This window comes from Panulirus ornatus, chromosome 9 (genome assembly GCF_036320965.1).
Source record: "Panulirus ornatus isolate Po-2019 chromosome 9, ASM3632096v1, whole genome shotgun sequence".
NCBI classification, from domain to species: Eukaryota; Metazoa; Arthropoda; class Malacostraca; order Decapoda; family Palinuridae; genus Panulirus; species Panulirus ornatus.
This window is the reverse complement of record NC_092232.1, coordinates 37,132,191-37,204,279: the sequence shown is the minus strand read 5'-3', so window position 1 is coordinate 37,204,279 and position 72,089 is coordinate 37,132,191. Positions and strand designations below refer to the sequence as shown.

The 72,089-nt window shown below is 44.1% G+C and overlaps 2 protein-coding genes and 1 long non-coding RNA gene across 4 annotated transcripts in view; all 3 read right to left on the bottom strand.

The window, feature by feature from the left end:
• Nucleotides 1–88, bottom strand: part of LOC139750343 (salivary peroxidase/catechol oxidase-like) — a 33,546-nt gene extending 33,458 nt beyond the window's left edge. For both annotated transcript variants that reach the window (XM_071665026.1, XM_071665025.1), the window contains exon 1: nt 1–88. This exon is cut by the window's left edge and continues 36 nt beyond it. The gene's annotated coding sequence lies outside the window, so the exon portion shown is untranslated.
• Nucleotides 89–14,024: 13,936 nt separating this feature from the next.
• On the bottom strand, nt 14,025–28,049 carry LOC139750108 (uncharacterized). The gene is made up of 3 exons (XR_011713082.1): nt 27,916–28,049; nt 14,940–15,123; nt 14,025–14,154 (listed from the first exon to the last, which is right to left on the bottom strand). It is a non-coding gene; the product is annotated as an uncharacterized lncRNA (long non-coding RNA).
• Nucleotides 28,050–35,240: 7,191 nt separating this feature from the next.
• On the bottom strand, nt 35,241–69,732 carry LOC139750342 (salivary peroxidase/catechol oxidase-like). Its single transcript, XM_071665024.1, is given in 18 exon segments — nt 35,241–36,049; nt 38,922–39,090; nt 39,714–39,860; nt 43,241–43,335; nt 43,759–43,925; nt 45,174–45,321; nt 46,228–46,376; nt 46,378–46,399; nt 47,301–47,426; nt 47,882–47,999; nt 48,196–48,353; nt 49,773–49,860; nt 50,205–50,346; nt 51,040–51,219; nt 56,184–56,311; nt 57,840–57,951; nt 58,852–59,290; nt 69,581–69,732. Coding segments are annotated over 18 exon segments (2,481 nt in total). The 5' UTR covers nt 69,602–69,732; the 3' UTR covers nt 35,241–35,977.
• Nucleotides 69,733–72,089: the final 2,357 nt, after the last annotated feature.

Here is a 72,089-nt window from a genome sequence, read left to right as displayed (position 1 = left end):
AAGTGGTGGTAGCGGTGGTGGTGGTAGCGGTGGTGGTGGTAGCGGTGGTGGTGATCAGGTCATCAGGTCTTGGTAGCACGATCGGACCACCAACACTAACACCAGCACACACCAACACCTGCAGGAACATGCATCACTATACATCATACATCATACTGTGGTACATCATACAACATTCTACATCATACTGTGGTACATTATACAACATTCTACATCATACTGTGGTACATTATACAACATTCTACATCATACTGTGGTTCATTATACAACATTCTACATCATACTGTGGTACATTATACAACATTCTACATCATACTGTGGTACATTATACAACATTCTACATCATACTGTGGTACATCATACAACATTCTACATCATACTGTGGTACATCATACAACATTCTACATCATACTGTGGTACATTATACAACATTCTACATCATACTGTGGTACATCATACAACATTCTACATCATACTGTGGTACATCATACAACATTCTACATCATACTGTGGTACATCATACAACATTCTACATCATACTGTGGTACATTATACAACATTCTACATCATACTGTGGTACATCATACAACATCCTACATCATACTGTGGTACATTATACAATATTCTACATCATACTGTAGTACATTAAACATTCTACATCATACTGTGATACATTATACATTCTACATCATACTGTGGTACATTATACAATATTCTACTTCATACTATAGTACATCATACAATATTCTACATCATACTGTGGTACATTAAACGACATTCTACATCATACTGTGGTTCATTATACAACATTATACATCATTCTGTGGTACGTCATACAACATTCCACATCATACTGTGGCACATCATACAACATTCTACATCATACTGTGGTACGTCATACAACATTCTACATCTACTTTGGTACATCATACAACATTCTACATCATACTGTGGTACATCATACAACATTCTACATAATACTGTGGTACATCATACATTCTACATCATGCTGTAGTACATCATACAGCATTCTACATCATACTCTGTTACATTATACAACATTCTACATCATACTGTGGTACATCATACAACATTCTACATCAAAGTGTGGTACATCGCACAACATTCTACATCATACTGTGGTAAATCATCACAACATTCTACATCATACTGTGGCACATTTTGCAACATTCTACATCATACTGTGGTATGTCATACAACATTCTACATCATACTGCGATGCGTCATACAACATTCTATATCATACTGTAGTACATCATACAACATTCTACTTCATTCTGTGGTACATCATAACAGTCTACATCATACCGTGTACATCATACAACATTCTATATCATACTGCGGTACGTCACACAATATTCTACATCATACTGTGGCACATCATGCAACTTCCTACATCATACTGTGATACATCATACAACATTCTACATCATACTTGGTCATTATATAACATTTTCATTACAAAACATTCTACATCATGCTTGGTACATCATACAATGTTCTACATCATGCTGTGGTGCATCTTACAATATTCTACATCATACTGTGGTACATCATACAACATTCTACATCATACTGTGGTACATCATACAACATTCTACATCATACTGTGGTACATCATACAACATTCTACATCATCTGTGGAACATCATACAACATTCTACATCATACTTTGGTACACCATACAACATTCTACATCATACTGTGGAACATCATACAACATTCTACATCATACTTTGGTACACCATACAACATTCTACATCACACTATGGTATATCACACAACATAGTACATCATGCTGTGGTACATCATACAATATTCTACATTATGCTGTGGTACATCATACAATATTCTACATTATGCTGTGGTACATCATACATTTTACATCATACTGTGGTACATCATACAACATTCTACATCATACTGTGGTACATCATACAACATTCTACATCACACTGTTGCACATCATCCAACATTTTACATCATGCAGTAGTACATCATAGAACATTCTACATCATACTGTGGTACATCATACAACATTCTACATCATGCTGTGGAACATCATACAACGTTCATCATACTGTGGTACACCATACAACATTCTATATCACACTGTGGTATATCACACAACATTTTACATCATACTGTGGTACATCATACAACATTCTATGATGCTATAGTACATCATACAACATTCTACATCATACTGTGGTCCATCATACAACATTCTACATCACACAGTGGTATATCACACATATTACGCCATGCCGTGGTACATCATACATTTTACATCATACAGTGGTACACCCTACAACATTCTACATCACACTGTGGATCATACAACATTCTACATCATAGTGTGGTGCATTATATAACATTTTACATCATACAATATTCTACATCCTGTGTTACATTATACAACATTCTACATCATACTGTGGTGCATCATACAACATTCCACATCATACTGTGGTACACCATACAACATTCTACATCATAGTGTGGTGCATTATATAACATTTTACATCATACAATATTCTACATCCTGTGGTACATTATACAACATTCTACATCATACTGTGGTGCATCATACAACATTCTACATCATACTGTGGTACGCCATACAACATTCTATATCATACTGTGGAACATCATTCAACATTCTACATCATAGTGTGGTGCATTATATAACATTTTACATCATACAATATTCTACATCCTGTGGTACATTATACAACATTCTACATCATACTGTGGTGCATCATACATTCTGCATCATACTGCGGTATATCATACATTCGACATCATACTGTAGTACATCATAAAACATTCTACATCATACAGTGGTACATCATACAATCTTCTATATACTGTATTACATAATACAACATTCTACATCATACAACATTCTGAATCATACTGTGGTACATCATATAACATTCTACATCAGGCTGTGGTGCATCATATAACATTCTAAATCATACTGTGGTACATCATACAACATTCTACATCATACTGTGGTGTCATCATACAACATTCTACATCATACTGTGGTACGTCATACAAAATTCTATATCATACTGTAGTACATCATACATTCTACATCATACTGTAGTACATCATACAACATTCTACATCATACATACTGTAGTGCATCATACAATATTCATTATCATGCTGTGGTACATCATACAATATACTACATCATGCTGTTATATCATACAACATTCTACATCATGCTGTGGTACATCATTCAATATTCTACATCATGCTGTGGTACATCATACAACATTCTACATCATACTGTGGTACATCATACAACATTCTACATCATACTGTGGTGCATCGTATAACATTCTGCATCATACTGTGGTACATCATACAACATTCTACATCATACTGTGGTGCATCATATAACATTCTACATCATACTGTGGTACACATACAACCTTCTACATCATGCTGTGGTACGTCATACAACATTTTACATCATACTGTGGTACGTCATACAACATTTTACATCATACTGTGGTACGTCATACAACATTCTACATCATACTGTGGTGCATCATATAACATTCTACATCATACTGTGGTGCATCATATAACATTCTACATCATACTGTGGTGCATCATATAACATTCTACATCATACTGTGGTACACATACAACATTCTACATCATGCTGTGGTGCATCATATAACATTCTACATCATACTGTGGTACACATACAACATTCTACATCATACAGTGGTTCATCATACAACATCTACATCATACTGTGGTACCTCATACAACATTCTACATCATACTGTGGTACGTCATACAACATCCTACATCGTGCTGTGGTACATCATAAAACATTCTACATCATACTGTGGTACGTCATAAAACATTCTACATCATACTGTGGTACGTCATACAACATTCTACATCATGCTGTGGTACGTCATACAACATTCTACATCATACTGTGGTACGTCATACAACATTCTACATCATGCTGTGGTACATCATACAACATTCTACATCATACTGTGGTACGTCATACAACATCCTACATCATACTGTGGTACGTCATACAGCATCCTACATCATACTGTGGTACGTCATACAGCATCCTACATCATACTGTGGTACATCATACAACATTCTACATCATACTGTGGTACGTCATACAACATCCTACATCATACTGTGGTACATCATACAACATTCTACATCATATCGTAGTTCATCATACAACATTCTACATCATACTGTGGTACATCATACAACATTCTACATCATATCGTAGTTCATCATACAACATTCTACATCATACTGTGGTACGTCATACAACATCCTACATCATACTGTGGTACATCATACAACATTCTACATCATATCGTAGTTTATCATACAACATTCTACATCATACTGTGGTACGTCATACATCCTACATCATACTGTGGTACATCATACAACATTCTACATCATATCGTAGTTCATCATACAACATTCTACATCGTACTGTGGTACATCATACAACATTCTACATCATATCGTAGTTCATCATACAACATTCTACATCATACTGTGGTACGTCATACAACATCCTACATCATGCTGTGGTACGTCATACAACATTCTACATCATACTGTGGTACGTCATACAACATTCTACATCATACTGTGGTACGTCATACAACATTCTACATCATACTGTGGTACATCATACAACATTCTACATCATGCTGTGGTACGTCATACAACATTCTACATCATACTGTGATTATCATTTATTAGTGGATGCTGTACACAACTTAGATTCACACGGTTTATGCAGTCACAGGTATATGACAATAAGCACAGCTGACATAAACCTTTGATAATATTTACATTATCCTTTCAAAGCAGACCATACGAGAAGAAAATTATCGGCTTTTTCCCCGTTTAAATTAATCCAAATCTAGTGTACAGTACTCAGCATTATATAAAAATATGGCGTTTAACTTGAAATTCATTGTTTTCTCTGCTACTGTGTACACAGTTTTGTGTTGTTGCATTTAATAAAACAAAGCTGATAACCTTATGTGGCATAGGGTTATGATCTTCAGGCTTCTGTCTTTTGGCGTTCCTCTCTATGTTCTCTCCCATCTAGCTTCATCTGTGGCTAGTCTGTGTTCCTTCCTATGTTCTCTCCTACCTAGCCTCATCTATGGCTAGTCTGTGTTTCTCCCTATGTTCTCTCGCATCTAGCTTCATCTGTGGCTGGTCTGTGTTTCTACCTATGTTCTCTCCCACCTAGCCTCATCTGTGGCTAGTCTGTGTTCCTTCCTATGTTCTCTCCTACCTAGCCTCATCTATGGCTAGTCTGTGTTTCTCCCTATGTTCTCTCCCATCTAGCTTCATCTGTGGCTAGTCTGTGTTCCTTCCTATGTTCTCTCCCATCTAGCTTCATCTGTGGCTGGTCTGTGTTTCTCCCTATGTTCTCTCCCATCTAGCTTCATCTGTGGCTGGTCTGTGTTTCTCCCTATGTTCTCTCCCATCTAGCTTCATCTGTGGCTGGTCTGTGTTCCTTCCTATGTTCTCTCCCATCTAGCTTCATCTGTGGCTGGTCTGTGTTTCTCCCTATGTTCTCTCCCATCTAGCTTCATCTGTGGCTGGTCTGTGTTTCTCCCTATGTTCTCTCCCATCTAGCTTCATCTGTGGCTAGTCTGTGTTCCTTCCTATGTTCTCTCCTACCTAGCCTCATCTATGGCTAGTCTGTGTTCCTTCCTATGTTCTCTCCCACCTAGCCTCATCTGTGGCTAGTCTGTGTTTCTTCCTATGTTCTCTCCCACCTAGTTTCAAGTGTGGCTGGTCTGTGTCACAGTTGTTGAATCAACCATTAACTCCTCTATCAACAGTCATGTCCTCAGTATTCTGATTTCTCTCTTATGATCCTTTTTTTTATCACTAGTTTTTGTCTCTAATATTTTGGGAACTACCTTTACACTTCCACGACACAATACTATTCTTTCACTTCTTTCAAGAAGGCTTCATCTTTTCTCTCACGACTTACGTCTCATCACACTTCCTTCTTACAATTTAACTTTGGTCAGGTTTTCCCAGTGTGATAGGCAAGACTTATACAAGTTCAGTCAAACCCATTTTCTCTCCTATTCATAGTTACCCTATTTCTTTTGAAAAGTCATATTTCCACAACTCAAAATCAGTATTGCTAGCAGCTAACCACCTACACTGGCAACCTACTCCTAACTACTTCTCTTCTGAATTTACGCTATTTATACCAAGGAACGTTTGTCCTTATTTGGACTACTGCTTCAAAATCTTGGGATGTTATATTAAACATATAAAACTACCTGATTAAAACCAATCTAACTAAACCATCCATGGTGACCTCAGAACTTAACCCATTTAACGTACGGAACGGTCACACTTCACCTAACACACACACACAATATATATATATATATTTTTTTTTTTTTTTTTTTTTTTTTTATACTTTGTCGCTGTCTCCCGCGTTTGCGAGGTAGCGCAAGGAAACAGACGAAAGAAATGGGCCCACCCCCCCCCCCCCCCATACACATGTACATACACACGTCCACACACGCAATATACAATACCACACAGCTTTCCATGGTTTACCCCAGACGCTTCACATGCCTTGATTCAATCCACTGACAGCACGTCAACCCCTGTATACCACATCGACTCCAATTCACTCTATTCCTTGCCCTCCTTTCACCCTCCTGCATGTTCAGGCCCCGATCACACAAAATCTTTTTCACTCCATCTTTCCACCTCCAATTTGGTCTCCCTCTTCTCCTCGTTCCCTCCACCTCCGACACATATATCCTCTTGGTCAATCTCTCCTCACTCATTCTCTCCATGTGCCCAAACCATTTCAAAACACCCTCTTCTGCTCTCTCAACCACGCTCTTTTTATTTCCACACATCTCTCTTACCCTTACGTTACTTACTCGATCAAACCACCTCACACCACACATTGTCCTCAAACATCTCATTTCCAGCACATCCATCCTCCTGCGCACATCTCTATCCATAGCCCACGCCTCGCAACCATACAACATTGTTGGAACCACTATTCCTCAAACATACCCATTTTTGCTTTCCGAGATAATGTTCTCGACTTCCACACTTTTTCAAGGCTCCCAAAATTTTCGCCCCCTCCCCCACCCTATGATCCACTTCCGCTTCCATGGTTCCATCCGCTGACAGATCCACTCCCAGATATCTAAAACACTTCACTTCCTCCAGTTTTTCTCCATTCAAACTCACCTCCCAATTGACTTGACCCTCACCCCTACTGTACCTAATAACCTTGCTCTTATTCACATTTACTCTTAACTTTCTTCTTCCACACACTTTACCAAACTCAGTCACCAGCTTCTGCAGTTTCTCACATGAATCAGCCACCAGCGCTGTATCATCAGCGAACAACAACTGACTCACTTCCCAAGCTCTCTCATCCCCAACAGACTTCATACTTGCCCCTCTTTCCAGGACTCTTGCATTTACCTCCCTAACAACCCCATCCATAAACAAATTAAACAACCATGGAGACATCACACACCCCTGCCGCAAACCTACATTCACTGAGAACCAATCACTTTCCTCTCTTCCTACACGTACACATGCCTTACATCCTCGATAAAAACTTTTCACTGCTTCTAACAACTTGCCTCCCACACCATATATTCTTAATACCTTCCACAGAGCATCTCTATCAACTCTATCATATGCCTTCTCCAGATCCATAAATGCTACATACAAATCCATTTGCTTTTCTAAGTATTTCTCACATACATTCTTCAAAGCAAACACCTGATCCACACATCCTCTACCACTTCTGAAACCGCACTGCTCTTCCCCAATCTGATGCTCTGTACATGCCTTCACCCTCTCAATCAATACCCTCCCATATAATTTACCAGGAATACTCAACAAACTTATACCTCTGTAATTTGAGCACTCACTCTTATCCCCTTTGCCTTTGTACAATGGCACTATGCACGCATTCCGCCAATCCTCAGGCACCTCACCATGAGTCATACATACATTAAATAACCTTACCAACCAGTCAACAATACAGTCACCCCCTTTTTTAATAAATTCCACTGCAATACCATCCAAACCTGCTGCCTTGCCGGCTTTCATCTTCCGCAAAGCTTTTACTACCTCTTCTCTGTTTACCAAATCATTTTCCCTAACCCTCTCACTTTGCACACCACCTCGACCAAAACACCCTATATCTGCCACTCTGTCATCAGACACATTCAACAAACCTTCAAAATACTCATTCCATCTCCTTCTCACATCACCGCTACTTGTTATCACCTCCCCATTTACGCCCTTCACTGAAGTTCCCATTTGCTCCCTTGTCTTACGCACCCTATTTACCTCCTTCCAGAACATCTTTTTATTCTCCCTAAAATTTACTGATAGTCTCTCACCCCAACTCTCATTTGCCCTTTTTTTCACCTCTTGCACCTTTCTCTTGACCTCCTGTCTCTTTCTTTTATACTTCTCCCACTCAATTGCATTTTTTCCCTGCAAAAATCGTCCAAATGCCTCTCTCTTCTCTTTCACTAATACTCTTACTTCTTCATCCCACCACTCACTACCCTTTCTAAACAGCCCACCTCCCACTCTTCTCATGCCACAAGCATCTTTTGCGCAATCCATCACTGATTCCCTAAATACAATCCCATTCCTCCCCCACTCCCCTTACTTCCATTGTTCTCACCTTTTTCCATTCTGTACACAGTCTCTCCTGGTACTTCCCCACACAGGTCTCCTTCCCAAGCTCACTTACTCTCACCACCTTCTTCACCCCAACATTCACTCCTCTTTTCTGAAAACCCATACTAATCTTCACCTTAGCCTCCACAAATAATGATCAGGACATCCCTCCAGTTGCACCTCTCAGCACAGAGTGGGGTGCCTAAATGTGTGTGGATGTAACCAAGATGTGAAAAAAGGAGAGATAGGTAGTATGTTTGAGGAAAGGAACCTGGATGTTTTGGCTCTGAGTGAAACGAAGCTCAAGGGTAAAGGGGAAGAGTGGTTTGGAAATGTCTGGGGAGTGAAGTCAGGGGTTAGTGAGAGGACAAGAGCAAGGGAAGGAGTAGCAATACTCCTGAAACAGGAGTTGTGGGAGTATGTGATAGAATGTAAGAAAGTAAATTCTCGATTAATATGGGTAAAATTGAAAGTTGATGGAGAGAGGTGGGTGATTATTGGTGCATATGCACCTGGGCATGAGAAGAAAGATCATGAGAGGCAAGTGTTTTGGGAGCAGCTAAATGAGTGTGTTAGCGGTTTTGATGCACGAGACCGGGTTATAGTGATGGGTGATTTGAATGCAAAGGTGAGTAATGTGGCAGTTGAGGGAATAATTGGTATGCATGGGGTGTTCAGTGTTGTAAATGGAAATGGTGAAGAGCTTGTAGATTTATGTGCTGAAAAAGGACTGATGATTGGGAATACCTGGTTTAAAAAGCGAGATATACATAAGTATACTTATGTAAGTAGGAGAGATGGCCAGAGAGCGTTATTGGATTACGTGTTAATTGACAGGCGTGCGAAAGAGAGACTTTTGGATGTTAATGTGCTGAGAGGTGCAACTGGAGGGATGTCTGATCATTATCTTGTGGAGGCTAAGGTGAAGATTAGTATGGGTTTTCAGAAAAGAGGAGTGAATGTTGGGGTGAAGAAGGTGGTGAGAGTAAGTGAGCTTGGGAAGGAGACCTGTGTGGGGAAGTACCAGGAGAGACTGTGTACAGAATGGAAAAAGGTGAGAACAATGGAAGTAAGGGGAGTGGGGGAGGAATGGGATGTATTTAGGGAATCAGTGATGGATTGCGCAAAAGATGCTTGTGGCATGAGAAGAGTGGGAGGTGGGCTGTTTAGAAAGGGTAGTGAGTGGTGGGATGAAGAAGTAAGAGTATTAGTGAAAGAGAAGAGAGAGGCATTTGGACGATGTTTGCAGGGAAAAAATGCAATTGAGTGGGAGAAGTATAAAAGAAAGAGACAGGAGGTCAAGAGAAAGGTGCAAGAGGTGAAAAAAAGGGCAAATGAGAGTTGGGGTGAGAGACTATCAGTAAATTTTAGGGAGAATAAAAAGATGTTCTGGAAGGAGGTAAATAGGGTGCGTAAGACAAGGGAGCAAATGGGAACTTCAGTGAAGGGCGTAAATGGGGAGGTGAAAACAAGTAGCGGTGATGTGAGAAGGAGATGGAATGAGTATTTTGAAGGTTTGTTGAATGTGTCTGATGACAGAGTGGCAGATATAGGGTGTTTTGGTCGAGGTGGTGTGCAAAGTGAGAGGGTTAGGGAAAATGATTTGGTAAACAGAGAAGAGGTAGTAAAAGCTTTGCGGAAGATGAAAGCCGGCAAGGCAGCAGGTTTGGATGGTATTGCAGTGGAATTTATTAAGAAAGGGGGTGACTGTATTGTTGACTGGTTGGTAAGGTTATTTAATGTATGTATGACTCATGGTGAGGTGCCTGAGGATTGGCGGAATGCGTGCATAGTGCCATTGTACAAAGGCAAAGGGGATAAGAGTGAGTGCTCAAATTACAGAGGTATAAGTTTGTTGAGTATTCCTGGTAAATTATATGGGAGGGTATTGATTGAGAGGGTGAAGGCATGTACAGAGCATCAGATTGGGGAAGAGCAGTGCGGTTTCAGAAGTGGTAGAGGATGTGTGGATCAGGTGTTTGCTTTGAAGAATGTATGTGAGAAATACTTAGAAAAGCAAATGGATTTGTATGTAGCATTTATGGATCTGGAGAAGGCATATGATAGAGTTGATAGAGATGCTCTGTGGAAGGTATTAAGAATATATGGTGTGGGAGGCAAGTTGTTAGAAGCAGTGAAAAGTTTTTATCGAGGATGTAAGGCATGTGTACGTGTAGGAAGAGAGGAAAGTGATTGGTTCTCAGTGAATGTAGGTTTGCGGCAGGGGTGTGTGATGTCTCCATGGTTGTTTAATTTGTTTATGGATGGGGTTGTAAGGGAGGTAAATGCAAGAGTCCTGGAAAGAGGGGCAAGTATGAAGTCTGTTGGGGATGAGAGAGCTTGGGAAGTGAGTCAGTTGTTGTTCGCTGATGATACAGCGCTGGTGGCTGATTCATGTGAGAAACTGCAGAAGCTGGTGACTGAGTTTGGTAAAGTGTGTGGAAGAAGAAAGTTGAGAGTAAATGTGAATAAGAGCAAGGTTATTAGGTACAGTAGGGGTGAGGGTCAAGTCAATTGGGAGGTGAGTTTGAATGGAGAAAAACTGGAGGAAGTGAAGTGTTTTAGATATCTGGGAGTGGATCTGTCAGCGGATGGAACCATGGAAGCGGAAGTGGATCATAGGGTGGGGGAGGGGGCGAAAATTTTGGGAGCCTTGAAAAAGGTGTGGAAGTCGAGAACATTATCTCGGAAAGCAAAAATGGGTATGTTTGAGGGAATAGTGGTTCCAACAATGTTGTATGGTTGCGAGGCGTGGGCTATGGATAGAGATGTGCGCAGGAGGATGGATGTGCTGGAAATGAGATGTTTGAGGACAATGTGTGGTGTGAGGTGGTTTGATCGAGTAAGTAACGTAAGGGTAAGAGAGATGTGTGGAAATAAAAAGAGCGTGGTTGAGAGAGCAGAAGAGGGTGTTTTGAAATGGTTTGGGCACATGGAGAGAATGAGTGAGGAGAGATTGACCAAGAGGATATATGTGTCGGAGGTGGAGGGAACGAGGAGAAGAGGGAGACCAAATTGGAGGTGGAAAGATGGAGTGAAAAAGATTTTGTGTGATCGGGGCCTGAACATGCAGGAGGGTGAAAGGGGGGCAAGAAATAGAGTGAATTGGTGTCATGTGGTATACAGGGGTTGACGTGCTGTCAGTGGATTGAAGCAAGGCATGTGAAGCGTCTGGGGTAAACCATGGAAACTGTGTAGGTATGTATATTTGCGTGTGTGGACGTGTGTATGTACATGTGTATGGGGGGGGGGGGGCCATTTCTTTCGTCTGTTTCCTTGCGCTACCTCGCAAACGCGGGAGACAGCGACAAAGTATAAAAAAAAAAAAAAAAAGACTGAAGAGTGAGGGGTGACCTTTTTCAAGTTCCTAAACCAGTCTGATGATAACAGCGAAGAATTCTTCAAACAGTCTGAAAGGAGAACAAATAAAGGCCAGGACATTGAAAATAAGTATAAAAGGTGGATAAATGGAATGCCTAGAACATAAGACCGAGGATTGCATACAGAGGTTAAAAACGCTGTATGACAGTAGGAAATGTTGTAGAGATTAGGCCCTACGAGTGTAGAACTCTTTCACCCTCGAGTTCAAATAGGTAATTACAAATACACAAATACACCCATGCAAGACCTGTCACAGCTACAAGAACATCAAGGTTTTGTGTGGGACCCGTCTCGTCTGAGGAAACCTTTTCTCTTGCGAGATCACACAGTCACACAAGGGGCGGTAGAAGTCTGGCCACCATAGACGGTATGCAGCCACCTGCCAACGGCGATACACACCTGGCCAGCTTACAAGCTGGACGCATCCACGCTGGCTGGTTCTTCACCCAACACGCTCAGGGAGAAACCCTGATCCACCCCTCTTCCTGACCAGACCTACCCACACAGGCTGGTCCACACCCAGGCAGTGTACAGCCTAGAGTCATGCTGGTTCGTCCGCACAGGTTATGCGAATTCTGTTGTTCTTTTGAAAATACCGATACTTCTTACGTGTACAACAATCTAACGAATGTTTACCTACACTCCCGCATACATCTTCATCCTCCCATCCCTCGTCACACTCACCAACACTGTGCGACGCCTCAAATATGAAGTTCACCTAAAGATGAATGAATACAACATTCAACCAAAGGCCGCTACTGCAAGAGCGGAGCTCGTAGAACTGTAAGAGATTCAGCGATTCGAATGTTAAAACCAAAATGCATCTCACAAACCATAATTCGACTAGTGACAACTTAAGCTCCAGCAGCACTAGAGAGCTAGCAGCTAAAACTAAACATCCACACCCTTCATGTAACTCAGAATAAAACACCGAGGTGGATCTTTAACGCCACAAGGCAAGACGTCACTGAGAATACAGACCTGCACCAGAAAGCAAAGTCGTCAGCATTAACCATCTGCTGGAGACACCTTTGTGACAGGCAAGCCAAATGATCTCTTCAGCAGATCCCCTGGAAACTATCTAATCCCATATATCAAACATGCAGATAGAATTATGTACAACCTCTCAACACCCAATATCTAGAAAGACTGTGACGACATGCTCGGTGACTAGCGTCATCAGCACAAGCAGTACACACACATGCACAGTCTCTCCCTCCTCCTCCTCCTGGCGTTTACCAAAAACACACACACATCGTCAACCTGGCCTGCCCCAGCTGTCCTGTCCTGTCTTATCCACATCTAACCCAGTTACTACACGCTGGGTGGAGCCCTGCCTCTGTACCTTCTACTAATACTCACTTCCTTAAAACTGACCTTAGTCTTGCCTTCCCCTTGTGTCTCCCTAATCTGAAGGGTCTTTCCTATCATCATCATTCACTCAGTCATTCATTAAACACGATGGTACGACCCTTGAGTACGACGGTACGACCCTTGAGTACCACGGTGCGACCCTTGAGTACGACGGTACGACCCTTGAGCACGACGGTACGACCCTTGAGCACGACGGTACGACCCCTGAGCACGACGGTACGACCCCTGAGCACGACGGTACGAACATTGAGCACATGATAGGGTGACGTCATGTCTAAGGCCAAACTATCATATCAATAGGTCGTACAGAGTGATCAAGATGTCTACCATCACATACTGAATGTTTCAATATGAAAAGGGGTGCTGTTTCTCGTGTCCAAAAAGGGTTGTGTGTGTGTGTGTCATGCAAGATCATGAGACCATTATTCTGTCCAACACGTCATGCACATCTTTAGTGTCTTGGACTTAGATCTCAGTTTCATCTAGAGCTGTACTGAACAGCGCCCAGGAGAACTTGCTTGCATTTGCTGGGGAGAGGAGCGAGGTGGACAGGGTCGACGAAGGGCGGCTCGTTGGCTGGGAGGCCGTCAGGATCGACTGAATACGGGGAGGCGGTGAGGGCCAGGCCTGGAGAGAAGCAGACAAGAGTCTCATGTTAGAACTTAAAACTATGAAAATATCCAACAAACATTACACTCCCCTTACAGAGGACTGAACAGATGACAATCGTAGATGATGACACGTTATTTCTTCGCTCAACGAAGAAAGTTGTGGGAAGAACGGTCATAAAAGAAAGTAAGAACCTGTGTTACAATGGGATAATGTAAGTCCGCTTTGTGGGGACCTGGCATTTGTGGACAAGCTGACACATATGGGAGTGAAGTTTATCAGGGACTGAGGTGAGAAAGTTGTAATTCAAAGAAGAGTCATGAAACGGAGAAAAATAAAAAAAGTGTACTAAAAGCGGTGTAAGAAACTTGCTTGAAGGACTGCTAGTCCCATGTCTGATGGTTAGATGTGAAACTCTGTTTCATACTAGCCAGAATACATTAGACACAACCATCTTAGATCCCTCTGCCCCGCTATTCAACCATCTTGCTTTATTTCCTCATCTACTTCAAACAATTTTCCTCTAGTTGATTTCATAAGAAAACTAGTGTTGTTGATATCTTGTAAACAAGTCTTTTTAGCTAGTGATATAATACATATACATATGGGGACCATCCTATCCATATATAATACAGCAGTTTGTTGTGGACCATCCTATCCATATATAATACAGCAGTTTGTTGTGGACCATCCTATCCATATACAATACAGTAGTTTGTTGTGGACCATCCTATCCATATACAATACAGTAGTTTGTTGTGGACCATCCTATCCCTACGTATAGACGTGGCAGTTATAAAAACCTTGGTAGTCGAACATCCGCGGTTCCTTATCATACGAAGTGGTGTTAGTCGTGGTGGTAGCGGTGGTGGTGGTAGCGTTGGTAGCAGCGGTGGTGGTGGTGGTGGTAGCGGTGGTGGTGATCAGGTCATCAGGTCTTGGTAGCACGATCGGACCACCAACACTAACACCAGCACACACCAACACCTGCAGGGACATGCATCACTATACATCATACATTCTACATCATACTGTGGTACATTATACAACATTCTACATCATACTGTGGTACATTATACAACATTCTACATCATACTGTGGTACATTATACAACATTCTACATCATACTGTGGTACATTATACAACATTCTACATCATACTGTGGTACATTATACAACATTCTACATCATACTGTGGTACATTATACATTCTACATCATACTGTGGTACATCATACAATATTCTACATCATACTGTGGTACATTAAACATTCTACATCATACTGTGGTACATCATACAACATTCTACATCATACTGTGGTACATCATACAACATTCTACATCATACTGTGGTACATCATACAACATTCTACATCATACTGTGGTACATTATACAACATTCTACATCATACTGTGGTACATTATACAACATTCTACATCATACTGTGGTACATTATACAATATTCTACATCATACTGTGGTACATTAAACATTCTACATCATACTGTGATACATTATACATTCTACATCATACTGTGGTACATTATACAATATTCTACATCATACTATAGTGCATCATACAATATTCTACATCATACTGTGGTACATTAAACATTCTACATCATACTGTGATACATTATACATTCTACATCATACTGTGGTACATCATACAATATTCTACATCATACTATAGTACATCATACAATATTCTACATCATACTGTGGTACATCATACAACATTCTACATCATACTGTGGTTCATTATACAACATTATACATCATTCTGTGGTACATTATACAACATTCCACATCATACTGTGGCACATCATACAACATTCTACATCATACTGTGGTACGTCATACAACATTCTACATCATACTGTGGTACGTCATACAACATTCTACATCTACTTTGGGACATCATACAACATTCTACATCATACAACATTCTACATCATACTGTGGTACATCATACAACATTCTACATAATACTGTGGTACATCATACATTCTACATCATACTGTGGTAAATCATCACAACATTCTATATCATACTGTGGCACATTTTGCAACATTCTACATCATACTGTGGTATGTCATACAACATTCAACATCATACTGCGATGCGTCATACAACATTCTATATCATACTGTAGTACATCATACAACATTCTACTTCATTCTGTGGTACATCATAACAGTCTACATCATACCGTGTACATCATACAACATTCTATATCATACTGCGGTACGTCACACAATATTCTACATCATACTGTGGCACATCATGCAACTTCCTACATCATACTGGGATACATCATACAACATTCTACATCATAGCTTGGTGCATTATATAACATTTTACATCATGCTATGGTACATCATACAATATTCTACATTATGCTCTGGTACATCATACATTTTACATCATACTATGGTACATCATACAACATTCTACATCATACTGTGGTACATCATACAACATTCTACATCATACTGTGGTACATCATACAACATCCTACATCATGCTGTGGTACATCATACAACATTCTACATCATGCTGTGGTACATCATACAACATTCTACATCATACTGTGGTACATCATACAACATTCTATATCATACTGTGGTGCATCACACAACATTCTACATCATACTGTGGTACATCATACAACATTTTACATTATACTGTGGTACATCATACAACATTCTACATCATGCTGTGGTACATCATACAACATTCTACATCATACTGTGGTACATCATACAACATTCTACATCATACTGTGGTACATCATACAACATTCTATATCATACTGTGGTGCATCATACAACATTCTACATCATACTGTGGTATACCATACAACATTTTACATCATACTGTGGTACATCATACAACATTCTACATCATACTGTGGTACATCATACAACAATTTACATCATACTGTGGTACATCATACAACATTCTATATCATACTGTGGTACATCATACAACATTCTATATCATAACGTGGTACATAACATTCTACATCATACTGTGGTACATCATACAACATTCTACATCATACTGTGGTACATCATACAACATTCTATATCATAATGTGGTACATAACATTCTACATCATACTGTGGTACATCATACAACATTCTACATCATACTGTGGTACATCATACAACATTCTACATCATACTGTGGTACATCATACAACATTCTACATCATACTGTGGTACATCATACAACATTCTATATCATACTGTGGTACATCATACAACATTCATCATAATGTGGTACATAACATTCTACTTCATACTGTGGTACATCATACAACATTCTATATCATAATGTGGTATATAACATTCTACATCATACTGTTGTACATCATACAACATTCTACATGTTGTAGCACATCATACAACTTTCTACATCATACTGTAGTACATCATACAACATTCTACATCATACTGTGACACATTTTGCAACATTCTATATCATACTGTGGTACATCATACAACGATCTACATCATACTGTGAACATCATACAACATTCTACATCATACTTTGGTACATCATACAACATTCTACATTACACTGTGGTATATCACACAACATACTACATCATGCTGTGGTCCATCATAAAACATTTTACATCATGCTGTGGTACATCATACAATATTCTACATTATGCAGTGGTACATCATACATTTTACATCATACTGTGGTACATCATACAACATTCTACATCATACTGTGGTACATCATACAACATTCTACATCACACTGTGGTACGTCATACAACATTCTACATCATACTGTGGTGCATCATACAACATTCTACATCATACTGTGGTGCATCATACAACATTCTACATCATACTGTGGTGCATCATATAACATTCTACATCATACTGTGGTACACATACAACATTCTACATCATACTGTGGTGCATCATACAACATTCTACATCATACTGTGGTACAGCATACAACATTCTACATCATACAGTGGTTCATCATACAACATTCTACATCATACTGTGGTACATCATACAACATTCTACATCATACTGTGGTACGTCATACAACATCCTACATCATACTGTGGTACATCATACAACATTCTACATCATGCTGTGGTGCATCGTATAACATTCTACATCATACTGTGGTACATCATACAACATTCTACATCATGCTGTGGTACGTCATACAACATTCTACATCATACTGTGGTACGTCATACAACATTCTACATCATACTGTGGTACGTCATACAACATTCTACATCATACTGTGGTACATCATACAACATTCTACATCATACTGTGGTACGTCATACACATTCTACATCATACTGTGGTACATCATACAGCATCCTACATCATACTGTGGTACATCATACAACATTCTACATCATACTGTGGTAGCATCATACAACATTCCTACATCATACTGTGGTACATCATACAACATTCTACATCATATCGTAGGTTCATCATACAACATTCTACATCATACTGTGGTAACCTCATACAACATTCTACATCATACTGTGGTACGTCATACAACATCCTACATCGTGCTGTGGTACATCATAAAACATTCTACATCATACTGTGGTACGTCATAAAACATTCTACATCATACTGTGGTACGTCATACAACATTCTACATCATGCTGTGGTACGTCATACAACATTCTACATCATACTGTGGTACGTCATACAACATTCTACATCATGCTGTGGTACATCATACAACATTCTACATCATACTGTGGTACGTCATACAACATCCTACATCATACTGTGGTACGTCATACAGCATCCTACATCATACTGTGGTACGTCATACAGCATCCTACATCATACTGTGGTACATCATACAACATTCTACATCATACTGTGGTACGTCATACAACATCCTACATCATACTGTGGTACATCATACAACATTCTACATCATATCGTAGTTCATCATACAACATTCTACATCATACTGTGGTACATCATACAACATTCTACATCATATCGTAGTTCATCATACAACATTCTACATCATACTGTGGTACGTCATACAACATCCTACATCATACTGTGGTACATCATACAACATTCTACATCATATCGTAGTTTATCATACAACATTCTACATCATACTGTGGTACGTCATACATCCTACATCATACTGTGGTACATCATACAACATTCTACATCATATCGTAGTTCATCATACAACATTCTACATCGTACTGTGGTACATCATACAACATTCTACATCATATCGTAGTTCATCATACAACATTCTACATCATACTGTGGTACGTCATACAACATCCTACATCATGCTGTGGTACGTCATACAACATTCTACATCATACTGTGGTACGTCATACAACATTCTACATCATACTGTGGTACGTCATACAACATTCTACATCATACTGTGGTACATCATACAACATTCTACATCATGCTGTGGTACGTCATACAACATTCTACATCATACTGTGATTATCATTTATTAGTGGATGCTGTACACAACTTAGATTCACACGGTTTATGCAGTCACAGGTATATGACAATAAGCACAGCTGACATAAACCTTTGATAATATTTACATTATCCTTTCAAAGCAGACCATACGAGAAGAAAATTATCGGCTTTTTCCCCGTTTAAATTAATCCAAATCTAGTGTACAGTACTCAGCATTATATAAAAATATGGCGTTTAACTTGAAATTCATTGTTTTCTCTGCTACTGTGTACACAGTTTTGTGTTGTTGCATTTAATAAAACAAAGCTGATAACCTTATGTGGCATAGGGTTATGATCTTCAGGCTTCTGTCTTTTGGCGTTCCTCTCTATGTTCTCTCCCATCTAGCTTCATCTGTGGCTAGTCTGTGTTCCTTCCTATGTTCTCTCCTACCTAGCCTCATCTATGGCTAGTCTGTGTTTCTCCCTATGTTCTCTCGCATCTAGCTTCATCTGTGGCTGGTCTGTGTTTCTACCTATGTTCTCTCCCACCTAGCCTCATCTGTGGCTAGTCTGTGTTCCTTCCTATGTTCTCTCCTACCTAGCCTCATCTATGGCTAGTCTGTGTTTCTCCCTATGTTCTCTCCCATCTAGCTTCATCTGTGGCTAGTCTGTGTTCCTTCCTATGTTCTCTCCCATCTAGCTTCATCTGTGGCTGGTCTGTGTTTCTCCCTATGTTCTCTCCCATCTAGCTTCATCTGTGGCTGGTCTGTGTTTCTCCCTATGTTCTCTCCCATCTAGCTTCATCTGTGGCTGGTCTGTGTTCCTTCCTATGTTCTCTCCCATCTAGCTTCATCTGTGGCTGGTCTGTGTTTCTCCCTATGTTCTCTCCCATCTAGCTTCATCTGTGGCTGGTCTGTGTTTCTCCCTATGTTCTCTCCCATCTAGCTTCATCTGTGGCTAGTCTGTGTTCCTTCCTATGTTCTCTCCTACCTAGCCTCATCTATGGCTAGTCTGTGTTCCTTCCTATGTTCTCTCCCACCTAGCCTCATCTGTGGCTAGTCTGTGTTTCTTCCTATGTTCTCTCCCACCTAGTTTCAAGTGTGGCTGGTCTGTGTCACAGTTGTTGAATCAACCATTAACTCCTCTATCAACAGTCATGTCCTCAGTATTCTGATTTCTCTCTTATGATCCTTTTTTTTATCACTAGTTTTTGTCTCTAATATTTTGGGAACTACCTTTACACTTCCACGACACAATACTATTCTTTCACTTCTTTCAAGAAGGCTTCATCTTTTCTCTCACGACTTACGTCTCATCACACTTCCTTCTTACAATTTAACTTTGGTCAGGTTTTCCCAGTGTGATAGGCAAGACTTATACAAGTTCAGTCAAACCCATTTTCTCTCCTATTCATAGTTACCCTATTTCTTTTGAAAAGTTCATATTTCCACAACTCAAAATCAGTATTGCTAGCAGCTAACCACCTACACTGGCAACCTACTCCTAACTACTTCTCTTCTGAATTTACGCTAGTTATACCAAGGAACGATTGTCCTTATTTGGACTACTGCTTCTAAATCTTGGGATGTTATATTAAACATATAAAAACTACCTGATTAAACCAATCTAACTAAACCATCCCATGGTGACCTCAGAACTTAACCCACTTAACGTACGGAACGGTCACACTTCACCTAACACACACACACATATATATATATATTTTTTTTTTTTTTTTTTTTTTTTTTTTATACTTTGTCGCTGTCTCCCGCGTTTGCGAGGTAGCGCAAGGAAACAGACGAAAGAAATGGCCCAACCCCCCCCCCCCCCCCATACACATGTACATACACACGTCCACACACGCAAATATACATACCTACACAGCTTTCCATGGTTTACCCCAGACGCTTCACATGCCTTGATTCAATCCACTGACAGCACGTCAACCCCTGTATACCACATCGCTCCAATTCACTCTATTCCTTGCCCTCCTTTCACCCTCCTGCATGTTCAGGCCCCGATCACACAAAATCTTTTTCACTCCATCTTTCCACCTCCAATTTGGTCTCCCTCTTCTCCTCGTTCCCTCCACCTCCGACACATATATCCTCTTGGTCAATCTTTCCTCACTCATTCTCTCCATGTGCACAAACCATTTCAAAACACCCTCTTCTGCTCTCTCAACCACGCTCTTTTTATTTCCACACATCTCTCTTACCCTTACGTTACTTACTCGATCAAACCACCTCACACCACACATTTTCCTCAAACATCTCATTTCCAGCACATCCATCCTCCTGCGCACATCTCTATCCATAGCCCACGCCTCGCAACCATACAACATTGTTGGTACCACTATTCCTTCAAACATACCCATTTTTGCTTTCCGAGATAATGTTCTCGACTTCCACACCTTTTTCAAGGCTCCCAAAATTTTCGCCCCCTCCCCCACCCTATGATCCACTTCCGCTTCCATGGTTCCATCCGCTGACAGATCCACTCCCAGATATCTAAAACACTTCACTTCCTCCAGTTTTTCTCCATTCAAACTCACCTCCCAATTGACTTGACCCTCACCCCTACTGTACCTAATAACCTTGCTCTTATTCACATTTACTCTTAACTTTCTTCTTCCACACACTTTACCAAACTCAGTCACCAGCTTCTGCAGTTTCTCACATGAATCAGCCACCAGCGCTGTATCATCAGCGAACAACAACTGACTCACTTCCCAAGCTCTCTCATCCCCAACAGACTTCATACTTGCCCCTCTTTCCAGGACTCTTGCATTTACCTCCCTAACAACCCCATCCATAAACAAATTAAACAACCATGGAGACATCACACACCCCTGCCGCAAACCTACATTCACTGAGAACCAATCACTTTCCTCTCTTCCTACACGTACACATGCCTTACATCCTCGATAAAAACTTTTCACTGCTTCTAACAACTTGCCTCCCACACCATATATTCTTAATACCTTCCACAGAGCATCTCTATCAACTCTATCATATGCCTTCTCCAGATCCATAAATGCTACATACAAATCCATTTGCTTTTCTAAGTATTTCTCACATACATTCTTCAAAGCAAACACCTGATCCACACATCCTCTACCACTTCTGAAACCGCACTGCTCTTCCCCAATCTGATGCTCTGTACATGCCTTCACCCTCTCAATCAATACCCTCCCATATAATTTACCAGGAATACTCAACAAACTTATACCTCTGTAATTTGAGCACTCACTCTTATCCCCTTTGCCTTTGTACAATGGCACTATGCACGCATTCCGCCAATCCTCAGGCACCTCACCATGAGTCATACATACATTAAATAACCTTACCAACCAGTCAACAATACAGTCACCCCCTTTTTTAATAAATTCCACTGCAATACCATCCAAACCTGCTGCCTTGCCGGCTTTCATCTTCCGCAAAGCTTTTACTACCTCTTCTCTGTTTACCAAATCATTTTCCCTAACCCTCTCACTTTGCACACCACCTCGACCAAAACACCCTATATCTGCCACTCTGTCATCAGACACATTCAACAAACCTTCAAAATACTCATTCCATCTCCTTCTCACATCACCGCTACTTGTTATCACCTCCCCATTTACGCCCTTCACTGAAGTTCCCATTTGCTCCCTTGTCTTACGCACCCTATTTACCTCCTTCCAGAACATCTTTTTATTCTCCCTAAAATTTACTGATAGTCTCTCACCCCAACTCTCATTTGCCCTTTCTTTCACCTCTTGCACCTTTCTCTTGACCTCCTGTCTCTTTCTTTTATACTTCTCCCACTCAATTGCATTTTTTCCCTGCAAAAATCGTCCAAATGCCTCTCTCTTCTCTTTCACCAATACTCTTACTTCTTCATCCCACCACTCACTACCCTTTCTAAACAGCCCACCTCCCACTCTTCTCATGCCACAAGCATCTTTTGCGCAATCCATCACTGATTCCCTAAATACATCCCATTCCTCCCCCACTCCCCTTACTTCCATTGTTCTCACCTTTTTCCATTCTGTACACAGTCTCTCCTGGTACTTCCCCACACAGGTCTCCTTCCCAAGCTCACTTACTCTCACCACCTTCTTCACCCCAACATTCACTCCTCTTTTCTGAAAACCCATACTAATCTTCACCTTAGCCTCCACAAGATAATGATCAGACATCCCTCCAGTTGCACCTCTCAGCACAGAGTGGGGTGCCTAAATGTGTGTGGATGTAACCAAGATGTGAAAAAAGGAGAGATAGGTAGTATGTTTGAGGAAAGGAACCTGGATGTTTTGGCTCTGAGCGAAACGAAGCTCAAGGGTAAAGGGGAAGAGTGGTTTGGAAATGTCTGGGGAGTGAAGTCAGGGGTTAGTGAGAGGACAAGAGCAAGGGAAGGAGTAGCAATACTCCTGAAACAGGAGTTGTGGGAGCATGTGATAGAATGTAAGAAAGTAAATTCTCGATTAATATGGGTAAAATTGAAAGTTGATGGAGAGAGGTGGGTGATTATTGGTGCATATGCACCTGGGCATGAGAAGAAAGATCATGAGAGGCAAGTGTTTTGGGAGCAGCTGAATGAGTGTGTTAGCGGTTTTGATGCACGAGACCGGGTTATAGTGATGGGTGATTTGAATGCAAAGGTGAGTAATGTGGCAGTTGAGGGAATAATTGGTATGCATGGGGTGTTCAGTGTTGTAAATGGAAATGGTGAAGAGCTTGTAGATTTATGTGCTGAAAAAGGACTGATGATTGGGAATACCTGGTTTAAAAAGCGAGATATACATAAGTATACTTATATATATATATATATATATATATATATATATATATATATATATATATATATATATATATATATATATATATATGTTTTCCCTAATGATAACTGTGTGGCTGAGTGACCCGGTCATTAGCCACACCACGTCATGCTCTTCCTGCCACTGCGTCACATGATGACCGTGGGGCAGTTGGCCACTCAAAGTAAGGCTGGTGGTTGTTGCATGTCGTCCCCCGCATCTCTCTCTATCCTCTATTGTTTCACCGACAACCACGACCAGAGCCAAAGAAAAAACAAGCAGCTTTTTCTACGTCCTTCTTAGCATTATTTCTTCTACTATTCCATCCTTTTAGTCCTTTATTGTAGGTAAGGTCTGGCCTTCAAGACGACTTTTAAAACGCCTTCTTCCACGAACAGAAGACCTGTTAACATTACTTACGAATATTTTCACCGGATTTTTTGAGTGGAGTTTAAGGTGGTTTGAGAAATCCCGTGCAGGACCAACATACAGTTCACGAACTGACATGTACACATCAAACTTCGCAGTGTGTAGACATTTTGTGGTTAATATAACAATCACAGGAGACTGTACGTTAGGCAGCGGACGCTAGTACCCTCACAACAGACGGACATGAACGATGGTCAAATATTATCAACAGGATCACAAAATCACGTGATGAATAATATATTCAAGTTATCTAAAGGTTTCACGATCATTCATTAGTCACCAGTCCATCGTTTGCCATCAAACCCAACAAAAATATAAGGATAAGCAAGAAGGACATTATTCATCATTTGGATAGTACTGTACTTCATCTTTCACTCAGCCTTACGTATGAGAACCCGTCACCTGATAATCTGACTTCGCAGTGAGCAGTACAGAACTAATTATAACGTAATTGCCAAAATGTTACGAGGGAAAATAAAGCAGATTCGCTAACAACCGACCGCTGTTGTCGCAAGACTCACAACAAAGTAGTTCCACTACGATCAAAACTCTCGCCACCAGCTGGTCAGTACCATCACAGCCCTCCCTACTCTATACTGGAAAAAAAAAGATATTCAATTTTAGGTGGGATAATAATTCCTCAGCCATCACGGCTCTACCTACTCTATACTGGAAAAAAAATATTCAATTTTACGTGGGATAATTCCTCAGCCACAGCATTCGGATATATTTTCGTAAATACGCCATAAGATGGCTTGTACGGCAGAGCCCGGAGTTTACTACACACATCATGTATATTCACTAGAAACTGAGCTGAACTTATAGGTTTTATCATTGCTAAACTGCTACGTTAAAACCTTCTATGTTATTATTCCTTACTTTCGTACAGATCAGCGATTAAAGTTGCTGCAATGGACAAGATCCTACAATATCTATACCAATGTGAAGAAAAAAATCTTTTAAGCCGTTGGAACATTTCGCTTCGTCTAGCGTGAGTCTGGATGGAAGATAACAGATAATAGTGATAATGTCTTGTTGCAGTAACGTCTCGTATGTTGTCTTCTCTTGTTGGTGTCCCTCAATGTTTATCATGTTTTCATTATCATTCTCAATTTCAGAATACTATGATAGTCTTCCTTTAAACAATATCAAAACAAAGATAATTTTACAATTTGTGTCCCACATTAGTCACGAAGTTTGTTATATGCAATCGATAGATCAATTATTGTTTTACAATTACTGTGATTATATATACATAACCACTTAGATTGCAAGTAATGACCGAGATTTTAAATTTACATAAACATTTCGAAGCTTCTCTTGGGCGCAGACAGTAAAGATACCTTATCATTATTCAAATCAATAAATATCATTATATCAAGAATTTAGTTATAAACTTACATATCTACACATCAGTATTTGAATGTGGAGGGTGTCGCTGTATGATAACAGTGGGCACAATATAGTCTGCACCTCAAGTTACGAGATCTATTCCAGATGTAATCGAAGCATCTAATTTTTTTTTAGATCTTTATTACCTGTCACGCAAATGAATTAACAATAAGGGGAACTTAAGTAAAGTATTTCGTGACTTTAGTGGGGAGGACATTTAAATTACCAAGCATTAACTAATCCTACTCAATTCTAACTGAGAGAAGCAAAGTATACATGCCCGGCCTCAGGTCATGTAAGAACCATTACAATCATACGAGACTGGCAGTCAAGTGTCCAGTCTGCTCGTTCATCATTCTCAACTGCCCGGGTGACCACCAGCCATCGTGACAGCTTGTGTGTGAACACAATCCCTCAGCAGACGACATGTACTGTGAACACTGTGTATAAATGTCTGATATGTTGAGAGAGAGAGAGACGCGACACTGCGAAAGCTGTTGTGGACACAAGGTTATCTGTATTCGTGTTTCATTGCTGGGGAAAGCAAGGGTGGGAGGCTAGGAGTGTGGTGGGGGGTTTACCTCTGGTTAGAGGTCATGTATGCTCGATTCATTTGACTTTTAATCGAATAAATTTCCACGTGCTTCAAAGTCCTTCCCACATTTTTTTTTTTTTTTTCAAATCCTAAAGTAGAATACTTAACGACTTAGCGAGCAGTTTTATCTAGTTTTTCTCTTGGTTCGAGAATCTAAATGAATTCGTTTTCCCGAAATGTAACCACTTTCTGAAAATTCATATTTCAACATGAAAATTACATACTTTTCGCTTTATAGGGGCATATGTGTACACATACCTGCCTCGTAGATGGAAACTTGTTGCAATTACAAATTATAACAACTTTCCATACACAAAGTCGATATATCCAAAACTACAGTAACGCAAGTCAAGCGAATTAACTTTTATTAATCTTTTAGCATCGCCACAATACAAACTTTCATCCGCGCAAATGTGCGCTAAACCACGACGCATATGTAATGAATTGATCCTTGTATGTTATCAGCTGCTGGACGGTCTGGATACTTAAGAAAACTAATATACAAACATACACCACCTGACATCGACTGTTTCAGAGAACCAGCGTGAACACACATGACCAATCATTCACAGATAGTTAACCTTCTTTCTAGAATACGTTCTGCCAGCCAGGGTAACCTTATGCCACACACTGGTACTACCTGGCGAGGCTCGAGCCTCACTCGACCCAAGACACCTTCAGATAATCTGGAGGCTCGTGTACCTACAGCGACGCTGAACTCGTTCTGCATCATTAATGGCTTAATGTTGTTTACATGGTACGAATGACGGTACGGCTGTATGACCATCAAATTATACCGGCTTACCACAAGAACCCCACTGGGTCAAGTTCTTCCTGCCACCCAACGAGAAACACAGGAACAAATGCTTATCATGTACACACAGTGTATTACAAAGACAACACAAATTTCGATGAACCCCAAACGTAAAATAATATGGCCATAATGTCCTTCTTATACTCAAGAAAGGCCCTTAGATCTAGGGTACAAGTTGGTACTAAAACCAAAAACGTACGGTAAAAAAAGATGGATTAATACACACTATCAAGGTTCGTGCTACGTCAGACCTACGCTGCTCTACAATACTACCTACCACCATCAACACCTTCAGTGAGGTGGACGACAAGTTGGCACGACGAAGCGTCACGCAACGAGACATCACGACGACGAAAACGGATGACGTCTACACCCAACACAGTCACATTAACGACTGACGGTGCACATTCAGAGACAATATGGCAGCGGAAAAACCAACTGAACATCAAGAAGCGCACCAGTCACCAAAGACTTTACAGTGACGTCACTCATCGCTAGGGTGCTGAGGTGAACTTGAACCTTAGTAATGAATCACGACAAGAGATGGCGCAACGAGCTGTATTCATTTTTCATCGTAATGGACTTTAGTGAACAATGGTTTCACTGTTTTAACTAATAATGATATCAAAAATCATTTCAACTATTTCAGCTTGAAAGTTTTTATACATTTTGATGGACGTTAGGAACGAATCTCTCTCTCTCTCTCTCTCTCTATATATATATATATATATTGGAAAGGATCACAATTTTGCGCGTGATTAAGTATATTCCTATGAGTCCATGAGGGAAATGAAATATAAGTTCCCAAGTGCACTTCCCTGTAATAATCACAGCATCAGGGGAGACACAAGAAAGAAATATAAGTCAGTTAATATTCAACGAAGAGACGTAGCTAGGACGCCATTTGGTAAACATGTGATTGTCCAAGACATACAACGAGCGTATCATAAACTCATTTTGTGGACAAGAAGGGACATTGTTTACAAATCTTATCAACAATAAAGCTATCCAATTTGTATAGACTTTCACTAATATAAAGATTATTATTCTTTGTGTATTTAATAATAGAAGATTCAATGATATTTCTCGTTGTACTGGAGTTAGAGTTAATAACTGAGATGGCATTACTACAGTCAATACAATGATCATAGTTCTAACGTGATTAAACAAGGCATTTGATTCTTGTCTTGTTCTTATACTATCACGTGTTGCTTAAGTCTAACAGAAAGATCCTTAACAGTCTGCCCAACAAATAACATCACAATTTCTACATGGCACTTCATGGATGCATCCAGGAGAATTTTGTGGTGAGTTCCTGATTAAGATATTCTTTATAGTACTATTGATGCTGAGGGCAACATTTACATTGAAGGATTTAAGAAACACGGGAAGTAAATCAAAATCATTCTTAAAAGGGAGAACTAAAAGATTCTTGGTGTCAATGGGAGGTTTGGGTTCAACTCCATAAAACAATCACTTTGCTAACCCTAGATCTTTCAATGGAGGAGAATAGACGCGTTGGAAATGTTTAAGGACAATATGTGGTGTGAGGTGGTTTGATCAAGTAATGAAAGAGTAAGGGAAATGTGTGGAAATAAAAAGTGTGTGGTAGAGAGGGCAGAAGGAGGTGTGTTGAAATGGTTTGGACATATGGAGAGAATGAGTGAGGAAAGATTGACAAAGAGGATATATACGTCAGAAGTGAAGGGGAAAAGGAGAAGATGGAGACCAAATTGAAGGTTGAAGGATAAAGTGAACAACGTTTTGAGTGATGGTGCCTGAACTTGCAGGAAGGTGAAAGGCGTGCACGGGATAGAGTGAACTGGAACGATGTATTATGCCTGAGTCGACATGCTGTCAGTGTACTGAACAAGGGCATGTGAAGCATCCGTGGTAAACTATGGGAAGGTCTGTGGGGTCTGAATGTGGATAGATAGCTGTGGTTTCGGTGCATTTCACATCACAGCTGGAGAATGGATGTGAAGAATGCGTCCTCTCTTCGTCTGTTTTTGTTAGTGTCTGTCAAACTGCGAACAAGCATGAAAATGAAACAGGAAGTTCAGTTTTTGTGAATATATTCATTTTATCAGAAATACAGGGGAAGGGAAAGGGGGGGGGGGTAATATTTGCAGATTTTACAGATACGAGGGACAGGTAAGGCGCGTGATATCAGCTTGAGGTCAGGCGAAGATCAGGTAAGAAATGGGACGACACGAGTCAAGAGATCAGATCATAAATTTACATATTGACAATTCATTTATTTACAAAGGGATGTGGTTAGACTGATATGATATTCATGAAAATTTTTGATAATGGTAGGTTTTATGATATTTCTATCCACAGTTGAATGATAAGATACAATCTATTGGGCATTGTCCTAGTTAATATGGTGGCTGAAGTCTCGATTATGAAGGAATAAAGTATTCGATTCCTTATCCAACCGTGATGATGATCTATTCTTAAATCTAATTCTCCACCACTTTGTTGCAAGCTTTACATATCTGTTACAGACATTTGAATTTTCAGGCCATTTCTGTCGTGAGCAATACTGATGATCAGTTCCTTATGTGGTTAGGGCAGTGACAGGAAGGTGTTGTGGTGCGGTAAAACTAGACGCTGTGCCAGTGGGTATGACGCTGTGCCAGTGGGTATGACGCTGTGCCAGTGGGCATGATGTGCCAGTGGGCATGACGCTGTGCCAGTGGGTATGATGCTGTGCCTGTGGGTATGACGCTGTGCCTGTGGGTATGATACTGTGCCAGTGGGTATGATGCTGTGTATAACTTGTGTCACATTCCACTTCATACTTCTGTATCGCAAACTTTTCCAAATTCACCATCTCATTACACTTCTCCAGTTTATATTTGATAGACTTTGTCATCAATCGTTAATGAGTTTGTTTGCGATTGTATGTTCATTTAAAACTTTAATATAAATCTGTCCCACTGCTTCCCTCTACGTATTTTCCTCTCCAATTTGCCCTTTTCCCTCCACAATCCAGCTCTTCCTTGACTCATTCATTACTTATTTCTTTTCTCTCAACCTCAACACAAATATTCATCAACCTATCTTCCCGTTTTCTTTCATTTGCAATATGGGGTACAGCCAGACACCTCACGAGATCAGTGGCCGACATGATACCTGCAGAACAGAGACACGCTACCAACACGACGGTGGACAGAATGACTTGAGAGAGACGGTCAACAAGAGTTATTTATCCGGTGGGTTTGAGATTCCGGTCTGGCTGACACCGAGTGGACGAACACACATTGTAGATATGTTACGGGTACTCCATGCTTGGGCGGGCGAGGCTCTTTCTAGTATTCGATAATTCCTTTCAAAACGAAAAGAAAAATAATAGTAAGTGAAGGATTTATAAAACACCAAGATTTTCGAGAAACAAATTTTGATGATCATCACGTGAGGTTTACAAGAGCGAGTAGGGGTTATGGAACTGCCTAATATGCTTACATTAATGCAATGTGGAACTCTGGTGTTATGAAATTGAATAGGAGGAGATTAGAAATAGACGTTTGTAGAATTCACTTTTCGTACTGTTGAATCTAACCAGTTACTGCTTCCCCATGCCACAGTCTTACACAGATCCTAGTAGAAAATTTTTTAGCTCGATGAGAGAGAGAGAGAGAGAGAGAGAGAGAGAGAGAGAGAGAGAGAGAGAGAGGAGAGAGAGCAAGCAGTTATGTACAATGGAGTTGCCAGTGTAAGAGTAAATAGAGCTGGAGGCAGAGGAAAGGTTTCATGGAGTGAAGAATGATGGTAGGCAGAAGGCAAGGTCACAAGTGGTTCAGCTTTGTAGATAAAAGTAAAAGGAAGACCTAACTCCACCAACCACCACCACAAAGGAACGACCAGAGGACAGCTGTGTGCTGGAGAACAGGGAAGAGGAAAGCCAAATGACGGACGTTTCATGAGCCGACTTGTGACGCACAAATGCTTCCGTAATGTCCAGGTCCACGACGTAAGGTTCACCAGAATCGATGAGAGGACGACTTGTGTTAGGACGCCCAGGAGAAATTAGCAGTAGACTCTCCATTGTGAAAATCATATCTGTGATCTGAAGGATGGGAATACAATTCGAAGTGTTTCAGAAAATGGGATTCGAGTCGAGTTTCGAAATGTTTGGAGACGGCAGAAGGTAGAACAATGCTGCTATAGTGGGAAGGGTTAGAACGGTCTACTCTCTTCAAGAATGGGTTGTACCAAGTTAGGCTTCCCAGGTGAAGTTGGGGGTGTTAGAGCAAACACGTAATTGGCGGGAGAGGACAGGGGCGAGTTCGTAGGTACTTTCGCTCAGAACAAGAGGAGGTCCGCCATCCTGTTCTGTGGCTGGGAGAGAACTGAATGCGGCCGGGAGCCAGGAAGAAGATAACTGATTATTTAGAAAATGAAGCCAGAAAAGGGAAAAGCAGCAGTGGAATAGTCCAAAGTAGACTTAAGAGGTAGACAAAATTCAATGGTTTCTCCTGGTCGCTTCACATGCTTTGGTTCAGACCACTGATAGCACGTCACCCTCTATATACCATATATACATCGAGCGATCATGGCCTGAACATGCAGGAGGGTGAAAGACGTGTACGAGATAAGCGTGAATTGGAACCGCTTGGTCTATATGGGTCGACGTGCTGCAAATGGACTGAACCAGGGCATGTGAAGCGTCTTAGGTAAACCATGGGAGGGTCTGCGAGGCCTGGATGTGGAAAGGGAGCTGTGGTTTCGGTGTATTACACACGAGAGCTGGAGAATGGATGCGAGCGGATGCTGCCTTTCTTCGTCTGCTCCTGGCGCAACTTTGCTAATGCGGGAAACCGATAAATTACGAATAAAAGTAAATAATTGCAGAACATACGAATCCCTCATCATCGGCTTGTGTTAATGGTACCAATGTCGTTTGAGAAACCTTTTACTAAAACTTGCCCAAGATTCTAACGAAGCCTGATAGTCTTTCATAATCATGTTATTACCTTTTTATGAATCGCATTACCACACCTTAGGTCCCTTTAAGATTATAGTTTACATGATGAATGTGTTGCCAAGTGGCCATTACACATAAGTAACTGGTAACACCACACGACACCTCGCATGGAGAGTTGTCATTATCAAATTAACTCCAAGTTAGAATCATGACCGACTAGCACAGGGAGCCTCACCTCCCGCCAGCTCCGCCACACGTGCCTCACCTCCCGCCAGCTCCGCCACACATGCCTCACCTCCCGCCAGCTCCGCCACACATGCCTCACCTCCCGCCAGCTCCGCCTCACCTCCCGCCAGCTCCGCCACACGTGCCTCACCTCCCGCCAGCTCCGCCACACGTGTCTCACCTCCCGCCAGCTCCGCCTCACCTCCCGCCAGCTCCGCCACACGTGCCTCACATCCCACCAGCTCCGCCACACGTGCCTCACATCCCACCAGCTCCGCCACACGTGCCTCACCTCCCACCAGCTCCGCCATACGTGCCTCACATCCCACCAGCTCCGCCACACGTGCCTCACATCCCGCCAGCTCCGCCACACGTGCCTCACCTCCCACCAGCTCCGCCACACGTGCCTCACCTCCCACCAGCTCCGCCACACGTGCCTCACCTCCCGCCAGCTCCGCCACACGTGCCTCACCTACCGCCAGCTCCGCCACACGTGCCTCACCTACCGCCAGCTCCGCCACACGTGCCTCACCTACCGCCAGCTCCGCCACACGTGCCTCACCTCCTGCCAGCTCCGCCACACGTGCCTCACCTCCCGCCAGCTCCGCCACACGTGCCTCACCTCCCGCCAGCTCCGCCACACGTGCCTCACCTCCCGCAACCTCCGCCACACGTGCCTCACCTCCCGCAACCTCCGCCACACGTGCCTCACCTCTCGCAACCTCCGCCACACGTGCCTCATCCCACCAGCTCCGCCAAACGTGCCTCACCTCCCGCCAGCTCCGCCACACGTGCCTCACCTCCCGCCAGCTCCGCCACACGTGCCTCACCTCCCGCCAGCTCCGCCACACGTGCCCCACCTCCCACCAGCTCCGCCACACGTGCCTCACCTCCCGCCAGCTCCGCCACACGTGCCTCACCTCCCGCCAGCTCCGCCACACGTGCCTCACCTCCCGCCAGCTCCGCCACACGTGCCTCACCTCCCGCCAGCTCCGCCACACGTGCCTCACCTCCCGCCAGCTCCGCTACACGTGCCCCACCTCCCACCAGCTCCGCCACACGTGCCTTACCTTCCTCCAGCTTCGCTACACGTGCCTCACCTCTCACCAGCTCCGCTACACGTGCCTCACCTCCCACCGGCTCCGCCACACGTGCCTCACCTCCCACCAGCCGCGCTTGGCGGAGGCTACTGTGTTGTGGGCGTGTCCGTCAACACTTGTGGATACTTACCTTCAACGAGGCAGAGATAACCCATCTGAAGGCCAGAGTTACACGCCCTCCTGAGGAACGAACCATGTGACCATCTGGCACTAGGTTACCTGTCATCACACACCACCTGCAGGGGTAACAAGACAGGTCACCACCACCTGCAGGGGTAACAAGACAGGTCACCACCACCTGCAGACGCCACCTCTGAGTAAGGCAAGTCAACTCCATATATGCTTGATGACTGTAATAGATGACAGTCATTTAGCTCAGACGCAATTAAATTGGTCCCAACAATGAGACAAGCTTCAGTGGGCGTGACCCCTGACGAGGTCACTCGTACACCTGACCATTTCAACCACTGGTGTTCGAGATCCTTTTTCTTTTTCTTGTTCTATTATCAACCATACGTCGGTTTGGGCGTAATTCATCACTGACAAGACCCGTCTTGTGAGCACATCTCGGCAATCACAAACCATTATAGATCGTGTTCAGCCATAACGAATGATGCACATCTCCGTTACAGAATGTTTAATGTAGCTACACTCGGGTAAACATTCCAATGACACACAATTAAGACCATTTTCAACTTGTATCCGAGCTGTTGGCCTCGCAGAGTTTTGCCCACAATGGTGATGGTTAGGTCGCCGATAATGACCAGTTTATTCAGCAAAGTCGAATGACCACTTACATAATCGCTTCAGGGACACCACAGCCTGATGTTTACCCTATCAAATTACTCTGGTAATCCATCACTGATGATTCGTATATACACTTCAGCTAATCATTAATTACAAACATTTTCTGTATTACACTCAAGTCACGGAGTCTAAGAACTTGATAAGCATATATCAGGATGTTGACTAACCTCTGCTGTTGAACTATACTTAGCTTAAAGGTCTTAACCTCTTTCCTAGGGAAGGAGATCTCAAACACTCTGTTGATCCTTTGCTGTCCAAACTCAATTCCTCGAGCCTCCCTCAGCTACACCCAAGCACCTGGGTTCTCTCCCCCCTCATATGCCGCCTCTTACTACACGCCACAGGCTCTAACCCAGCGCAAGTGTCTGTGTGTAGCTACACACTATTGACCTTCACCCAGCTGAACATATCCCGAAACGTGTGTATCATACTCTTCCTCACACCTTAAGAGTATGGGATATATACATAGACACCAGAGAGACATTAAGAGGACTGTATCAGTAAGTTGTAGGATGATCAAAGCAGTAATATTCCGTCAACAATGTAAATTATTATTATTGCACTGCATACACTATACACAAATTTTACCTACCGTTTAGCTCACAGGAAATTTTAAAACATTTTCAACATTTCCAACAAAACAACTCACTTTATGTAAGACTCTTAACTTTTATCAGTAAGAAGCCATCAACACCCAAGAAAAACCATCGTTTCTTGGTTTAATTTCCTTCAAACATTGAAGGCTTTAGAAAATGGTCCAGTTATCACCACCAGTAAACTATATCAACATCAGAAACTTTACGAATATTAAATAGAGATGTGGAACGACTGGGAAGGGTATGCAATTTCGATGTTAATTTATCAGTTATATTTAACACATTCTAAAATATTAAAGTATTCTCTTTCAACTAAACAAATACAAAAAATATAAAATATATTTACAGTATTTTTGGGACATTCTGTTGGTACGTACAAAAATAAATATAACCTTTAAACTTCATAAAATATATGTAAACATACGATACGCATAACTAACAAGATATTCAGTTTCCTAGCACTATTCTATATAAACATTCCACACATCGCATGAGAAAGCTTAAATTCCTTTCCTTCCAGCACCAAACGTTCATCTTCAACCAATATTCATAATACTAATTCTAATACTCAAGATCTAGATAATACCATAACATATTCGTTTAAGTGTTCCCGCGCATCACTAGCGTCATCTGTTGGGAGTGTCTGCAGTGTAGTAACGCCATCTGTTGACCAGGTTCTCAACACAAGAGCCTGCAGTACTCGTCATTATCCGAGTGTTTACATCCTGTCAGGTGAGGCTTGCATCGCATCTGAAACACACAAGTTACCGTCACACATAGTAAGTACACTGTATACGAATAATCGTACTATCATAAGTGACCATTAACTTCATGCAATATTTAGACATTTTCTTATAAATATTCGGGTTGTGAATTATGTCTAAGATTGAGCTCGTACCGTTAGGATTTGAATGGAATCTGTGAGAAGGGTAGCAAGCACGACCGTGAGAGGGGAAGAAACATAACTTGCAAGGGATTGGATTACAGGGTTAAGCTTATAAGCCAAGTACTGGAGCATCTAAGGCGATCCCACGCTCTTAATACACATTAGAAATTCTTAGAAATTAATTTTATTTTTCTTTACATATACATTATGTAATATATATATATATATATATATATATATATATATATATATATATATATATATAGCGATAGAGATCGTTAAAATTTATAATTTGTTTTACAAATGCATTAAGCTGTCAATATGACAGTTGTGGCCCAGCTATTCATTGATGGACCTGTTGTGTAATGAACTTCCCAGACATCGATTAAAAAGAAAACATTCCACCAAAATGTTGCAAGGTTAAACCAGACTGTCAGGTGTGACGACAGATGACGTGGAGGGAAGGAAGGCGGTAGCCAGGTTGGTGGCCTTGCGAGACTGTGTGTGTGTGTGTGTGTGTTAAATACCTACTTATATTTCACGAGAGAGAGAGAGAGAGAGAGAGAGAGAGAGAGAGAGAGAGAGAGAGAGAGAGAGAGAGAGAGAGAGAGTCCACCCAGCCTCTCTCGCCTAAACCTGAGTTCACATCCACATTAGTGTTGTAGGTTTGATGCACACGATCTTACCCAGCATCATCTTAGCCCTTGATGATGATCATGATGAGTCCTCTCCACGTACGTGGTTATGATTTTCCCACTATCATCAGATTCATCAGTCTTTGTTACTATTTTTCATTCGTCTTCCCTGACACTTTACGTTTCTTCAGCCAGTACATCATGACAGTGTGCCGTCAAGCGTGTTGACATGACTCATTTCATGTGTGGAAACTATTAAGACTCTGAGCCTTATACGAGTGAGGCCTCTGGAGTGATTTTCTTCTGGCAACTTTAATGCTTTCCAAGACGACCTCCTCCGTTTCACTGCACTTGTGTAGGGGTTACAGTGAACCTTCACTGGGAAAACACTTGTACAACTGTCGAACTCCTCCTCAACTCTGTAAATTGCTCGCCCTCATGAGCTGCTCTGACAATCTATTCTTGATGGATCCAAGACTCGAATATTGGATTATTTCCAATCTGTTTTGGTCTTCTTTTCAGGTTATCTTTGTTCTTGTTTGCTCATCCTGGTGTTTATTTCCTCGCTTCTCTCTCATTCTTCAACTGCTGGCTGGCTCAGGGGTCAACCTATCCTAACCACTACCACGGTACACATCTCTGCTCTTGCCATCTATCACTGAGCCACACAACTCTACCCTTCCCTCTGCAGGTCAGGCTACGGTACCTATGTTCCTACTGCTACGGTGTAAACCACGCAAAACCTTCCACAACCACCATCAATGTCGTGGGTAATGAACTCAATTTACAAATCTAAGTTCTGATAGAAATTCTTTACTCTTGTGCAGTCTTCAGGATTACATCTCCTGTTTTGTGTTCAATTTTACTCCAGTGGTAAAGTTATGTGCCCAGAATAGCGTTGAATAGTATATCATATGATATTCACAATAGAAACAAGATCTAGAAAGAAACTGATATCTAGCATGTACAGACACACGATACATGAAATAATCCCTTGTATACACGAACTGCTGGTGTCTCCACTCCATGAAAACTCATTCTCCCAGTCTGTCACTACATTAGACATCCCATATCATGAGATGCGTGCCATCTGTAAGGGGTGCATGTTTTGCTGTAATTACCCATTTGTACTGCACGGGGAGGGAGTCTTACACCTGTGTTGCTCCATCTCGTATGCTTCGATATATTGCTGCCTGGATAGTCTGCATTAACCATGCCTCATTGTAATAGATTTATCCACCACTCTTACTAAAACCACACCACATCTCTTATGTTTCTTACGTAGTTTTACGTGTCCTCTAGTTGCTCTCTCCCTACACCTCTGCAAGAAGTGTTCATTGTCTACGTCATCAATACGTTTAAAAAAAAAAAAACTTGAAAGGTAGTGACCCAGTCACCCCTCGCTCTTCTCTGGTCTGTGGTGGCCAGATCTAGAACTCCAGCCTTTCCCTGCGACACAATTCTCCTAATCATGGTAACATCTTTTCTGTCCTCATCTGGTGCTTCTCTGTCTCTTGCTTCTTTAGGTGTGGCAACTAAACCAAACATGGCAAGGATATTCTGGCTTTGGCTTTATGTAGAATGTGAATAGCTGGCTGAATATTTCCTTCTCTATAAACCTGAATGCAACTCCGGCGTGTGTGTGTGTGTGTGTGGGTGTGTGTGTGTCAAAGTGAAGGGGATGCGTTATAGAGACCAGGGCAGAATGGCTGTAAGGAGGCACGACCAAGCTTGCGACGAAGGGCGAGGCTGACGGGGACACACCGGTATACGACCAGTACAGTGAAGGAGGACCAGCATGGATGACAACCAGCTTGGATGAGTGGAGACATACTGCATCTGGAACGATGTGGAGGATTTCATTCCTACGAGCCACATGGATGGGAGCACAGTGATTACTGGCTTCACTGAAGCCACAGGACGAATACTAACAATGAGCAGCGACATGGACGATTGTTGGGCGAGGATGACCAGCGTGTTGAGGGACGGATGCGCTAACCACCACGAGAGGAGCACAGTAACGGCTCGTCAACCTTCCAAAGGAAACTGTACACACGTCATTTGGGCGTTGAGGAAACATGACAGTGAGGAGGAGACCTACCTGTCCGTGGGAGAGGCAGAGGCAGACGAGACACTTGGAGACGTGGACGTATCTGTTGGGAGGGTGTAGCTGGCCCTGGAAGCTACACTCCACCTCCAGCGGGAACTGCTGCTCCTGCCAGGGGCTCAGGTCCACCGAGGGCAGCCGGTCACACAGCTGCAGCGAGTTCCTGCCCGGTGATACACGTCACCATTTGGTGATGAGGAAATTTGATGAACTACATCGAATCACTAATCATGTCTGTACAAGATACAATGATACAATTGTTAACCATACAATAAATTATCGACGAAGACAATGACAAAATTAAGGATGTCACATCCAGGCATCAACCTGCCTGACAAGATGAAGAACACAAATTTAACAAGAGACTTCTGCTGTGGCAGTAGGAGACTTGTACCTTAACCACCGTTTGACCATCAAGAACATGAACAGTTGACCCCAGTGTAAGGCAAGTGTTCCCCATCATCATGCAGTATACACTTGTATCACCACCACTGTGTGGCTAACACCTAGACGACCCCACGTCTGACATGATGGATGAAGGGAAGAGGAAAAGAAGGACTCTATATGGAAACGGAAAAGGGGATGTGGGTGACATACACTCTCTGGTAACAGACCGTAATATCTCGTCCTCAGATGACCTCAGGGAAAACATTCCAGATGGCAGATAAGAACAATTATCCAGGCGGTCAGTACGAGCCGGTACTCTCAGAGGGGGGAGGGGAGGTGAGGAGAAAGAGGGAAATGATTGGTCGTGGAAGATGAGACTCTCGTCTCTGGCAGACTTACTCTCTCTTGGACGGAAGGAAGAATATCTTGGGTGGCATTCGACCGTCTTCTTCGTCCATGTTCTCACACAGGAGGCGAGAGAAGGTGGCAGAGCTACGAATGGCGTTCAACTGGGCGAACGTCAGACCATTGTCAGCATTTTCGTACCTGAGTAGTAAGATGAAGTACATAATTACTTTCTATGCACTACAAGGTCCTACTAATGCAGTGAAACGTCTTTTCTCTTACCTTAAATACTTCCCCCTTAAACCTCTCATTTTTTTCCTTACTTTGCAGGCTTCAGTCACGCACTAAATTCCACATCAAAGACAGGCCTTAACTGAAATATGGATATGATAATGAAACGGAATAAGAGAGATAAGGGAAAGTATTCAAAAATTTTGGAAAAAGTGAAATACCCGTCTTTTGAAATATGCCAGGTCATAGTTACTGGGAAAGATACGAGAAATCATGAGTTCCAAAGCTTCGATGGGTAGGGAAAGAAAGTTGTCAAAACGGCCCACCATTGAGTTGCCGACGGCCGCACAGTAACCATGTGACGCAGCAGCCTGCCAAGTATTGTGTGGCCTAGCTAGTGGTGGGGGCACACAAGCAGCCAGCTCTCGGGAGCGAAAATCAAAGTGATACCTTTAGAAGAAAAGTTTTGTAGTTAAACTTGGAGTTTACGTCTGATCGCTTTTGACATTAACTCTGTCAAATAAGGATGCAGAGCTGGGACCATCCTAGACGTGAGAGCAGTACTCCATACAAGGACGAATCAATCCCTAGTATTAACGGAGCAACTGTTCAGAAGAAAAATTTCAACATCTAACCAGGACACCCAGTCTCTTAGAGGCAGACTTAACTATTTCCGTAATGTGGGGTTTCCAAGAAAGAGTAGATGTTACAGTAATACAAAGTATGTTTAACAAGAGGTGGAACTACGGAACCGTCAAAGGAGAAACAATAGTTGAGGAATTTTCGAGAGAGAGATAGGTAGAAACTGGGTCTTGGAGACATGAAACTTAACCAGATGTCATTCATCCCACCGAGATATCCTGTCGAAGTCAGAGTTTATTGAGGAAGTTGTGCCAAGATGAGATGCAGATGGAGTGAGAGAAGAGAAGGATTGAAGGATGTGGAGTAATGCAGTGTTGAGTCGTCAGTGTATGAGTGCATTTGGTTATTTGTGGATGTAAATATTTGGAGAAAAAGTGCAGGGGACAGGACAACGTTGACGGACACCATCGTTAATGGAGAACGGGGAGAGGCTGATCCATCAACCACCACAGAGATAGAGGGAGGGAAACCTAAAGAGGCGAGCTCAGAGATGAGACTCCGATGCCACACCCTGTCAAAAACCTTAGGTATGTCAAGGGCAACTACACATGACTTCCCAAAATCTTCCAGGGATGATGACCAGACATTAGTAAGATAGGAAAGAATATTACCAATGGATCTCGCCTCACGGAAGCTATACTGGTGATCAGGAAGGACTGATGTTCGAAGTGTTTAAAGATAAGGGAGTTGAGGAGGGATTCAGAGACTTTGGAAATGGTAGCTATCAAAGCAACAGGACGATAGTTAGAGGGGCTAGAACGGTCACCCTTCATAGGGAGGGGATGTATCAACGCATCCTTCCAAGAAGAAACGGAACAGACGAGCAAGCACAGGTGCAAGTTCAGAGGTACATTCTTTCAGTACACGGGGATGGATGCCATCAGGACCATAAGCCTTGCTTGTGTCCAGAGAGGGAAGCGCTATTCTAACAATTCGAAAAGATTTTACAGTTAGGTGCACAGGATTGATAAGAGCATCAGGGGGTGAAGCAATGTTAGTTATCCAATGTGGACTTAGAGGAGACACGAGAAAAAGCGTTGCTTTGTCAATGGGAGAGACAGCTATAGTGCCGTCAAACGGAAAAGTGAAGTAAAGGTAGAGTGACTGAAGTTAAGAGATGCCCTTAGCTACAGACCAGAAAGACTTTGTGAATGGATGACGAGGAGAGATTATCGCACTTCCTTTAAATAATGGAACACTTCGCCTCACATAACATGCTTGTAGCGATCACGGGCAATGATAAAAGCTGAATGGGAGTCACAAGAAGCAAGTTTTTCCAAGCCCGATATGCCTGATCCCTTGCCTGAATGGCCTCAAAACAGGAACGGCTGAACCATGGATTGGATGCAGAGGTCGTCTTGGAGGAAGAGGGGATAAATGCTTCCATTCCCGCAACAATAACATCTGCTATGCGTTTGGCGGAGACAAACATCTCCACATAAGAGACTTACCCAAGTAAAAAGAACTTCACGAGTTATTCAAGTCAGCTTTGGCGAGGTGCTTATATTTACGTTTATAAAGGGCTGCTGGAAGGGGAAGTGCTGTTAAAATATATTCACGAGTGTGGTCAGATGAACCAACTGGGACGAGATTGTGGAGTTACAGCGCGTAGGATTAAGTAGTAGGTAACAAATCCATAATATTAGGGTAGTGGTCACAGTGGTCAGGAATATGGGTAGACTGGGAAACTATTTGCTCCAGGTTACCGAGAATGGAGAACTTAAAGTCTTTAATCCTCCACCACCCATAAAGGTGGAATTCAACCCTTTCCTATGGTGAAAGCTTATATCAAGTACAGGATCTCGGCTTGCGGGAGAGACGATGCCACAGTCTCAAGGCAGGAGTTTACAGTCGAAGAAAAATATAAAACTTGTAGAATTAGAACCATTGGCGAAATAAAGGAAAAGTGTGGTAGGTGGGAGACAGACATTGACCTACAAAGTTGGAAGACTCGTGTTCCTCGAGGCGCTCAACATGTGTATTGACGTTGGAAGATGCAGACACACCACCAGTGAGCCGTAATCGTGAAGTGGAGGTTATAGTTGGATATGAAAAAGTGGCTGATGAACATTTTAGAAACTTGTCCCTGGAGAAGAATGAGAGGTACGAGACAGATGGTGTTCAACAGCAGATAGGTTATGAGAAGAGACCCCACGAGTGTTGGTATAGTGAACAAAGAGGAAGGTCTAACACACGGGGAGAGGTGACGGAATGAGCCAGTGCTACCGCTAGCAGGGCCCTCCCTCTAAGTAGCAGGAGAGCCAGACGGGAAACTCAAATTCTTAACATCCTATGATGCCGCGGACGAAGGACCATAGATTTGGTCTATCATGATTACTTAGAAAAGACTGTAGTGGAGACAGGAGATGGCAAGTGGAATTACGTGAAGATAAATAAATTTGAGTAGGTGTATGTTGCAAGAAAGGAGATGGCTGGACTAGCCTAGTCGTCCAGTTTTGATGAGACAAAGTAAGACCAGCAATGTTGACATGAGAGTATAAGACGGTTCCGGCCACCACTGCAACGCTCCTCACCCAGGACGGTAGTACCGCCCTGGGCGACTGCTGTCTGCTTCCCTGGACTATACCTGAAGTCTCGGTTCTGCAAATGATGCATCTACATCTACCAACACCCACACTGGATGAGCGCCTCGTCACGAGGCAGGTTGTAACCCCTCTGGCGTGGCCGGACTTCGCTGAAGTACTCACCAGAACCTGTCGCCACGTCTGGAGTTGAGGAACTGGTAGGCGATGATACAGGCGAACGTAGGCCCCACCAACCCGCCAGCCACCGGTTGCTCAGCCTGGTGAGGACCAAGTGTTCATGACTGCATAAATGAGTAACTACCACTTATCCTATTCTAATAGTAATGAGTACAGACGTTGTTAGAGGGAGTACAGACGTAGAGATAGTACAGACGTCGTTGGAGATAGTACAGACGTCGTTTGAGGTGCTACAATTTTCATAACCTAAAGATTGTTCGTTGTAATGCATCAGCTACCCAGATGGTGTTAATGCTGACCTTTTCTACCCTACGTTACTGACTTCATCGAGGCAGAGAGGTGGTCAACACAAAATGTGACCTCTGTCCACCTACCCCTGCAGCACAGCCACCACAACGCGGGCATAGCCCTAGCACCCTCACCAGGCCACTATGTCATCTATGTTGTCCACCTAACCCTGCAGTACAGCCACCACAACCCGGGCACAGCCCTAGCACCCTCACCAGGCCACCAGTGTAGAGGTCTACATCCTCGACGTGGGAGTAAGCCTTCCGGAGCGCCGCCACGGTCTGCTGGGTCATAACTTGAAGGAGGTCATCGAATGTGGCTGTGGGGCCCTCGCCACACGCCGCCCGGTACTTGACGTACGCAGGAATACTGTGATCACGACCTGGGAAAGGAAGACACTGGTTATACGTTTTGTCCCCTACCTTACCTGGTTACATATCCGGGAACGAATATACAGCTTTGCTTATCCCGTCTGGATCAGTCTCCCTCAAACACAGGGATAACAAATGGGGAAAAGTCGAGTTCATGATATACATCAATTGTAATCAAACCTCATTCTATGAACATTTCATTAGGTTCGTAAATTATCTGGCCTTTCAAAACGAAGGACGCATTTCCCTTCCACACCCCTTAGCCCTCCTCACTGTCAAGGGTAAATCCATATAAAGATCATGAGACAAGAGCTCGAGATGTCCCGACACTGATGGGCAAAGATTTCTGTCAGGTTAAGCGTTTTTTCAGCACAAGTATAAATTACACCAACGTTATTCGGAAACCAGTTCTCAACCTGCAACAGAAAAGTCACATACCCTCCTTCAGGAAATAATCTGAAAGCATTATTTTTGCGAAGGACAAGATGGTCATTGCTGTAACTACTTCCCATACTATGAAATTTTCAACAGTTTGTCTCGTACCTTAACTAATGGTTGTCTCATACACTGTCTTATGATCACGTCACATACATTGCATCATATTCCCAGCTGAAATTTATTAATCTCTTTTGTCAAATAGCAATATTTGTGTCAAGGATTTCAGTGATATGAATATAGCACAAGAAAAATGAGGTTTATAAAGATCACTTGAATACGAGATGTAATCTACCATCTCTTTCTTCCATTACCTGCAGACGAAAAATAAGTATCTCTTCATTACCTAAATACGAAGTATGGTTTACTACCCCTGCCGTTACCATGGGAAACTAGACCTACCAATACAGATCATAATGTAATGACAATGTACCTTCCTAGAATCCATGTCCTCATCATCAGGAAGATGACCACAGGCGAGCCAGCTTACCAAGCTGGCTCGCACCGTCCTACCACGAAAACAAACCACAGAATCATGAACTACATAACATTCATCCCGTCAAGTCTAGAACAAAGCCATAAATTGGTCCATTATGAAACCACACCACACACAAGTCCTGTACTGCCGCCTGGGCAGTCACACTCCCACTAACACACACACACACCACTCGTACATCCCTCCTCCTCCATGCTGACTTCGTGCATCCCTCCTCCTCCTCCATGCTGACTTCGTGTATCCCTCCTCCTCCTCCATGCTGACTTCGTGCATCCCTCCTCCTCCTCCTCCATGCTGACCTCGTGCATCCCTCCCCCTGCTCACCTACCTCTAGCGATGTTCCTGGCAAAGAGGTCCTGGCCTGGGATTTGCTGGCCCTTAAACAGTTTGTCCAGGATGGCTGCCACTAGCGTCAGGTCGACGGGACGCAGCCTCGTCCCTACCAGACCCCGCATCACCTTGTCGCACATCCCTGGCTGCAGGAGGACAGACAGTTGGGGGTTAAGGTCATGCACATATGCGTTCATATCTTGTGTATGCTCGCGTGTGCGTCTAGCTGTACGTGTGCGCGTTCTCTGCCATAATTTCAAGTATCACTACACAGTAGATCGAGTGTATACACAAGGTGTAGACGAGTCTTTAACCTTCGTCATCAGGAATTAACTTTTTCGATGTGGACCATTAAATTACTCGCATTATTTCTCAGCGACCAGAAAAATTATAATGTGAAATAACTTTCCAGCCAACAGATAAGTCTCGTTAGACCTGGTAGTGAAAGCAGTGTTCCTTTTGGGGACCCAGAGTTAAAAGGTGCCTGATGGCTTCTGAAAAGTGCGATGCTTTACCTCAACCCAAGAGGCACCCTGTTACTTTACCAACCAACCAGACGGGAGATGAACAGCTGGGAGAACTGAGGGCCGTCCGCCCGCGCCGTAGAATGAATCTCGGCTGCTGGATGAGACAGACAGTACGGCTAACTGTAGTACTCGAGTAATGAACACCATCTAAGCATTGTAAGAGATATTCATAAGGTGGTTGTGTATGTTTACGATCATCCCACGTTGCCATATATTTCTAACCTCCTCCTCCCCTGACCTGCACCTCACCACAGAGGCATTGTGCCGGGTGTGGACGGTTACCCGTGTTGGCTACGGACAGTCAGCGGGGAGGAAGGACCAGCTGCCATGTAGCTAGACCCCCTGCCCCTAAACTCTCACCCGCCCTATCTTCCCATTTCCTTCCTCCCTCTCCTCTTCATCAGGAGAGTCGGGCAGGTATTACAAGCGGCAGGGGAAAAGTGATGGAGGGTTTGGGCTGTCACCTCCATCAGCCAGCCCAGCTCTCCCTCCCTCGAACCCGCCGCTTCCCCCTCCCCGTCTTACCAGGAATGCCATTGTGGAGTTATGGAAGGTGTGGACGAGGGGGATGGTAGCCTCTGGCATGTAGTAAGAGTCCAGCAGCAGGAGGTCCTCGGGAACCATCGTGTGTCCGACTCTGAAGGCGGCCGTCGCGAACTCGTTCAACACCCCCTGGGTTCACCCTGTCGTCATAACCCTGGGGAAGAGGCACACACTCTCGCCAGGTCACGGTAGTTATAGGAGGGAAATGCCGTTAACTCGTTACCTCAAACTATGTTGGTTACTCTACCGTGGTTAACATGACCAGATGTACTAGCACCAGTGTACCATACCCTTCTCCTCCTCCTGCGGTGGCTCACGACAGTTCAGAGACAATTTTGATTTGTAACACTCAAGCCCGATCTTCTGTAAGACTATAGTGTACTGTATATGACACTGCCGGAGACCTTTATAGACTAGAGTCGCTAATAGATATATATCTATTGACATATCAAATTGTTACAAAAAAATTCTACGTGGTCTTCACTGGCCAGGTTTACCAGTCAAGGTTTCAGAATACGTCTGGAAACATCCAGATATTTAAGTTCTCCTGCTCAGGGTACAGAGCACCAGACGACAATATTAAATATTGAGCAGAAATTGGAATATCCGAGTGAAGGTAGCCAGCATCAAGATGTATGTATCTGTCACGACTGATCCTTGATGTGCGGTATGATGACACTACACCAGGTGTTGTGAGGCCAGCATGAATACACAATGTTGGGGGAAAAGAAAAGCTGCAGCAGCTGTCAAATGTCGACGAAGAAACAAACTTCGGGCTTTTCAAACCGAAATCTAAGATGCAATAATCGCCAGAACCCCTCGAGAAAAACGAAGCCCAAGACACTTAGAGAGAGGCCGACTCCCAGAAAGAAAGCCAAGACGTAATGAATGACAAGGAAGCTTAGAAGACCCAAAGTTAAGCTAAATAAACCAAGGAAAGTACCCAGAGAATCCAAGAGAAAGTTCCGCAGCGTCTGGGAGAAAGTAGAGTTGGAAAGTACGAGAGTGACAATGACAAGGCGTGCGTCCCCCCCGTGTGTGTGTGTGTGATGTACCTTATAGTATCCTGACTTCTCTGGGGAGAGGCGGTATTCTGCCACCTTGGCCGTGCCCAGCAGCACGGGCAGGTATTCGCTGTACAGGATGTGCTGGTACTGCGCTATGTTGATCCGTCGTGCTTCCTGCGTGCAGAGAAAATAAATAGAATTTCAATCAACCATTGGATGATGTCAGTGTATGAAGATGGTAATGACAGTAGTTTGTATTCATGCCAGGGGAGGACATGCGATGTATCTGGTTATAACTACAACCTCACACAGCAAAGTTATGATACCTTCTGGGATTTATGATTGTCAAATTCTTTACTACATTGTCCTCTCCTTATCCCACGCACACGACTGTGTTGGATCATTGAGACAGACAGTTAAGAGATAAAGTTATACATATGGGTAGATAATGGCTATCAAAATTGGTATAAATTTTCTCTTTAGTCCCAGCATAATTTCAGCAAAATAAAACAATAGAGATGGTTCTTTTTTCCCCTTCGCTGGCTGAGCCGTGTTTACTCCAGCGTGGCAGGTGTGGGAGGGTAGCCCCACTTGCTGTGGTGGAGCACAACTCCGGCCGGACGTGGTACCTGGAAGATCCTCTCGTCGTCCCAGTGAGGGTTGAGGCGCGACAGCTGCTTGGCCAGACGGTTGTGCTCGCGGAAGAATATCATGTGTATCGCCAACAATCCCAAGTGCTCGTTACACCTGCACACAAGGAGGGGGACGAGTGAGTTACGTGACGGTATTTAGGGAGGAGGATAGACTACGTCATCATCCACAGTTGGATTTAATATAAAGTACGGTCAATTCCCAGCAAAATCATCCATAACAATCGTGGGAGCTGTGAAATGATCCCAGGTCAACTCAGGTCCCACGTCCAGATCCCAGGTGCCCTACCCACCTGTCGTCACCAGCGATAAAGCACTTCTTCTGGTGTGAGCGACATTCCTCAAAGTGCTGTCCGTCCTCCATGGGGAGGAAGCCTGTGAGCGCCTCGGTCATCAGTCCTTCGTTGTGGAGGCGGAGGGCCTGCACCCGGCACTCGTCACTCCCGTACACCTGAGACGACACCAGAGATCGGTGTTAACTGTACAGCCCAGGACAGGAAACCTACACACACAAGCAGTGTATCGTTCATCATTAACCTACACACAAGCACTGTATCGTTAATTAAAAACCTACATACATAAGCAGTGTATCGTTAATTAAACCTATAGACATAAGCAGTGTATCGTTATTCATCGTTAATAAAAAAAAAAGTTTCTTTGGGAGAGTTTGTAAGCACAGAAAATGAGAATGAAGGGGTAACCTTTATATGAATGATTCAAAAGACCAGAATTAGATACACACATCATCCAGACCACTAGTGTCTCGAGTTGACTAAAACTGTGAAAACAAACCCAGAAAGTCTTTCAGCCTCCAGTATGGACAGTACCACACGCCAGGGGCCGAGCGGTTTGAAAGTATAAACACGTTCCAAATGACAACCTTCGAGTATGGTGTCCTTCCCTGGCTCAGAAGTGCAGATAAAAGGCCACACCGTCATCCCTCAGGGTCGTAACATCAACATATTGACACCAGCCGTCCAGAGGGTACCACAGTCCCGACTCTGGTGGTTTAAAGACATGTCCCGAACCATCTTGCACCTTTCACGTTTGCACCCCAGATTGCATTTTGTCTCATCAAAATGGAACTACAGGGCTAGTCCTGCCGCCATCTCCTTATATGCAACAAACACCTAAAAATCTCACACATGCTATTTCAAATATCTAAGTTTCTCTTATTTCATATCATTCGCGATCTTTGATTCATTTCAACAGTTACTGTACTTCCTCCTTCAAACAAAATTTTTCATTATTGTTCATTTCAGATAATTTTCCTAAAAGTTTATTCTCTGCTGATTCATTACTTTTATCCTCTTGTCTTGTGTACCTAGTAGTCTCAACAGATTGGTCTTGATACTTTGCTTCAATATTTCTGATGTAGAAAAAGTATACAGCACTGTGTGTGTCCTGTGTATGATGAGTGGCGTACTTTAAGACTAGTCCAACTGGTTTACTGTATGGACTTTTTTCCCCCCTGCCTTCTTTTAATGACCTCTACTTGTCCAGCTCAGGTAATGCTAAATATCAAACTGTTCTCTTATTCTACGAGGATAAATGTACTAAATTAACCCACCATTGTGTGTTATGGGGTGACAGCTTTGCACTTGTGTTGCCCCGTCTCTCAACATTATATACATGTAACACGTCATTACACCTGTGTGACACCAGCCTAAGCCAGGAACCCATTTAAAGACCAGTGCCATGGAGGAGGATGAACACTTGTGTTGGGCGAGAGTCGACTGTCGCACCCAAAATTTGAACCCAGGCGGGCCTGTGTCGACCCATGGTCAGTAACGCTAACTACTACACCACGGAGGCCCGTCTCAGCGAGTGTGAACTGTAAACAACTTACAGATGAGGTGTGCGTCCTTACCGTAGAGAGGTCGAGGAATGCGGTATTGATGTTGACCTGATCTATGGTGAGCCGGGCCAGGGCGTCCCGACCCCCAACACCGCCACTCCTGCAGGAAGAAGAACACTGGTAGCATGATCACCTCCCACACCAGGGTGAGCATCACGTACCATCACGTTACCACACTCACTATCCTCCTCAACTTGACATAATGAAACCATAATACACGTCTTTCGCAGACAGAGAAGAGCAAGGGTTAAATTGCCAGAGATAATGTTTTTTAGCATAAATACTTTCAGGATACAGTGGCTCATGCAACTTTTTCATCCAAACATGCCAGACGAGTGTCAGTTGGACGTCTGTATCATGTCCACAACTGTACGCTGAGCGGGTGTTATCCACCTATCAGTAAAGTACGAGTGGTTATAGTTGACCATGTCTGTACGACCTTACCTGGTGAGGGGGAGGCACCTCCGCTGGCCAGTGTAGTACTGGTGCGAGCGAAGGTGTGGGTCGTCCTCAGGTATGGGGATGGGTGCGCACTGAGGCTCTCGCCACGACTCGCACTCCTCACACACCCTCGACTCCTTTGAACCTGCGGTGCAACAGCCCAGGTCACAGGTGGCAACATCCCAAGTCACAGGTGGCAACATCCCAGGTGGTTCGTGGGGCCACGTCGCGACTGGATGGCAACCACCACTACCACCATGTCCAAAAACTTACTATCTTACTCAACCGGAGAAAATGATTTTTTATTCAGACTTTGCAATCTCTGAACATACAAAGAATTTCATTGACAGTGTGGGTGAAAGGTACGTAGCGTAGATGATGGGAGGTAGAGCGCGCGCACAATGGGTACAATACATGGTTACAGTAGCTTAACTGGTCGGGAATGGTGTGGCTGATAATCTACTTTGTCACTTGCATACTACCTTCTACTTAACGTCTCATCCCTTAGTGTTTATACCCATGTCAACTTCAATACTATGACAATATTCAAGTTGATTTACTACTGCATGAGACACTTTCGTTAACTGGGTTAGACAAAGTTTACATATTCCACAAGCTGGTCAATACCGTTGCTTGTGAAAAACTGTCGAAGCAAAACAAATCAATAATGTTATCAAAATGGGAGAAAACTATATTCTGTCCATAATCTGTCTCCTTTACTGGCAATGACATGGTTGAAGAATCTACAGTAGTTCAGCAATCAGCTTGGTATGCGTGTGGGAGGGAGGTAGGGTTGCCATATTCCATATCAAGTACACAAATTTCAATACGATCTTACCTCTACGTTTGACGACGGGAACGACTATCATGTCGTGGTCTATGAACTGTCCCAGCTGCATGATGAGGAGGTTGTGTTGTGTGGGCTGGGCGGTGGGCGCCTCCTGGGACACCAGGCTCACCACGCGTGGGTTGGGCAGCAGACCGCCAGACGCTGACCGCGTCCGCATCAGCGCCGCGTCTGCAACAACAGACAGTTGTACAGAATGTCCTCAGTACAACGAAGCGCACAGACGCCACGCTCCTTTGGCGCGACCATAACCCCTCCCTGACTGTTAACCCGGCTCTCATCACACGCCACCTCACCTTGATGATCACACGCCACCTCACCTTGATGATCACACGCCACCTCACCCCGATGATCACACGCCACCTCACCTTGATGATCACACGCCACCTTACCTTGATCATACACCACCTCACCTTGATCATACACCACCACACCTTGATGATCACACGCCACCACACCTTGATGATCACACGCCACCTCACCCCGATGATCACACGCCACCTCACCTTGATCATACACCACCACACCTTGATGATCACACGCCACCACACCTTGATCGTACACCACCACACCTTGATGATCACACGCCACCTCACCTTGATGATCACACGCCACCTCACCTTGATGATCACACGCCACCTTACCTTGATCACACACCACCTCACCCTGATGATCACACGCCACCTCACCCTGATGATCACACACCACCTCACCTTGATGATCACACACCACCTCGATGATCACACACCACCTCGATGATCACACACCACCTCACCTTGATCATACACCACCACACCTTGATGATCACACGCCACCTCACCTTTATGATCACACGCCACCTCACCCTCATGATCACACGCCACCACACCTTGATCATACACCACCACACCTTGATGATCACACGCCACCTCACCCCGATGATCACACGCCACCTCACCCCGATGATCACACGCCACCTCACCTTGATGATCACACGCCACCTCACCCTGATGATCACACCACCACACCCTGATGATCACACGCCACCTCACCCTGATGATCACACGCCACCTCACCTTGATCACACGCCACCTCACCCTTGATCACACACCACCTCACCCTGATGATCACACGCCACCTCACCCTGATGATCACACGCCACCTCACCCTGATGATCACACACCATCTCACCCTGATGATCACACACCACCTCACCCTGATGATCACACGCCACCTCACCCTGATGATCACACGCCACCTCACCCTGATGATCACACACCACCTCACCCTGATGATCACACACCACCTCACCCTGATGATCACACACCACCTCACCCTGATGATCACACACCACCTCACCCTGATGATCACACACCACCTCACCCTGATGATCACACACCACCTCACCCTGATGATCACACACCACCTCACCCTGATGATCACACACCACCTCACCCTGATGATCACACACCACCTCACCCTGGTGATCACACACCACCTCACCCTGGTGATCACACACCACCTCACCCTGATGATCACACACCACCTCACCCGATGATCACACTCCACCTCACCCTGATGATCACACGCCACCTCACCCTGATGATCACACGCCACCTCACCCTGATGATCACACGCCACCTCACCCTGATGATCACACGCCACCTCACCCTGATGATCACACGCCACCTCACCCTGATGATCACACACCATCTCACCCTGATGATCACACACCACCTCACCCTGATGATCACACACCACCTCACCCTGATGATCACACACCACCTCACCCTGATGATCACACACCACCTCACCCTGATGATCACACACCACCTCACCCTGATGATCACACACCACCTCACCCTGATGATCACACACCACCTCACCCTGATGATCACACACCACCTCACCCTGATGATCACACACCACCTCACCCTGATGATCACACACCACCTCACCCTGATGATCACACACCACCTCACCCTGATGATCACACACCACCTCACCCTGATGATCACACACCACCTCACCCTGATGATCACACACCACCTCACCCTGATGATCACACACCACCTCACCCTGATGATCACACACCACCTCACCCTGATGATCACACACCATCTCACCCTGATGATCACACACCATCTCACCCTGATGATCACACACCACCTCACCCTGATGATCACACACCACCTCACCCTGATGATCACACACCACCTCACCCTGATGATCACACACCACTTCATCCCGATGATCACACACCACCTCAACCTGATGATCACACGCCACCTCACCCCGATGATCACACGCCACCTCACCCTGATGATCACACGCCACCTCATCCTGATGATCACACGCCACCTCACCCTGATGATCACACGCCACCTCACCCTGATCATCACACGCCACCTCACCCCATGATCACACACCATCTCACCCTGATGATCACACACCACCTCACCCTGATGATCACCCACCTCCTCACCCTGATGATCACCCACCTCCTCACCCTGATGATCACCCACCTCCTCACCCTGATGATCACCCACCTCCTCACCCTGATGATCACACACCTCCTCACCCTGATGATCACACACCTCCTCACCCTGATGATCACACACCTCCTCACCCTGATGATCACACACCACCTCACCCTGATGATCACACACCACCTCACCCTGATGATCACACGCCACCTTACCTTGATGATCACACGCCACCTTACCTTGATGATCACACGCCACCTTACCTTGATGATCACACGCCACCTTACCTTGATGATCACACACCACCTCACCCTGATGATCACACACCACCTCACCCTGATGATCACACACCACCTCACTCTGATGATCACACACCATCTCACCCTGATGATCACACACCACCTCACCCTGATGATCACACACCATCTCACCCTGATGATCACACACCACATCACCCTGATGATCACACACCATCTCACCCTGATGATCACACACCACCTCACCCTGATGATCACACACCATCTCACCCTGATGATCACACACCACCTCACCCTGATGATCACACACCACCTCACCCCGATGATCACACACCACATCACCCCGATGATCACACACCATCTCACCCTGATGATCACACACCACCTCACCCTGATGATCACACGCCTTACCCTGATAATTGCACATCCTCTGGTCACAGTGACACTACCTCATTACAGTGGCTAAGGAGCCTCTTCGGTGTGACTACTCCATTACATTATGTTAACCTTCAAGACATATTAACTTGTATGAGCTTACCTTCCCAATCTAGGACAAATGTCCAGGTCGCGAGGCGTTCCTCACTTGTGCCTAACCTTAAATTGGCGTCGTCGGACCTGGAATGAATTGCGTTCCACCCACCGCTGCTGAACCTGGACAAGAAAATCCCTCACACACCACGTACGTCACACAAGCAGCAGGACCCCAAACAGTTGTTGCCAAGTGTGGCGTGGCTTACCATGTACAGGAGGCAGGATGCGAGGCGTGGCTTACCACGTACAGGGACCAGGTTGCGTGGCGTGGCTTACCAGGTACAGGGACCAGGTTGCGAGGCGTAGCTTACCACGTACAGGGACCAGGTTGCGAGACGTGGCTTACCACGTACAGGGACCAGGATGAGAGGCGTGGCTTACCACGTACAGGGACCAGGATGCGAGGCGTGGCTTACCATGTACAGGAGGCAGGTTGCGAGGCGTGGCTTACCATGTACAGGAGGCAGGTTGCGAGGCGTGGCTTACCATGTACAGGAGGCAGGTTGCGAGGCGTGGCTTACCATGTACAGGAGGCAGGTTGCGAGGCGTGGCTTACCATGTACAGGAGGCAGGTTGCGAGGCGTGGCTTACCATGTACAGGAGGCAGGATGCGAGGCGTGGCTTACCATGTACAGGAGGCAGGATGCGAGGCGTGGTTTACCATGTACAGGAGGCAGGATGCGAGGCGTGGTTTACCATGTACAGGAGGCAGGATGCGAGGCGTGGTTTACCATGTACAGGAGGCAGGATGCGAGGCGTGGTTTACCATGTACAGGAGGCAGGATGCGAGGCGTGGCTTACCATGAACAGGAGGCAGGATGCGAGGCGTGGCTTACCATGAACAGCAGGCAGGATGCGAGGCGTGGCTTACCATGAACAGGAGGCAGGATGCGAGGCGTGGCTTACCATGAACAGGAGGCAGGATGCGAGGCGTGGCTTACCATGAACAGGAGGCAGGATGCGAGGCGTGGCTTACCATGAACAGGAGGCAGGTTGCGAGGCGTGGCTTACCATGTACAGGGACCAGGTTGCGAGGTGTGGCTTATGTACAGGAGGCAGGTTGCGAGGCGTGGCTTACCATGTACAGGAGGCAGGATGCGAGGCGTGGCTTACCATGTACAGGGACCAGGTTGCGAGGCGTGGCTTACCATGTTTAGGGACCAGGTTGCGAGGCGTGGCTTACCATGTACAGGAGGCAGGATGCGAGGCGTGGCTTACCATGTACAGGGAACAGGTTCAGAGGCGTGGCTTACCATGTATAGGGACCAGGTTGCGAGGCGTGGCTTACCATGTACAGGGAACAGGTTGCGAGGCGTGGCTTACCATGTATAGGGAACAGGTTGCGAGGCGTGGCTTACCATGTATAGGGACCAGGTTGCGAGGCGTGGCTTACCATGTACAGGGATCAGGATGCAAGGCGTGGCTTACCATGCACAGGAGGCAGGATGCGAGGCATGGCTTACCATGCACAGGGGGCAGATGCGAGGCATGGCTTACCATGTACAGGGACCAGGTTGCGAGGTGTGGCTTATCACGTACAGGGACCAGGTTGCGAGGCGTGGCTTACCATGTACAGGGGGCAGGATGCGAGGCGTGGCTTACCATGCACAGGGGGCAGGATGCGAGGCGTGGCTTACCATGCACAGGGGGCAGGATGAGAGGCATGGCTTACCATGTACAGGGGTCAGGATGCGAGGCATGGCTTACCATGTACAGGGGGCAGGATGAGAGGCGTGGCTTACCATGTACAGGGGGCAGGATGCGAGGCATGGCTTACCATTCACAGGGGGCAGGATGAGAGGCGTGGCTTACCATGTACAGGGGGCAGGATGCGAGGCGTGGCTTACCATGTACAGGGGGCAGGATGCGAGGCGTGGCTTACCATGTACAGGGGGCAGGATGCGAGGCATGGGCTGGCCCGGGGTGCCCAGGTGAGGGTACAGCAGGTTGTTGCAGCGGCCGCTGATGGAGCGGTACCGAGCGGAGGAGTTGCAGGCCACTGGAGGTTCTCTGTCGTCAGCCGGGAGGGAATAAGAGAGTTTACCAGCGGAAATATGAGCATACTAAACACGGCAGAGGACTACATGAGGGGCACGAGCAGGAGTAGAATTTGAGGCACATGATACAAGAAAGCATGAAGGCCAAGACACGAGTGTGTGAGGGAGGATGGAGACATTAAGGACAAGGTCGGGGACCAGAACCCATCAAACGGAGGTCGTGAGGGACGAGAATAAACCAAACAGGGGTAGGCGAGATGGAGAGAACCTATCAAAGATGATTCAGGAGACCTAAAGGAGAGCGAGAACAAATGCAGAAGAAAGGAAAGAGATATACAAAAGTTGCTGAAAAAAATATTGAATGGGGATACATGAGGATGGGATGATAATAGATGGATCATAAGTCATTCACAGCTTCTTTGAACCTAGAGGGATGGTGTGGGTTACATATCGACCTGTTCCTCATTGAAGGAAGCACAATACTAACCTAGTCAACGTGATCATTGACCTGAAGATGCTGTGTTAGTCGAGTATATGATGGGAAGGAGATACACAGGTACCTGATGGTCCAGGTCGAGATTATCTGTTGGAGGACCGAAGTGGCGTCCTCAGGTCATGTTCTTCGTCTGTGATAGAGACAGGACAGTAAAGACGGAACCTCCCCTAACCACCACTCCCTCAGGCTCAACAGCTGGCAGGAACAAAGGCGAGAAGGAACATGTAATATGATTGGAGCAAATTATATAGAAGCGTGTGCGAAGTTCCCCGCTGACAGCAGGAAGGTTATCCATGGTGGTGGTGGCTCAAACAAACTAGAAAATATTTCTTTAGAAGCCTCGAGGGCCTGACAAGTGGACGAGGAAGATTAAAGAAATGAGCGTATGAACAGTCAACTTAGCACAAGGCAGAAATATTCTAGGGGGTAAACTCTCCCGTTTCCAGGCGTCCAGATGACCACGCGTTGAACAGGGGTAATAACAGCATCATGCAGGTGTTTACTACTGGCGGTATGATGACAATCATAACACACATCGCTATGTACTTGTGTGGATATGGTCACTCACGTGTGTCGCTACACGTAGCTAGTGTTGTTCTACCGCTGGATGGTAATGCAGGTTAACAGATGTTTGTGGTACTAATGAGAGCGTCCTCTATCCCCACGTCGAGGGTATTGAGGTGGAGAGTAAATTCTGATGCCTCCATTACTCGTGGTCTTACTAGATTCGTTCCAGCCAGATCAAGGTGAACAGTATCGAGAGTTCACACATTAAATTCGCGCCTAGATCTGATTCCCCCAAGTGCCCTGGTTTACCACCTACTGCCTGCTGAACACATCAAATGTTGAGAATGTCCATCCTAACGTCTGTTCGTTAAAGTACATCTCCAAGATTAGTTCACAGAAATCGATGTATAATGTAAATTGCTTTGATAAGACCTAAACCAGCCAGCGTTTGGCCACTTCCCGCCATAGCATGTACAGCCAGCTACCTGGTCATCCAGCGTCTCCAACACTTGTGGTTGTCAGGAACTGATCAACTCACCTGCAGGTGGTGGGTGGAGGAGTCAGGTCCTCTGCGGTGGTGGTGGGTGGTGTCGGGCTGGGCAGGCGGCCCTCTGGGTCAGCATAGTACGGGGACACGCTGGGGTCACTCTCTGAGGGTAGGTCAGACACTGTACTGCAGTAAGGTCAAGCGTGGGTCAAACTATGATAAAGCTCAGCTTGATGAAAGGACAAGCTTGGGTCAAACTATAATAAAGCTCAGCTTGATGAAAGGTCAAGCTTGGGCCAAACTATGATAAAGCTCAGCTTGATGAAAGGACAAGCAAGCTACTAACGTCCATCTTATATCAACCATACAAGATCTACAGTAGTGTTCAGACAAGAGACGGACGGAGAGAGAGAGAGAGAGAGAGAGAGAGAGAGAGAGAGAGAGAGAGAGAGAGAGAGAGAGAGAGAGGTTGAGCTCAGTTTAAGGGGGTGAGGAAGGTGTTCAGTTTATAGTGGATCAGTAACGGTTGATCGAGGAGCGGGGGGGGGGGGGTTATGCCCAGTTAACGTAACAGGATAATAAAGTAGCATCAAGCTTAATTCACTCGGGTTATCAAAGCGAGATTCAGCTTAATATAATATATATATATATATATATATATATATATATATATATATATATATATATATATATATATATATGACGCAAGACGATATGTCAACCATTATAATAAAGAGACATCAGGCTCTGGGGAACTATATTTCCCTCTTCTCATGTAAGCCAACCACCACTACCACATACACCTAACGTGTTCCTACCACAGTGGACACTTCATGAATTCCTCTTTACTCAAACGTTTGTTATAAAGATGTGAGCTTTGGAGAGGGTACGAGGAAAGACCATTTACAATCAGTTTTGTGTTGTAATGGAGACAAAGTGAGAAAGTCAAGTTCGTCTGGAAACGAGACAGTTTTGAGATGAGGGGGACATCACTACCCAGGTCTGCCACAATCATTCCTACAATGGTAACAACATTTTCAGTATGAGAGTCGCGAGTCCTTACCTTGGATGTGTTGTTGTCCTTCACTATTAAGTGGTTCCTTCGATGCCAGCGCATTGGTCCGATGTTCAGACTCTCCTGCGGCATATGGAGCAACGTGTCCTTGGTAGTCTGGTTGAGGGGCGTCGTCGTGTCCATGAAGGATGCTGGGGTCTATGAGATTATGGGCCGCGTTAGGGTTCACAATCAGATTTTGAACTGCAATAGCGTCCGGCAGTAAGGTCTGAGCATTCTGAGGGTTCGCTTGCGGGTTTTGTGTGGTATAGGGGTTCAGGAAGAGGTGGTGGACGGTGTTGGTGTCGACGAAGAAGGCACTGCCAGAGGTCTGGTCGACAGGAGCGCGGGGGAGATGGTGGTGAGGGAGGGTGGCCGCGTGCGTGCCTTCCAGAGTGAGGCTTGAGTACAGCAACAGACCCAGGCCTCGCCCACAACACAGCAACACCTGCCACAGATAAACAATCACAGAGATGACCTGAACTTCTGTCCATGTTCCTACTCCCTTTACAGGAAGGATCATCCAATGTGATCCAAGGAAACCGACATTAAAATCAACACCGTAATCAGTACGGTGACAAATTAGCATCAATGAACTGTTTGTTCCCCTCACCTTACATAACATTAACCAGCATGACCCATAGTTTACAACCACAACGTTATAACATTGACAACAGTTTCGCTGGGGAATAATGTGCACTAAATTGTTACTGTAATTCTTCGGTCCAAATATTTTCAAACCTTTAGTGGCTCAGTCGCATACACACGTGCTTTTATCTTCCTATCTTTTCTAAAATTGATCCCCAAATCGGCTGTGGATCAAGTTCGTCACATACGTGCGCTTGTTGAAGGAGTCAATTTCACAAAGATGATACACAACCCTGCAGGGCAAAAAGGCTCAATTTCTTGTGGAAAATGTCGTTACTTTCAAGCTTAAATTTCTTATTATTTTATCACTGATTAATCCGTCTTTCCATATCTAAAGTACAGATGCAGTACAGTATAGTGTTGTCTATGTAAACCGTAAATTCAGTAAACCTTTGAAAGATTACTGGAACACAAGGTGTTCACGTTGCGCTCAAGGAGGCGCGCCAGTCTTATACTTGTAAGGGAAGGATCAACTCCCTTGTGACGAGGTGCTACACACAGGCCATAGGAAGGGAGGGAGGGAGGTGATGCCCTCTTATATCGTCTAAAGATATGGTCATCAGTTATAGGCAGCTGCTTGATGTTAGCCTCGCCGCACACAGACGTAATCCATCAGACGCAACCTATATTCTCCCATGTGATGAGAACGCAGCTGGAGTAGCAGCATCGGTACCTAGGCTGCTAGTAGTAGTTAGGAGAGGTTCCCACAGGTCCTAATTATTTCTATTGATAGTTTAGCTACGGTAATTTACATGTACTTAGAGATAAAATCATACGTACACGTTATTAGCAAAATAGGCGTGTCTAAACGAATGCAAGCCCCGATCATCAAAGGGGAGGCCATGGGCAGTTATCTCAGTCGCTGGTGTGTTAATGAACAACACTGTGACCTGCCTCCCCACACTGGAATGAGCTTGAAGGAGTATCCCAGGCCCGTCGCTGCAGCAGTCTGAAGCAATGCTATGGACACCAGGAGCGGCCTGGGTGACAAGCCTGGGAAACCACGTCGTTCGCTGCCTACCGAACGACTAACAAAACGGCCTAACAAGTGAAATTTTTCAAAGAACAAAGAAAGGTAAATGTTACCTGCTAGGTGTAGCCAAGCAGAGTTTTCATAGGTTTTGTCAATTTATGAAAGTGATTTACCTAATTATACGTAACCCTACATAAGCCTGCTCTTCACTGTCCTCCCTACCATCATTCATCATTTAAGGATACGAAACATCTGATTCCGACCACGCTCCCGGTCTTATGTATTACGAACACGAAATAATCATTCCATAAGTCTACAAGATTAAACACTCATATGGTGGCGAGAAATCCTCCCCTCCTGTTTTTTAATTTCCCTAATGAAGGAACAGAGAAGGAGACCAAGTGAGGATATTCCCTCTAAGGCTCAACCTTCTGTTCTTAACGCTACCTCGCTAACGGGGGAAATGGCGAATATGAATGAAATATATATTCATATATTTTGTCGCTGTCTCCCGCGTTAGCGAGGTAGCGCAAGAAAACAGACGAAAGAATGGCCCAACCCACCTACATACACATGTTTATACATAAACGCCCACACACGCACATATACATACCTATACACCTCAACATATACATACATATAAATACAGACAAACAAATATACACACGCACATATTCATACATGCTGCCTTCATCCATTCCCGCCGCAACCACGCCACACATGAAATGGCACCCCCTTCCCCCCGCGTGCGCGCGAGGTAGCGCTAGGAATAGACAACAAAGGCCACATTCGTTCACACAGTCTCTAGCTGTCATGTGTAATGCACCGAAACCACAGCTCCCTTTCCACATCCAGGCTTCGCAAAACTTTCCATGGTTTACCCCAGACGCTTCACATGCCCTGATTCAATCCATTGACAGCACGTCGATTCCGGTATACCACATCGTTCTAATTCACTATTCCTTGCACGCCTTTCACCCTCCGCTATGTTCAGGCCCCGGTCGCTCAAAATCTTTTTCACTCCATCCTTCCACCTCCAATTTGGTCTCCCACTCTTCTAGTTCCCTCCACCTTTGACACATATATCCTCTTGGTCAATCTTTCCTCACTCATTCACTCCATGTGACCAAACCATTTCAATACACCCTCTTCTGCTCTCACTTATTACCACACATCTCTCTTACCTTTTCATTAACTACTCGATCAAACCACCTCACACCACAGTCCCCATAAATCTCATTTCCAAGACATCCACCCTCCTCCGCAAAACCCCCTATCTATAGCCCATGCTTCAACCATATAACAATGTTGAAACCACTACTTCAAACATACCCATTTTTACGTTCTTGCCTTCCACACATTCTTCAACACTCCCAGAACCTTCGCCCCCTCCCCACCCTGTGACTTACTTTCGCTTCCACTGTTCCATCTGCTGCGAAATCCACTCCCAGATATCTAAAACACTTCTCTTCCTCCAGTTTTTCTCCATTCAAACGTACCTCCCATTTTACTTGTCTCAACCCTACTGAACCTAATAACCTTGCTCTTATTCACATTTACTCTCGGCTTTCTTCTTTCACACACTTTACCAAACTCGGTCACCAACTTCTGCAGTTTCTCACCCGAATCAGCCACCAGCGCTGTGTCATCAGCGAACAACAATTGACACTTCCCAAGCCCTGTCATCTCCAACAGACTGCATACTTGCCCCTCTCTCCAAAACTCTTGCATTCGCCTCCCTAACAACCCTGTCCATGAATTAAGCAACCATGGAGACATCACGCATCCCTGCCGCAAACCGATATTCACTGGGAACCATTCACTTTCTTCTTACTCGTACACATGCCTTACACCCACGATAAAAACTCTTCGTTGCTTCTAGCAACTCCCACACCATATGCTCTTAATATCTTCCACAGAGCACCTCCATCCTTCTTCAGATCCATAATACACACACACACACATATATATATACATATATATATATATATATATATATATATATCGAAAACAATTGATCGCATAATCGAGTATATTCCTTTATGACCATGGGGAAATGACTCACGATAAGTTCTCAGGTGCACTTTTGTGCAATAATCACATCAGGGAGATGAAAGAAAAGATATACAACTTACAGACGTAGCTAGGACGTCATTTGGTAAACAAGTGACTACCCGAAAGAGGTCGGGTGCGTTCAAGTCTGGCGACATGCGTATCAAAATCTTGTGTAGACAATAAAGGTAACAGTTTACAAATTTCATCAGTAAAGCTGTCGAATTTCGTATAGACCCTCATTATAATGTTACAATTCTATGTGTATTTGATAGAAGATTCAATATTACTTGTGGTACAGGAGTTACAGTTTATAACAGAGGACATTATTCCAGTCAATACAATCATAATTTCTAACATGATTGAAAAAGGCTTTTGAATCCTGTCCTGTTCTTGTACGATATTCATGTTGCTTAAGTCTCAACAGGAAGACCCTTACCAGTGTGCCCAGCATAAAAAAATCTTTACATGGCACTCTGTAGACACATCCTGCACAACTTTCTGGAGAGTTCTTGATTGATATATTTTTATAGTTCTGTTGTTGCTAAGGCAACATTTACATTAAAGGAATTAGGCATCATGGGAAGTAAAATTACCAAAATGAAAACTAAAAGGTTCTTTGTGTCAAGGGGACGTTTGGATTTAACTATGAAATTATTTCTTTGGCAACTTAGTGTAACTAACAGTGAAAGATCGAGGACACTTTAACTTGGATGCAACAGAACCTTTACCATTTCCCTTCAAGAACTTCAGATCTTTATTGAAATTGTTCTCTAATCAAACGTTTGTCATCTCTTTCACTGCCATGTATGTATGGACTTGATGCACAAACCAAATTTTCCAGCAAGACCCAGTCTATGTTCCTCAGAGGATTACGTATATGTAGGCCAGTTTATAATGCAGAGTTTGAGAAGATATTTTCCATTGGATCCAAGTTAAAGCATCGTAGATCTTTCATTCATAATTCCCTTAAGTTGGCAAAGAAATCTTATAAACCCCAACCTCCCCTTGACACCAAGAACCTTTCAGTTCTTCCTTTTAGTAGCAATTGTACTTCATGTTGCTTAAATCTTTTAATAATGTCTTCAGCAATAATTATCAAGAATATCAAGAATTCACCAGAAAGTTCTGCAGGATGTGTGTATTGATATGTTTTATGTTGGGTAGATTAATAAGGATCTTCCTGTTAGACATAAGCCACAAAAATAATATAAGAGCAGAAAAATTCAAATGTCTTGTTTAATCATGTTAAAAATCATCATTGTATTGACTGGAGTAATGCCATCTCAGTTATTAACTAACACCTGTACCACGAGAAATGTTGAATCCTATCAGATACACTAAGAATCGTAAGTAATATTAGTGAAGGTCTACACCAATTCGACAGCTTTACTGAGGAAATTTGTAAACAGTTCTCTTTCTTGTCCATAAATCTTATGATACGCATGTTACCAGACTTTAACGCACCCAACCTCCATTCGGTAGTCACTTGTTTACCAAATGGCGTCCTAGTTACGTCTCTTCGTTGTATATCATGCATTTCCCCTGATGTGATTACGCGAAAGTGCACTTGGGAACTTGTCTTGTTAGTTCCCCGTGGTCATATATTTATGCTTTGATAATTGATGTACATGGGGTGTTCAGTGTTTTAAATGGAAATGAAGGTCTTTTAGATTTATGTGCTGAAAAAGGACTGGTGATTGGGAATACCTGGTTTAAAAAGAGATATACATAAGTATACGCATGTAAATAGGAGAGATGGCCAGAGAGCGTTATTGGATTGCGTGTTAATTGACAGGCGCGCGAAAGACAGATTTTTGGATGTTACTGTGCTATGAGGTGCAACTGGAGGGATGTCTGATCATTAACTTGTGGAGGTGAAGGTGAAGATTTGTAGAGGTTTTCAGAATAGAAGAGGATGTTGGGGTGAAAAGAGTGGCGAGAATAAGTGAGCTTGGGAAGGAGACTTGTGAGAGGAAGTACCAGGAGAGACTGAGTACAGAATGGAAAAAAGTGAGAACAAAGGACGTAAGGGGAGTGAGGGAGGAATGGGATGTATTCAAGGAAGCAGTGATGGTTTGCGCAAAAGATGCTTGTGGCATGAGAAGCGTGGGAGGTGGGCAGATTAGAAAGGGTAGCGAGTGATGGGATGATTAGTGAAAGAGGAGAGAGAGGCATTTGGACGATTTTTGCATGGAAATAATGCAAATGCCGGAGACGTATAAAAGAAAGAGGTAAGAGGTCAAGAGAAAGGTGCAAGAGGTGAAAAAGCGGGCAAATGAGAGTTGGGGTGAAAGAGTATCTTTAAATTTTAGGGAGAATAGATGTTTTGGAAGGAGGTAAATATAGTGCGTAAGACAGGGAACAAATGGGAACATCAGTGAAGGGGGTAAAGGGGAGGTGATAAGTAATGGTGATGCGAGAAGGATATGGAGCAAGTATTTTGAAGGTTTTTTTTTTTTTAATGCGTTTGATGATAGACTGGCAGATATAGGCCGTTTTGGTCGAGGTGGTGTGCAAAGTGAGAGGGTTAGGGTGAATGATTTGGTGAACAGAGAAGAGGTTGCAAAACCTTTCCGGAAGATGAAAGCCAGCAAGGCAGCGGGTTTGGATGGTACTGCAATGGAATTTATTAAAAAAGGGGGTGACTATTGCTGACTGGTGGTAAGGCTAATGTACGACTCATGGCGAGGTGCCTGAGGACTGGCGGAATGCGTGCATATTGCCATTGTACAAAGGCAAAGGGAATAAGAGCGAGTACTCAAATTACAGAGGCACAAGTCTGTTGAGTATTCCTGGGAAATTATATGGAAGGGTATTGATTGAGAGGGTGAAGGCATGTACAGAGCATCAGATTGGGGAAGAGCAGTGTGGTTTCAGAAGTGGTAGAGGATGTGTGGATCAGGTGTTTGCTTTGAAAAACGTATGTGAGAAATACTTAGAAAAGCAAATGGATTTGTATGTAGCATTTATGGATCTGGAGAAGGCTTATGATAGAGTTGATAGAGATTCTCTGTGGAAGGTATTAAGAATATATGGTGTTGGAGGTAACTTGTTAGAAGTAGTAAAAAGTTTTTATCGAGGACGTAAGGCATGTGTACGTGTAGGAAGAGAGGAAAGTGACTGGTTCTCAGTGAATGTTGGTTTGCGGCAGGGGTGCGTGATGTCTCCATGGTTGTTTAATTTGTTTATGGATGGGGTTGTTAGGAAGCTGAATGCAAGAGTTTTGGAAAGAGGGGAAAGTATGCAGTCTGTTGTGGACGAGAGAGCTTGGGAAAGAGCCAGTTGTCGTTCGCTGATACAGCGCTGGTGGCTGATTCTGGAGAAACTGCAGAAGCTGATGACTAAGTTTGGTAAAGTGTGTGAAAGAAGAAAGCTGAGATGTATAGGTAGGGTTGCGAGAAGTCAATTGGGAGGTAAGTTTGAATGGAGAAAAACTGGATGAAGAAGTGTTTTAGATACCTGGGAGTGGATTTAGCAGAGGATGAAACCATTGAAGCGTAAGTGAATCATAGGGTGGGGGAGGGGGCAAAAGTTCTGGGAGCGTTAAAGAATGTGTGGAAGTCGAGAACGTTATCTTGGAAAGCAAAAATGGGTATGTTTGAAGGAAAAGTGGTTCCAACAATGTTATATGGCTGCGAGCCGTGGGCTATAGATAGAGTTGTGCGGAGGAGGTTGGATGTGCTGGAAATGAGATGTTTGAGGACATTATGTGGTGTGAGGTAGTTTGATCGAGTAAGTAATGAAAGGGTAAGAGATGTGTGGTGTTATAAAGTGTGTGGTTGAGAGAGCAGAAGATGGTGTTTTGAAATGGTTTGGCCACATGGAGAGAATGAGTGAGGAAAGATTGACAGAGGATAAATGTGTCAGAGGTGGAGGGAACGAGAAGTGGGAGACCAAATTGGAGGTGGAAATATAGAGTCAAAAAGATTTTGAGTGATCGGGGCCTGAACATGCAGGAGGGTGAAAGGCGTGCAAGAAATAGAGTGAATTGGAACGATGTGGTATACCGGGGTCGACGTGCTGTCATTGGACTGAACCAGGGCATATGAAGCATCTGGGGTAAACCATGGAAAGTTTTGTGGGGCCTGGATATGGAAAGGGATCTGTGGTTTCGGTGCATTATACATGACAGCTAGAGACCGAGTGTGAACAAATGTGGCCTTTGTTGTCTTTTCCTAGCGCTACCTCGCGCACATGCGGGGGTTGGGGGTTTTCATTTCATGTGTGGCGGGGTGACGACGGGAATGAATAAGGGCAGACAGTATGAATTATGTACATGTGTATGTATGTATATGTCTGCGTATATATATATGTATACGTTGAGATGTATAGGTATGTATGTGTGCTGTGTGTGGAAGTGTATGTATATACATGTGTATGTGGGTGGGTTGGGCCATTCTTTCGTCTGTTTCCTTGCGCTACCTCGCTAGCGCGGGAGACAGCAACAAAGTATGATACGAATAAATATATATATATATATATAAATATATATATATATATATATATATATATATATATATTATATATATATATATATATATATATATATATATATATATATATATATACACACAGTACAAAGGCAAAGAGGATAAAGGTGAGTGTTCTAATTAGAGGCACATGTTTGTTGAGCATTCCTGGGAAATTATATGGGAGGGTATTGATGGAGAAGGTAAAGGCATGTACAGAGCATCAGATTGGGGAAGAGCATTGTGGTATCAGAGGTAGTACAGGATGTGTGGATTATGTGTTTGCTTTGAAGAACGTACGAGAAATACTTAGAAAAACAGTTGGATTTGTATGTAACATTTATGGATATGGAGAAGGCATACAAGGTGAATAGAGAGGCTTTGGGAAGGTTTTAAGAGTATATGGTTTGGGAGGCAACTTGCTAAAAGCAACGAAAAACTTTTACCAAGGATGTACGGCATGTCTATGAGAAGGAAGAGAGGAAAGCGATTGGTTCTTAAGTGAATGTCGGTTTGCGGCAGGGGTGCGTGATGTCTCCATGGTTGTTTATGGATGGGGTTGTTAGGGAAGTGAATGCAAGAGTTCTGGAGAGAGGGGCAAGTATGCAGTCTGTTGTAAATGAGAGGGCTTGGGAAGAGAGTCCGTTGTTCGCTAATGATACAGCGCTGGTGGTGATTCGGGTGAGAAACTGCAGAAGTTGGTGACAGTTTGTTAAAGTGTGTGAAAGAAAAAAGTTGAGAGTAAATGTGAATAAGAGCAAGGTTATTAGGTACAGTAGGGTTGAGGGTCAAGTTTATTTATTAGGAGGTAAGTTTGAATGGAGAAAAGAGGAAGTGTTTTAGATATGTATAAGTGGACTTAGCGTCGGATGGAACCATGGAAGCGGGTCACAGGATGAGGGGAGGAAGCGAAGGTTCTGGAAGCTTTGAAGCATGTGTGGAATGCTAGAACGTTATCTCGGAAAGCAAAAGTAGGTATGTGTATGTACTATATATATATATATATATATATATATATATATATATATATATATATATATATACCTGCAATGTATATGTATATGTGCGTGTGTGGGCGTTTATGCATATACATGTGTATGTGGGTGGGTTGGGCCATCATTCCCCGTGTTTCTCTTTGCGCTACCTTGCTAACGCGGGCGACGGCGGTAACGTATAATAAAAAGGAAATACACACACACAAAAACCAATCCCAGAGTATAGGGGGCTTTGGTGCCTGGCAATACCCGATCCCCTATAACAACCTGCACTGTGTACATGATATTGAAAAATATTTCTTTTGCTTGAAAGGTTTTTTAACCTTTTCACAGGTTTTGCTTTTATACGTGTTTCACTACGTTCAACCAACCATTCTCGACACGACCCTCACTCCGATCGCCTTACTATGGTATAATAATATATTGCTCCAGAACTGACTGTACTCTAAATACTATATAAACATTGTGGAGGAAGTGACAGCATCCGGGTCTAATGTCTATACACACGTATCCACCTTGCCCCAGCATGATGCATTTCGATTCACCCTTCACAATATACCCTCAAGATAACCACTGCCTAAGTCATATTCGCAGCCTTAAAGGCAATGTTCTTTATTACTGTTGAAAATAGCGGAAAAGGACATGATGGACGAAAAATATGAATCAAATTCAACAGAAGCGTCTGAGGAGGGCAGCCATATTGTCAGATGGCTAGTTTCTCGTCTAATACATTCAGATTACGGTCCACCTCTGGGCCACGTCCGGGTAGGGTCGGAGAAGAAAGAGACCCACCTCTGGTTATGGCAGGGGCAAGATCAATGCGTATTATGGACCCAGTTATTTCCCCCGTAGTTCAATATGGCCGCTCTCAATTTCTAATTTAATCTTATATTTATTTATATTTTATTTATTATACTTTGTCGCTGTCTACCGCGTTTGCGAGGTAGCGCAAGGAAACAGACGAAAGAAATGCCCACCCCCCCCATACATATGTATATACATACGTCCACACACGCAAATATACATACCTACACAGCTTCCCATGGTTTACCCCAGACGCTTCACATGCCTTGATTCAATCCACTGATATTTTCCTTTCAAGCAAATAACATCTGTCATGACTTTTGACCATGGGGTATATAAAAATTCCTTAGGTGACGCAATCAAAGATAAAGCTCAGGTTAACGTGCTTGCACCACCCGTAGTGCAGGTTAACAGTGCAGGTTAACGTGCTTGCACCACCCGTAGTGCAGGTTAACGTGCTTGCACCACCCGTAGTGCAGGTTAACAGTGCAGGGTAACGTGCTTGCACCACCCGTAGTGCAGGTTAACGTGCTTGCACCAGCCGAAAGATATTCCATCCAGCAAGATGGATATCGTGGTTACGTATGGGAAATTGTGAATCTAAACATCTTCGGGGACAAAGACATCAGAAATTACTACGACCAAGTACGAGGTCACGACCCTCGCTAGAACACCGGCACATCCGGCCAGCAACTTCTCGCTAACAGCCGTCCTGGCCGACACCCACACACACACCCTCCCTCGTCCAGCCCACACCACAACCACCCTCCACAAACCACGAGAGCAATACCCACCAGGATCGCCAGCTCCAACATGGCTGCTACTACTCCGGCCTGATCCACACCAGCAACAGATGATGACAGAGGTTCCAGTACTGCCGACACACCGGCCCGGCCGATTGTGTTGGTCTGCTAGTTACTAAGCGAGGATTGACACCGGCTTGGTCCAGATGGCGCGCTCGTCGTTGCCCACGCACGTTAACCCAGCGACCAAAACTCTGAACAAACATTCATGAACTGGAATGAAACTTCAACTCGGTAAAGTCATTTACCTCCAGGCGACTCAAGGAAAGACGACTCGTACAGACTGGTTTACTTTCCAGTTTCCCGGTGCTAAAATCTCCCGGTAAATCCGGCTTCTGAGTGTAAATTACAGAAGATACGAGTTCATCATCCGACTCTCGCGAAGCACCATGTTCGACCCCTCGGATGAAACGATTAAGTAAAGTGACACTTCGAACAGTGATCAAGTGGTTTACCCTAAAGACACACTGGACATAAAGGAACAGGTTTTATCATAACAATTATAACTATTTAGAGACGATAATTTCAAAATATGGAAATGACGACATTCGATCAGGCCCAGATACTACAATAATACGAATCATATGAAACGTAATTGTACCTATGTGACTGCAAGCACACAAGTGACAACTGCAAGTAATACAAGAGTAGTTAAAGTTCTTTACTTTGTACGCTAACGCTAGGCTGCAAATTTTGTTAGCGAACATCAGCTGTTTTTGCTGTGTAATCCAACAACGTTCACACACACACACGGGTGTTCGAACCGAGTGTCGGACTGCTTCAGTCGTCATGAAGTACTGGAATATGTCCAGACAATGGGAGGGTATCTTCCCACTGTCTCTGTCCTTGTGTCGATGAACCAGATTTTCAGGTTACTTCACCACAGTGGCATCCACCCACTGGTCCCCAGCACATTTTCTAGCTCCACGCGAATTTACGATAATAGTTTTCCTCTACATTTCTGTTCATCCCTTGTTTTTGTTCTTCTCGTGAACACTGATGAACTCATCCATCTGTTCACTTAGATCGTAATATGCAGTCGGGTCGTGACTCCTTTCTTATACGGACGGCGGAAGAAACACGAAGAATTTTGTGACTGACATTCAGCTGGGGATGTGGACGGAGGTAGTTGGGTGCCGAAGACTTTGGCCATGAGTGATACAGACGGGAGGTCATCACAGACTATCATGGACGATACTGTATGACCTGCGGGTATCGGCAGGACGAGATGCTCAAGGGTTGACCTCTGAACCCCGGCAGTACAAGATATCAAGAAGCTGACCTTCGTGTAGTAATATTATACGAAGCTAAAGCGGATGACCCCTGACCATCGCTCGCCAGGTTAGGACGGTGAGTGAGGTGACCTCTGAACAGCAATGACAGTTTACTTACCTACCTACCTGCCTGCCTACCTACCTACCTGCCTACCTACCAACCAACCTACCTACCAACCAACCTACCTACCTGCCTACCTACCTACCTACCACCTACCTACCTACATACATACCTACCTACCAACCTACCAACCTACCAACCTACCTACATACATACCTACCTACCAACCTACTTACCTACCGACCTACCTACCTACCTGCCTACCTACTACCAACCTACCTACTGCCTACCTACCTACCAACCAACCTACCTACCAACCAACCTACCTACCTGCCTGCCTACCTACCTACCAACCTACCTACCTACCTACCAACCTACCAACCTACCAACCTACCTACCTGCCTACCTACCTACCTGCCTGCCTACCTACCTACCTGCCTACCTACCTACCTACATACATACCTACCTACCTACCTGCCTGCCTACCTACCTACCTGCCTACCTACCTACCTACATACATACCTACCTACCTACCTGCCTGCCTACCTACCAACCTACCTACCTGCCTGCCTACCTACCTACCTGCCTGCCTACCTACCTACCAACATACCTACCTACCTACAACCTACCTACCTGCCTACCTACCTACCTGCCTGCCTACCTACCTACCAACATACCTACCTACCTACATACATACCTACCTACCAACCAACCTACCTACCAACCTACCACCTACCTACCAACCACCTACCTACCTACCTGCCTACCTACCAACCTACCTACCTACCAACTACCTACCTGCCTACCTACCACCTACCTACCAACCTACCTACCTGCCTGCCTACCTACCAACCACCTACCTACCAACCAACCTACCTACCAACCTACCTACCAACCTACCTACCTACCAACATACCTACCTACCAACCTACCTACCTGCTACCTACCTACCTACCAACATACCTACCTACCTACAACCTACCTACCTGCCTACCTACCTACCTGCCTGCCTACCTACCTACCTGCCTACTACCTACCAACCTACTTACCTACCGACCTACCTACCTACCTGCCTGCCTACCTACCTACCTACCAACCTACCTAACCTACCTACCTACCAATCTACCTACCTACCTACATACATACCTACCTACCTACCAACCTA